The sequence below is a fragment of the Podarcis filfolensis genome (genome assembly GCF_964270895.1).
Source record: "Podarcis filfolensis genome assembly, chromosome: 1".
In the NCBI taxonomy this organism is placed as follows: domain Eukaryota; kingdom Metazoa; phylum Chordata; class Lepidosauria; order Squamata; family Lacertidae; genus Podarcis; species Podarcis filfolensis.
Window position 1 is genome coordinate 128,715,919 of NC_139604.1, and position 60,971 is coordinate 128,776,889.

The 60,971-nt window shown below is 46.6% G+C and overlaps 1 long non-coding RNA gene across 1 annotated transcript; it reads left to right on the top strand.

The window, feature by feature from the left end:
* Positions 1 to 12,978: 12,978 nt before the first annotated feature.
* LOC310751139 lies at positions 12,979 to 16,888 on the top strand. The gene is made up of 2 exons (XR_014542414.1): positions 12,979 to 13,479; positions 15,898 to 16,888. It is a non-coding gene; the product is annotated as an uncharacterized lncRNA (long non-coding RNA).
* The last annotated feature ends 44,083 nt before the right edge of the window (positions 16,889 to 60,971 follow it).

Sequence of the window (60,971 nt, forward strand, 5' to 3'; positions counted from 1 at the left end):
AAATTTGAGAAAGAGGGAAAGGACTTGCTGGAACAATTATGAAATAGAATACAAAAAGGGAGGCGTGAGGAAGTCAAGGAAATAAGTAAATGAAAGATAATGATATGAAAATACTGGATGTTAATGTTTTTCTTTTTCTTTTTTCTTTTTTTCTTTTTTCGCTTTAGTGTTGTATTTTTTTTTGAAGTAGTGTAATCTTTTTTATTATTACTGTCTGTTTTTCTTTTTTCTGTAATTGTTAAACTTCAATAAATATCTTATAAAAAAAAAAGTGAGTTGGAGAATCCCATAGGAACCAGCAAGTGATGGAAGAACTTAGCAGCATTGGGAAGAAACAATCATTAGACCTGAGAGTTTCAGAATCTGGTATGAGGGTATTTCAATACTCCTCCTAATTGCTGCATTACATAATAATGTAAAGGGGAGGGTCCCTTAGGTTGAAAGGTGATGCTCGGGGCCAGCAGAGAGACCTGGGGGGGGGGGATTAGATTCCTAATACAGTGGTACCTTGGGTTACATACGCTTCAGGTTACAGACTCTGCTAACCTAGAAATAGTACCTCAGGTTAAGAACTTTGCTTCAGGATGAGAACAGAAATCATGCTCTGGCGGTGCAGTGGCAGTGGGAGGCCCCTTTAGCTAAAGTGGTGCTTCAGGTTAAGAACAGTTTCAGGTTAAGAACGGACCTCCGGAACGAATTAAGTACTTAACCCGAGGTACCACTGTACCTTTAGTTGCTTATCCACATCCTCGACCAACTGATACTCATCACCTAACAGATATCACTTTCCTAATTCTGTATGTCTGCCAAGAGGGATTTTTATAACGACAGATATTCTCCACAATACAATGTTCATACAGATGCACATGTCGCACGTTCTTTAGCCAAACAAAACAAACTCAAAATCTCCCAGAACTGTATTTCTAATATTTTCCCCTAATAAATCCTTTTCTCAAATCATTCCCACCTCCACCACACATAAATACTGTTCTAGATTTTTTTAAAAAATTCTTTTACTTTTTTTGAAGCTATTGATTTTGGTGGATATTGTTATGCTTTTTTTTGCTATGGATTGAGTCCTGTGGAAGGAAGGCTCTCATTCAGATACCCCCAACCAGCCCTGAGTTATCACTTGACCTTTGTCTACATGGATCAATACACATCTACCAGAACTTTAGGTTGGTGAAATTAAGGTGGATTAAAGGGGGGTGGCAAGTGGGGTGCCACAGGGTTCTGTCTTTGACCTCTTGTTGTTCAACATCTTTATAAACAACTTGGATGAAGGAATTGAGGGGATACTTATCAAATTTGCAGATGATATCAAACTGGAAGGGATAGCAGCTAATGCCGCAGAAGACAATCAGAATTCAAAACTTTGGCTGCACTGGATGACAACTTCGGCAAAAGAAAACGCTAGGGAGTAAACCCTACACAAATCCAGAGTGGAGTCCCTCAGATTGAATTTTATTATTACGGTCACAGACCAGTTCCAGCTCACTTACAATAACAGGAAAATCATAAAACACAACAGGAATACATTGAATTGCAGTTGGGTATAACAGAGACAATTCAGATATAGTGGCAGTTAAAAATATATATTAAATCTTGATCACTAAACTATAACCTAAAATTGTCATTTAAAATCTTAATCATTTTGGTAGTACAGCTTGTTCCCTAAGTTTTGTGGCAGTCGCACAGAATTTCGCCACCCTTAGTGTGATCTCTAGATCCTTGTCCTCTACCAGGAGTTTTAGGCAATGAAGTTCAGACCCATTTGGAGATTTTTGTGTAACAGGAGTGATAAATACCGAGCGTATATCCCTGTAGAAACGGCAGCGTAACAAGACAGGAGAGACAGTTTCTACCTCCATCAAGCCACAGGGGCGACTCGTTCCGCATATGGTTTACCCTCGAATCTGCCCTGTAGTAAGGCAGATGGCAGCACGTTGAATCTAGCTAGGGTAAATGACCATCTGTATTTGGGTATTTGTAATTTTGACAAATAATTTGCTGGGGTAAATCCTCTCCCATTATCTTTTATTGCTGGGTGTTTATTCATCTCGCTTACATGGCATTGCAGTTCCAAATCTCAGTCGCTCAGATTGTTGGATGGGGCCTTGTACGCCTCCTTCCAGCAACTCATGCAGTCAAGCTGGTGCCAAATGTATTGCTCTGCTTTCCTTTGGACCATATCAGTGAGGCTGAGAGAGGGGTCTTGTGGTCTGGGCAGCCCAGGACCTCCATACGCACGTTCCTTGCATCCAGGGGAGGTCACTTTGGTGCTGCTAACACAATGGTTGGACTTAATCCCGAGAGGCCCACTCCATTTTATCTCGAGACAGACATCCTGACCCTTCCAGGGAGGAGGAAGAGGAAGACAGTATAGATTTGCAACAGGGTTTGCGGGAGGTCACAGCTCAGAGACAGATGAAGGGGAAACCTGGGAAACCATGAGAGAGCCAGAACAACACCTGGATAATAGGTTGTCATTAGAAAGCATTCCAGAACCTCCATCTCCTGGCAAGCCTTAAAAGTAGGAGAGCAAAGAGCTCAAAGACAGAAGAAGAAGAGGAGGAGGAGGAGGAGTTTGGATTTGATATCCCGCTTTATTACTACCCTAAGGAGTCTCAAAGCGGCTAACAATCTCCTTTCCCTTCCTCCCCCACAACAAACACTCTGTGAGGTGAGTGGGGCTGAGAGACTTCAGAGAAGTGTGAGTAGCCCAAGGTCACCCAGCAGCTGCATGTGGAGGAGCGGGGAAGCGAACCCGGTTCACCAGATTACGAGTCTACCTCTCTTAACCACTACACCACACTATACCACTACGTGACAGAGGGCACGTAGGAGCACCCATAGAGGAGATGATGAGAATGACGAATGAGGAAGTGGGAGAGATGGGGGGGGGGTTGGAGAGTCTCTTGGGACAATGCCATTATCCAAGAGGCTGGGTTTTATAGCCTCTCTCTGTAAAGATTGAAATGAAAAAGGGCGGTAAGAAACTTTTCCTTGTCTATACTTTCCTGGGCAACCAGCCAGGAGCCGTTGACAGCATCCTGACAGGACCACATCAGTGAGGCTGAGAGGTGGGTAATGTTATCTGGGCAGGACCTCCAATATGCACTGCCCAGGTTTGCACCCCAGGGAGGTCACTTTGGCACTGCTAACGCACTGGTTTGACTTCACCCCCAAGGGCACACTACATTGTCTCTTGAGACAGACGTATGCCAACGCAAGAACACACAATACTATTAGGCTTGGGTATATTAGAATAGGAAGGAGGGTTGGCTTAACAGTCTGTGATTTCCAGAGGTGTCTCAATAGGAGAATAGTCAGAGAGCATACCTCATTGATTCATGTTACCAGAGATCACAGTGGAAACTCTACAACTTTACAGTATTTGCAAACAGCTTCCAGCCACCATTCAGACGATTAGGAACCTTCTGATGCAGATTTTTAAAAATTTGCAATAGAAGCCTGCAGGCACATTATTTGGGGTATGGTTTCATTGGTCTTTGCTTGTGGTAACAATCACCTGAGATTCTCCCAGTTTCCCCCACCGTCAAAAATCCTTGGAAATACAATTTGTTTCTATGCACTGGTTGTAATCACCCAGGGTGCGGGAATTCTACATGGGGAGGAAAGAAGGGAAGTGGTTTCCCTGGCAACAGCAGCCACAAGTTCTTCTTGGGGGTGTTCCTTTTGACTCCTCTGCAAGGCTTAGTGGCACATTCATTGCTGAATGGGCCGTAATTGCGGAGAGTACAGGATCCTGCCTCATAGATAATTCCCTCCATTCTTCCAACGTAAATAGCAAGGACACACAAATAGACATTCTCCACGGCCGCTCCCCCCTAACACAAGAGGATTTGTAGCACCTTCCAAGGACACAGCCATCCATCCAGTTGGGTGTCTTGCTACCAGAGAAGGCCATTGAACTCAGAGAAATGCAGAGGTGTACATGCAAAACTGGTAATAGGCAGCCATTGCCCAGTGGGAATAGTATTCTGCTCAAGGCTGGGGGCTCTTAGATATAAGAACCTGGATTCAGACTACTTTTATTTAATTAAAAATGGAAAGCGTAATGCTGGTGGTCAACAAAAGAGGTTTAAAGACTGTTTCAAGGCAAATCTTAAAAAAAAAAAGTAGTATAAACACCAACAATTGGCAAACATTGGCCTGCGAGCGCTCCAGCTGGAGAACAGCCTTTACCAAAGGTGTCATGGGGTTTGAAAACACTCGAACTCAGGACGCAAGAGAGAAACTTGCTAAGAGAAAGGCACGCTTGGCAAATCCACACCGTGATCAATTCCTGCCCAGAAACCAATGTCCCCACTGTGGAAGGACGTGTGGATCCAGAATTGGCCTCCACAGTCACTTACGGACTCATTGTTAAAACTGTGTTTATGGAAGACAATCTTACTCGGCTATGAGTGATCGCCAAAGAAGAAGATTAGGTGAACAGCTTGTTTAGAGCTCCTTCCTTGCTAAGCTACATGCAGACTGGTGTCCCTGCCCCCCTTTTCTTCTGTCTGTCTTTTGTAAGTCCTGGGGTAGACTTTATGCTTTATCTCAGATCTGGAATCTTGTGTAGGGTTACCACCTTTGTTCTGGCAAAATACAGGACAGGATAGGATGGCAGCGGGCAGTCATGAGTGAGTTGGGTTGGGGCAATTTGCTTTTCCACTTGGTGCTGAAATGACTTCAGAGAATCTGTTGCAATCTGATCGCATGGCCCCTCTGGAATTTGTCGCACACGCACAAATTTGTAAGCCTGCTGCTCTCTGAGGGATGGGGCCCAGCACTCGCAGGCTGCAGCTCTGCAAACTGCCACCTTAAACTGTGCAAAGCTGCAGGGAACCAGAAGCAACAATGTCAGAGCCTTGCCCTGGTTTGCTCCTCCTTGGGGGTGGGATGAGGAAAGGGAGCGAGGAGGGGGGAAAAGAAAGAAGCGAGGGGAGCAGAGTGGAAAGAGGGGGAATCCACAACAAACTGAGTCCTGTATTGAATCAATACAGGATGCAACATTTTACATTGAAATAAGGGGCAATCCCGTATTATACAGGACAGGTGGCAACTGGGTCTAGGAATGGCTCTACCATAATCATTACAATTAGGGGATATATTATATTTACCCGAATATAGGCCACATTCAGCTTTCGTACATGCCAGTTTGGGGGTAAAAATTCTGGCCTGTTTTCAGGTCAGTATGGTATGGGTGAGTTAGATGGATAGAAAATGAGCAGCGGGTACTCGTTTCTTGGTAACGGTGCCAAGGGTGCCAGAGCACAGTGGTTGCCAAGGGCAACGACAAAAACAAAATGTGACAACAACGTAGCAAGGAATAGGATCACAGAAAAGCACTGTGTGTGTTCTCTGTGTCTCTCTTTCACACACACAAACACTTACAAGGAACCATGCCTTTCTGGCTTGAAGTGGAACCAGTGTTCATAGTAGTAGCTCGAGAAAACTGTATTATCCCCGTGAAATCAATAAATCAACTAATTACAATTAAGTCCCTTTGTGGTGATTACTGACACCAATTCAGCTTCTGCTGTGGTTGGGGAAACCATCATGGAGGAACTTCAACCAGCGCCAGCCTGTAGCCACCTTTGCTTAGCAACTGAACTATTTGGGGCCTACTTTTGCTCAGTGTCATGGCTGCCCTTCAGAAGATGAAGCAAACGCATTCCTGAGGCGCTCGCTGCTCCCTGAAGTGCTATGAGCCTCCCGTACACCTTTCATTCTTTCTCCCACGTGTTTCTTAAAAACAAATTTCGGAACAAGTCATACCAAATGACAGAAGCAAAAACAACAACACTCATTCGTGAAACAAATTGTGCTTCCAAGAATACAAATGAAGGAAACCCATTCCAATCTAAAGGACCATCTGCTCTCAAATGAGCCTGCCTGACTATTAAGATCTTTCAGAAAGGCTCTGACTTTTGCATGTTCTGCCAATTTTGGAACTGCAAAAGAAAATTGCCTTTTCCGTGGCTGCCTCCAGGTTTTGGAACATTCTCCCTAGAGAGATTCAGCTTGCCCCTCCGTATGCTGTTATATGAAAACCTTAGACGGGCCTTTGACCTGTAACAACTGTGCTCTTTTTGGGGTAAAAATAAAATAAAATGAGGCTCTGGCGCTCATATATTGATAAACGTAAAGAGGGTGGCAGCACAAAATGGCCACCATGGGCACAAATTAATAAGAGGGGTCAGTGAGCTCTGTCACAAAAAAAGCCCTCTGTAGGCATATTAATGTTTTATTCTCTCTGACATGGTGATCTCAGTACAGTGGACCCTTGGGTTACGTTACCTTTGGGTAACGTAATTTTCGGGTTGCAAACGGGTTTCGCCACACGCGCATGCGCAGAAGCTGTGCCTCTTCTTACGAAATTTTTGGGGTGCGCACAGACCCCGGAATGAATTAAATTCATATTCGGAGGGTCCACTGTAGTGCTTATTTTAAATTTTTCTATTTATTCCCAAGGGAGCACGTTTTATTTCTCACTGCAGAATTTGGAGTATGGAATTCACACAGCCTATCATGTGCCCTGTAAGTGTATGAAAGCAACGTCTCCTCCACCCTTTCCATGCCACTGCTGGTTCTGGGAGACAAGGGTGAGAGGAGAGCTTGTTGCAGCAGGAGACAGAGACCCCGGTGCTTTTTCACCAGCCTGACCCATCTCGGCCTCTTGGCCTCCTTCCTCTCCTGCTTCAGTTTCTGCCTCTGATTCTGGACTGCTCTCTGCCACAGACTCTCCCTGCTCACTAAGCCTTGTTGCCTTTTCAGCTTCCGACGCCTCCTCTTCCCAGTCATCTCCTTCTGACCACTCGTCGTCGTCCCACCACCACTTCCAAGGTTCTGAGTCTTCTTCCCTTCTGGGTTCCTCAGCTGGTTGCTGCCACCATTCCTCTGTGTCCAACCAGCCCATGACACTGCCTAAAGCAGCTGGTTCAGCCTGCCTCAAATCTTTATCCAGTCTACCCTGAAAGCAACCCCTCGTGCACAATAATTCCCATTTAGCCATGAGCTAAGGTTGAATCTGAAAAATGGGCAGTTGTGGAGTTTTTTAAAGCTTTTATTTGTACTTTTCAAGTTTATACATGTCAGTTTTACAATCAATTCAACATTTCAAAGTTTGACTTCCTTCCCCCTCTTTCTGCGGTTCCTTAAATTTATTTTTTCATATCTTCTGCATATCCAAATTCAATTAATTTGCTCTTTTATCTACTTTAAATATACTGTATATTCTTACGAAACCGCAGGTTATTACAATAATCCTGCCAATGTTTTTATCTGCTTGCAATTTATCTGTAAATATTCAACAAACCATTTCCATCCTTTTATAAAGAGTTTGTCATCTTGATTTCTTATTCTTCCAGTAGGTTTTGCCATTTCTGCATATTCCCTTCTTCCTTTGCTGGGACTTCTGCTTCTTTCTACTTTGGGGCAAGTAGCATTCTTGCTGCTGTAGTTGTTGTTGTTTAGTCGTTTAGCCGTGTCCGACTCTTCGTGACCCCATGGACCAGAGCACGCCAGGCACTCCTGTCTTCCACTGCCTCCCGCAGTTTGGTCAAACTCATGCTAGTAGCTTCGAGAACACTGTCCAACCATCTCGTCCTCTGTCCTCCCCTTCTGCTTGTGCCCTCCATCTTTCCCAACATCAGGGTCTTTTCCAGGGAGTCTTCTCTTCTCATGAGGTGGCCAAAGTATTGGAGCCTCAGCTTCACGACCTGTCCTTCCAGTGAGCACTCAGGGCTGATTTCCTTAAGAATGGATAGGTTTGATCTTCTTGCAGTCCATGGGACTCTCAAGAGTCTCCTCCAGCACCATAATTCAAAAGCATCAATTATTCAGCGATCAGCCTTCTTTATGGTCCAGCTTTCACTTCCATACATCACTACTGGGAAAAGCATAGCTTCTACTATACGGACCTTTGTTGGCAAGGTGATGTCTCTACTTGCTGATGTAGTAGCATACATAAATAAATTTCTATAAAATTTAGGTAGTTCTGTTGCTATAATTCCCAAAAGAAAAGCTTCTGTTTTTTTCACAAAAGTTATTTTGAACATCCTTTTCAATGCATTGTACAGTGGTACCTCTGGTTCCAACTAGGATCCGTTCCAGAGCTCCGGTCGCATCCTGAGGAATTCACAACTGGAGGTGCCGCTTCTGCGCATGCACACAGCGCGGTTTAGCGCTTCTGCGCGGCATGTAGAGCGCTTTTGCGCATGCGTGCTCAGCGAAACTCAGAAAAGTACTTCCAGGTTTGCTGCGTACATATCCTGGAGGTGAATGCAAGTAGAGGTACCACTGTATATCATTTCTCAGTAATCTTACTACAAGACCACCTGAAAAATGAGTAGCTTAGCCTAGGGATAATTAGCAAAGCGTTGAGCAAGTGGGCAAGTTTACAGCTACACTTACAGCCCCTGTAAACATTAAATGTTAAAATATTCCTTCCCAAGAGAGGCTGAGAAGACAAAGACCGAGACAAGGGAGGAAAATATGACCCATAAGGCCTGGGAAAATGTCACAATTGCCCCCACAGTCAGGAAATTCATCCAATGCTTATTTGTACAGAAAGAGCGGCCTCTGCCAAGAACCAGCGTTAAAAGATGGTGTTTTTCTTTTTTGTGTTTTCTGAGGGGACAGAGAAATGATGGAGGCTAATGCAAGGAGCATGAAAGTTTGCTTTTATGTTGCCTTCGTTCCCCCCCCCCTCCCGGCAGATTAATCCCTTCAGACTTATACGCCAAAGGGCAAAGGTGAAGAATGAGGGAGGGAACCATCAAACCATTATCCAGGGCCCTGTCATGCACCGAGAGAAGGAGACGCTGGCGAACAGGATTTGGAGATTTTTATTTTTTTAAAAAAAGGATTCCCATTTTTAAAAATAAATAAATATTTTTCAAGGCGGTCAGCCGTTCTCGGCCTGCAAGAATTATGCACGACTAGATGACAAGTTGTCCGCGAGCCAGGAGGCAGGGAGAGGTAGGGGGTGGGGGGAATGCGGCGGAGGCAAAATGTATTTTTCTTAATTTCATTTCGTCCCTTTGAGTCTCACGCAGGGCCAGGAGGAACACGCTGGTTAATGTATCGCCGCCCAACACCCATGCTGCGGAGAAAGGGGCTGCAACGCAGACCGGAGCGCCTGACCTCTTGCTTTTGAGCCGCCGGCCAGCTGCACTCCTCGGAAGAGGAGTGGGGGACGCAGGGAGGCCTTTGCACACAGACAGACTGAAATGTCCATTAATCCTGCTCTGCGGGCTCAAGGCATGACCTGGAGCTCCCCTTCTTCCTTCCTGGCTCTGACTCACTGTCTGCCTTGCTCCAGGCTGCCTCTTCTTCCAGTACAGCAACAAGCAGAGAGACAGAGAGAGAGAGAGAGAATTGTCTTGGCAAAGTCAGGCAGGCGTGCTTGCAGACGCTGCTCACCCTTGCGAGGAACAAGCAGGAGTTGTGTCAGGGCTCTCCCGGCCTGAAAAGGATGGGGAGGCTCAGCTGACCCTTTGTCTTTTCCCCCTACAGCGTGGCCATTGTGGGTTTTCTCACATCGCCCATTGTCTCGAAAGCCTCGGCGAAGGGTGGAGAGGAAAGGAGCAGACAGAAGGACTTGCCCCTAAATTCTCTGGGCCCAGTGATCCTTCCGCTCCGTTGAGAATAGCCCTTTCTCACAACAGTTATTTGCTGTGATAGTACTATCGTAGAAACTTAGAATTAATTGTGGAGTTGGAAGTGAACCTTAAGAGTACATTCAACCCCCTGCAATGCAGGAATCTCAGCTAAAGCATCCATGACAGATGTCCATCCAACCTCTGCTTTAAAATCTCCTAGGAAGGAAAGTCTTCCACCTCTCGAGGGAGACCGTTCCGCCGTCAAACAGCTCTCACCACCAGAAAGTTCTTCCTGATGTTTAGGGAAGCTTTTAATGTTTGATTTAGTATGGTATCTTAATATTTTCTTGGAAGCCGCCCAGAGTGGCTGGAGAAGCCCTGCCAGGTGGATGGGGTATAAATATATTATTATTGTTGTTGTTGTTGTTGTTGTTGTTGTTGTTGTTGTTGTTGTTGTTGGAATCTCCTTTCTTGCAACTTGAAGCCATTGGTTCAAGTCCTACGCTCCAGAGCAGGAGAAAACCAGCTTGCTCCATCTTCCATATGACAGCCCTTGAGATATTTGAAAATGGCTCTCATATCTTCTCTCGGTCTCCTCTTTTCCAGGCTAAACATAGAATCATAGAATTGTAGAATTAAAAGGCGAAAGATTTATACGATCTGAAGAGAAACCTTTGGTGGACATGCCCAAAGATTAAGGCTTTCTGGGAGATGATCTATAATGAAATGAAAAAGGTATTTAAATATACCTTTCTGAAGAAACCAGAGGCCTTTCTCCTGGGCATTGTCGGCCAACTGGTGCCAAAGAAGGATAGAACTTTCTTTATGTATGCTACAACAGCAGCAAGAATACTTATTGCAAAGTATTGGAAGACACAATTCTGCCCACCCGGGAAGAATGGCAGATGAAGGTGATGGACTACATGGAACTGGCGGAAATGACTGGCAGAATCCGAGACCAGGGAGAAGAGTCGGTGGAAGAAGATTGGAAGAAATTTAAAGTTTATTTACAGAAACATTGTAAAATCAAGGAAGGTTAGAAGGATGTTGGAATGAAGTTATGTGGTTTTAGCAGAAATGTTATAAAGGTTTAAGTAAAAATAGACTGTTAATTGGTGAAAGGAGGGAAAGTAAAGTTACATTATATTAAGATAAATTATAGGACAAAAACTGGGAAAGATGGAAAGGATTTGCTGAAATAGCTAACCGAACTAGAATACAAAAAAGGGAGGTGTGAGGAGGTCAAGGAAACAAGCAAATGAAAGATAAGTTATGGGAAGGTTCGCTGTGTTTTTTAATTGTTTCTATTTTTCTGTTTTTTCTTTCTTTTTCTTTTTTTCCTTTTTCCTTATTGTGATGTGTTGACTTGTTTTTGCTTAATTTGGTGTTTTCTCTTTTTTCTTTTTGTAACCTTTAAAACTCTAATAAATATTACTTTAAAAAAAAAAGAATTGTAGAATTAATTGTGGAGTTGGAAGGGACGCTGAGGGCCATCTGCAATACAGGAATCTGAAGTGAAGCATCCAAGGCAGATGGGCAAAATCTGCAGTTGTCCCTTCCTGAAGCAGAGTGTGACATGGTGTTCTCAGCTACCTCAGTCAATAGTTATACTCTAGGGCAGGGGCAGGCAACCTAAGGCCCATGGGCCACAAGCGGCCCATGGGGGTCGTTTAACCAGCTCCCGAGCCGCCCGCTCGGTGAGTCCCTGCGCGCTGCACTAAACTGGCGCAGCATGTCGTACACTCGCTTCCGCAGCGCTGGAAATTGTGTCTGCGCAGACGCAGATGCCGGAAATCGTGGGCATGCGCGCTCATGCACTTGCGCAATCCGGCCCATGGAGGAATCGCCGCTGGAGTGAACCAGCCCAGGCGAGGTAAACCTTGCCAACCCCTTCTCTAGGGCCCCATCCGCAATATATGTCTAAAGTCGTATTATACCACTTTATGGGCTCCCACAAAAGAATCCCGGGAACTGCCGTCTGTCAAGGATGCTGAGAGTTGTCAGTTAAGTAGAACTTCCATGTCCAGAAGTCGTGTACCTGCAAACAATTGTTACAGGGCACAACTGCTTTCATATGCAGCTTGTCAGTATCCAGGAAGCATCTGATTGGCTGCTGTACAGTGGGATGCTAGACCAGAGTTGCTCAGATCCAGAAGGGACATGGGGCAGTCGGGAAGGGTGATAGCTCAGTGGCAGAGCATGCAGAAGGTTCCCTGGCTCAGTCCCCAGCATCTCCAGGCAGGGCTGGGAGAAACCCCTGCCTGAAATCTCAGATTGCTGCTGCCAGTGTAAAAAATAATAATACTGAGCTAGAGGGACCACTGGGTTGCTATCTTGGCAGAAATTGAAGACAGAACTCAGCCAATTTGAGAATCTCCGATTTGACTTTAAACAAATAACTCAGTCATATGTTATCCCAATTATCCCACAACCCCCATGGCTTGTGAAGATACTATTTCTGAAAAACAACACATGAAGGAATTTCAGAGGAGGCAGAAAAGAAGGAGGGAATAAAGTCTTAGGCAGGGCAATTCAGTGGCAGAGCCTCTCATGACTAGTAGAGAAGCAGGGTGTGTTATGCAAAAACCAGGAGATGTATTTGCACATGTGCTTGATTTGCATAATGTGTGAAGGATTCGGGGGTTTTTTCCAAGCACAAAGAATTTATGTTTAATGGGAAATGCCTGTGCTGCGGGGCTGGGGGTGGGGAGTGGTCAGCAATTTTACCACAGAACGCAGTAGGACTCTTAAAAACAGTGCCCAACCCTCAGGTTCTTAGATCCCAGTGCAGCTAAGCAATCCGTCCACCAGCCCCCCCCCCTTGCAAAAGGTCGTCATAAGCTCTGCAACATGGTGCAATTGCAGCCCTGCAGATTTCCAGAACTTTCTGGAGGAGGAGCAATGGTCACAGCCATATGTAATCCCATTTCTCTCTTGGTTGAAAGCTACCAGCAAATTTTTGGGTCAGCTGTGCGTCACAGCAAACCTCACGAGATAATTCAACACATGCAAGGGCACCGTATGTCAAAATGTGGCTCAATAATAGCATGTTGCTGCTGTGAGTTTTTGTTGCTGTCTCTTTGTTGTTGTGAGGCTGGCCGATGTCTGCCCGGTGCGCGGGGCGCTCGGCTTCAGGCTGCTATCCCCAGCCTAGGGAGCCCTGCGGGAACTCCCGCGGGCTCCCCAGGCTTGCTGATAGCTTCCTGAAGCCCAGAGAGCGAGAGGGATTGGTGCGCACCGACCCCTCTCGCTCTCCAAGCTCCAGCGAAAGCCTGTATTCGCCCCATAGGACGCACACAGATTTCCCCTTCATTTTTGGAGGGGAAAAAGTGCGTCCTATAGGGCAAAAAATACGGTAACTCATAAAGTTCAACAAACGAACAAAGCAGAAGACCCAGTGGATCAGATCATTCTCTAATCAGTTCGTGCATAAGGTCCATCCATGTAATAGTGTCTATTCCACCTGTCTGTTCATAAGGTCCAAACAATCCACATGAAAGGTTGTTACAGTTCCACAGAATCCTTTAACAGAGTCTAAGACAAGGATGTCCGGAATATTGGCCTTGTTTCGCCGTCCTGGGCATCATCAGTAGTTAAAGCTCATATGTGATATTACAAGACAGTGGATCTTATGGCAGAGTAGTAGCTGTATGGATCACACAGGCACTTCAAGAAACCAGGGAGCTTGCTGTGCCCTCCTGGAAGACCCAGTCTCTGACTTGGATACGAGACCTGCTTCTTCATTTCAGGAGGACAGAAGCACCTGCAGTTTTCCCTCAAGATGAGCAGGGCTTTTCTAATGAGACAGGAAGGCAGGAAAGGCCACGCAGCTTCTGAAGGAAATGAAGCTCTGAAGGGTTTTGTAACTATGAAACTGTGACAGGCTGTTGGAGGTCCCAACGCCCATCTTTCTGGTCAATACAGATTGCAACGGCATCATCCCTGCCATCCATCCATCCGATTAGAAGGTGCCAGGTTCAGTTTTATAGTTGCTGGTATAAAAGAGCTCAGTTCCTTGCAGGAGCAACTTCTGAGTTTCCCCAGAACCTTGCAGTCTGAACCTTGCTTGTATCTCACCTGCTCCCTGCCTTGCGTCCAGCCTCAGGGTTGGTTCAAGACATTTTGGCACCTGAGGCATACCACAAAATAGGGGGGGGCTCTCCTGTCAGGGAAGAAGGGGTGAGTGAAGATCTACATCCGGGAACAAGGGGGGACTAGAGAGCCACATCAGGAGCAATAGTGTGAATGAAGATTTACTTCAGGAACAGCGGGGAGAGAAATCAAATCAACTCTACCCAACGGTTGAAGTGGGAACCAAAGGCTGTCATGGTGGGGGGGGAGGGGCGTACTCTGAATTAGGCCAGGCAGGTGCAGACCCCAGAGGACAGCCCCACCATTTTCTTCATGGGGTGGGATGAGACCAGCAGCCCCACCAAGAGTCCATTGTAGAGGTCACATGCCTCAGGGGTGGGCAGCTGCCATGGAGGTGGCAGATCCAGCCTCCAATGAATCACTGTCACTGTGGTGGCAACAGCGGGTGATGCATTCCTTGGGAGCTGGATCTTCTGTCCCTACAGATCCTGCTGCCTGAGGCAGTCGCCTCATGGGTGGGCCGCCCCTGTACAGCCCAAATCTTTTCCCACTTTGCCTTGTGTCCAGATTGAACTTCACCTTGACCCTTGATGCAACACGGAACAGGACATTCAGCCTGAGACTTGAGTCTAGAGACTAAGCTATCCCACTAGACTTTGAGCCTGGTGGGTACCTGCTTGACTCCTGATTCCTGCCCCTGGCAGGCTCTTCATCATCATGACAGTAAGAGCTGTTCGACAGTGGAATTTGCTGCCAAGGAGTGTGGTGGAGTCTCCTTCTTTGGAGGTCTTTAAGCAGAGGCTTGACAACCATATGTCAGGAGTGCTCTGATGGTGTTTCCTGCTTGGCAGGGGGTTGGACTCGATGGCCCTTGTGGTCTCTTCCAACTCTATGATTCTATGATCATGAGTGAAAAAATTAGGGTTCTTTGGGGTAGGGTAGCGCCCAGTCTTGTGTTTCTGTCCTGTGCTTCAGCACAATGGATAAGCTTTCTCGGTGCAAAGCTGGGCTGTGAATTAGTGCTGGTGGCAACACAGCTAAATGAAATACTGCTCTCATGCAAATCTCTTAACTTCTGGGACAGAACTCAGCAACCTCTGGCCCCTGCAGCTTTGCAGCTTATCAGCTGATTTCAGTCTGCAGATGCTGCAGCCACGTGAGTGTATGAGTCAAGGTCCAGACATTCACCTCCATGTAACATCAAACAAAGCTGTTGGCTAGAGACAAGCTCTTCCATGGAGTTTAGTGGTCTTCTCCAACCTGGTGTCCCTCAGATGTTGCTGGACTTTTATTTTTGACCTATGTCACAGGGCAGTTTGCAATATAAAAACACATACCATAGTAACAAACGAAAACAATAACACACAGCACCCCCAGTTTAAAAGGCCATGGATTGTTTAAATAGCCAAAGATCCGGAAAAGAGGAGTGTTTCATATCCTTCAACATTTCTCTGATGAAAATAGGGACATCCTATTAAATAATAATGTTGTTGTTGTTGTCATATAATATAATAATATTTATTAATGAATTGATTTTAGAATGTATTTCAATTAATTGATTGTGAGTTTATGTAAACTGTTATTTTTACTGTTGTTAGCCGCTCTGAGCCCAGCTTCAGCTGGGGAGGGCAGGATATAAATAACATTATTATTATTATTATTATTATTATTATTATTATTATTACCCACCCAGCTGACTGGGTTGCTCAGCCGCTCTGCGCAGCTTCCAACATACATAAAAACATAATAAAAAGTTTTTTTAAAACTTCCCTATACTGACTCTCCTTGGCTTGGGGTTCACATAACTCCATATCCTCTGATGAAAATAGGGACGTCCTTGGAAAAGCAGGACATTCTGGCATCAAATCAGGAACTGGGGTGGCTTCTGTAAATCCAGAAATGTCCCTGGAAAATAGGGGCACTTGGAGGGTCTGATGTTTTTGCCTGGCACCTAAAAATATGTAACAAAGGCTCCAGGCGAGCCTCCCTGCGGAGAACATTCCACAAATGGGGAGCCACTGCAGAAAAGGCCAATTTTTGTATTGCCAACCTCCAAACCTCTCACACAGAAGGCACACAAAGTAGGGCCTCAGGTGATGATCACAGAGTCTGGGGTGTTTGATATAGTGGTTGGTTGGCTTCCCAAATGCACTGGGTGTCCTAACATGGTGTTTTTTTGCTCTTGCAGCGTTTTCTGCTTCCCTGTCTGATGCAGCGAAGGAACACTAATTCGTGACTGAAATACTGAATCCCAAGATTGGGGGGGGGCGGGGAATAAGGGGGGGGGACAGTGCCCTCAAATTATTAGCAATGGAATTCAATTTTGAAAACCTTCACCAGGGTAGGAATTCAAATCAGAGTTCCTGTTTTCCTGAACAAAAACCCCAGAATGCAGCCTTTGTTCTTGAAGTGGCCAGTTAACCTCTGCACAAATAAGAAATAAAAATTGCAGCATTCAGCTTCTCTTTGCCTCCGTTCAGCTCCATTAGAAAGGAGAAGAGTTGGGCGGAGCGGAGATTGTCACCCAACAGGGTTGCCCAATTTTAATTTCCATAGTCGGTGAAATGCATGATTAGCGCTGGTGGGATTTCAGGTGGGGCTCAGCCAAAAGGTTCTGCTTAGCATAATCACCATTCAGGAGTATCTATCAAGGACATTCTCAGCAGGATAAATTCTGCACACGTGTTTGAGTTTGATTGACTTGGGAGCCCTCCTGCTGCAGGAAATCTTAATCCTAAACTGAAGCAGTTACGGCAGAGAGGTGAGAATTAATTTCTGCACGTCTGTCTCACAGATTTTTGTGTGCTTGGATAAAAGAGAGGCGTTTCCGGCTCTGCAGTTCCACCTTATGGGCTGCTTTCACCCTGGAGAGTAAAACAAGAGGCAAATTATCCAAGGGCAGCTGGAGCCCAGAAGTGCTGCATATTCCACAGTAAAGAGCATCGCACCAATTTTTAGGTGCCCCCCCCCCCGACTGAACTTTTGAGAGTGGTTGATTCAAACCTTTGCAAAAAGTTCAAAGGCGTTTTCTGTCAACTGTGCTTTTAGGCTTTTGCTTCAATTTGGTGTTTTTAGGGCTTTGTTGTTTTTAATTGGTTGTAACGTGAATCGCGTTGAGTTTATCTTTCCAAGAAAATCAATGAACCAGTATAATAAATAATAAAATATGCATTCTTACACCCTTTCGGTTTCTTATTCTTTTCTTTTTTTGAGCCAAGACACGCATCACAACATTCAGAGAAGTATGAATAACTGCATTCCAAAAACATATTAGGAGCCTGGACACTGGGGGAATTGTAGGCAATTTAAGTAGTGATTTCCAACTACCCAGTGAGGATTTCGTGCCTTTTTGCTGCTGCCGCCATCAAGACCCACCAAGGCAGAAAACTGGATTCAATGTTCACACCCATAAAACACTGCACTAAAGGAATGATGCAATCAGTATAGGGTTGTTGGGGTGTTGTTGTTTTACTGTGTTTACGAGTCTGGTTGTCAGAAATACAGATGCAAATAAACTGAAGGAGCTTGAGAGCCAAAGCACAGTGCATTGCTCCAGTTCTGGAATTAATTTTAGAAATGCTGTTAGTTAAACCAGAATTCAGGAGGAGGAGGGGGGATGCAGAGCAGGAAGAACCAGACAAAGAAGAAAGGGATGGAAAGGATGGAAATATTAGGTGTAGACTCATGTCTGCTCACCAGTCACAATCAGGGCAAGAGCTTTGAATGCTTTGCCCTTCTTTTTTTGGGAGGTACACCCTGCCAAGTCCAGTTTAGCCAGTGAGCAGCACGGGGATTCTGGTTTTCTTCAGATGTGGAGTCTAAACAAGCCCAAAGTCAATAAAAACGAGGATGGAAAGTGCCGCTTTATGAGCTGCAAGCATTGTTGGCTCGGCCTGCATTGTGCCGCCTCATGAACCATAAAGGATTCAGTACGCTAAGTAGTTCAAAGCGCATTAAATGGGAAACGAAATCCCTGCAAAAGCCCTCTTGCTCAGCAGTGTTTTCCTCTGCAAATCCTCAGATGAGTTTGCATTAAAGTGTTTCCGCCAGCAGCATTCGAGGCGGCTGGTTCAAACGTTGCTCTTGCCAGGGGGACTAGGAACAAGATAGCTGGGGCTCAGTCGGTTGTCCCTCACACCAACAGGGAAAGTGAGTCCCAGCATTGTCCCTGGCAGTGAAAGAACAAAAAGAGGAGGAATGGTGAGAGAGCCAGTGGGGTGTAGTGGTTAAGAGCAGTAGACTCGTAATCTGGTGAACCGGGTTCGCTTCCCTGCTCCTCCACATGCAGCTGCCTGGGCCAGTCACACTTCTCTGAAGTCTCTCAGCCCCACTCACCTCACAGAGTGTTTGTTGTGGGGGAGGAAGGGAAAGGAGAACGTTAGCCTCTTCGAGACTCCTTCGGGTAGTGATAAAGCGGGATATCAAATCCAAACTCTTCTTCTCTTCGACTTCCCCTTCTGCGCTGCTTCTTGTGATGCACAGAAAAGTTACATGGCTGCTGCTGTCATGAGTTTATGAAGTTCGTCGAACGTGGGAAGATTCAGCACAGATAAAAGAAAGTCCTTCCCATGGCACATGGAACTCACTGCCACAGGAAATGGCCACCAACCTAGACAGCTTTAAAAGAGGGTTAGAGGGAGAAAAGGGCTGTCATGGCTACTAGCCCTGATAAATGATCTCTCCCTCTGCAGTTGGAGGCAGCAATGCTTTCGAATACTAGTTGCTGGAAACCACCGGAAGGGAGAGAGGCTCACCTGGAGCCCTCAATACATGTCTTTAGGCGCCAGGCAAAAACATTCCTCTTTATTCAGGCCTTCAGCCGTTCAATAATCTACTGCCTGCTCAAAGTGAGGCAAGGACTGTTATTATGATTCTTTTATTATTATGCTGTCGATTATTATTCTTTGTGTTACGTTTTTGTTATTATGCTCTGTAAAAACATTCATAATGTTGTCCACCGCCCTTGAATCTATTGATCATTGGGGGGGGAGGCTATATAAACTGAATAAATAAATAAACAAAATAATGAAATAAGAGAAGGAACAGTGAGCAGTGGGAAATGAGGCCTGCTGGCATTCCAGAATGGTTCCTAGCTTGCCCTGCCCTCTTTTCTAGGCATGGGGCCACAGATTGCCCCCACTAGAAATGACCAGTCACAGTATTAGACACTTAAACTGGCTGACTTCATGGGGGGGTGTACTTTATTCTAGCTTTCCCAGGTTCACAGCTAGCGATGGGCGGATATGTCTATTTCACTCCCCCCCCCCCCGTTTCCTTTGCAATCTTAAATTTAGTTTGCCATATTTCCACATCAGTTTGCAATTATTTTAACACTCCCTAGGAAAAGGCAACAGCATTTTAGCGCAAATTTCTCCTGATATGCTCATTTTTTGCACTCAGTTTTGCCTAATGGGCACGTTCTTGCAAGGCAATTTCCCCAAATACAATACATTTCCACGTGCTGTTTTCACAGACACGTGCATATTAATACACACCTTTACCCCAGCATATCCCATTTTTGTACGCAATCCTCACCCAGAGAACTGCCTTTGCGACCTTTTGAGAACTGCAGATTTCAAAAGGTGGCTGTGTATGTTTCGGCTTGCATCTCATTTCGCAAGTTCGTGTGCGAGTGCGAAGTGAATCCGGTTTCTCCACCCCTTTCATCCCTAGTCACAACAAGTCACAGGGTGAGGAGGGTGTTCTTGAGGGAAGCTTTTTGTTGTGCTTTCATCTCCCATTAATTATGGTGCTGGAGGAGACTCTTGAGAGTCCCATGGACTGCAAAAAGATCAAACGTATCCATTCTTAAGGAAATCAGCCCTGAGTGCTCACTGGAAGGACAGATCATGAAGCTGAGGCTCCAAGACTTTGGCTACCTCATGAGAAGAGAAGACTCCCTGGAAAAGACCCTGATGTTGGGAAAGATGGAGGGCACAAGGAGAAGGGGACGACAGAGGACGAGATGGTGGGACAGTGTTCTCGAAGCTACCAGCATGAGTTTGACCAAACTGCGGGAGGCGGTGAAAGACAGGAGTGCCTGGTATGCTCTGGTCCAGGGGGTCACGAAGAGTCGGACACGACTAAACAACTAAACAGCAACAACAACAACATCTCCCATGATATTAAGCAGGCAGATCCTAGGAGAGTGTTCCTCCTTATCCTAACACCTCCATCGCTGATAGATCATCGCTGGTGGGAAGCTGTGATCCTGCAGACATACACAGACACGCAGGAAGGGGCTAGCGACCCGGGTGCCTTTTGTGTGAGAGACACTAACAATGAGGCAAGAACAGATTCAAAGAAGGCTGCTGATAAATTCTCCTCCTGTGGTTCTACCCGACATGGACCGCCAGGGCTAGGATAAACAGGCACTTCGGGGAGGTTGACAGGATTGTTTTGATTATTCGGGAGATGAATCTCCCTGCCCTTTGATCCTCTGATGTTTTTGGAGCCTACAGTGCTATGTAGCAGCGGGAGTTTATGTATATATATTTTCTGTCCCAAGGAGCAAGCGACTGATTTATAGAAGGAAGTGCCCATTAAAGAAGCACCCAAACACAATCAAAATAGCTGGGTTTTCGCTCCTCACAGCAGTGAGATGAGGAGACAGGGTGTTTTCCCATGAAGATAGTGCATAAGAATAGAAATAAAGAGGTACTCGGCTTGTTGCTGATCTGGAAACTTGGAATGTGGAGAACACATATGTGGCGATCACACACAGGGCCCCCGGACGTTTGACGGTCTATTGACCCTGTGCCGCCACTGCGATTGCTTTTTCCGCTGCCACCACCCCGTATCTCACGGGGACACACGGAGTCCAGTCAGTTGTTAACATAAACAATAATCAAGTTTATTTTTAAATGCAGGAACAAGCTTATGGTTTCAGTTAGTTTTTCTTGACAGTTTCTTAATCTTAGTTCCTAACAACTTCAAACTGATTATTCCCAACTATCTATCTGACTCCACCTAACAATTCCTCTCACTCTCTCACAATACAACTCTACCAACCCACACCTAAACTTCCCTCTTCCTTCTTCAACTCCCAAACCTCAACTCTCAACTCCCAAACCTCAACTCAACTCAACTTTCAAAACCTGCCACTCTAACTTTTATTCCCCCCTTGCATTCTCACTGGCCAATCACATCACACCTATTTTAACCCTTTCCTTATGACCCATCCTGGGAGGCAAACACCACAATATATAACAGGGGTAGGCAACCTATAGCCCGGGGGCTGGATGCGGCCCAATCACCTTCTCAATCCGACCCACAGACATGCAGGAATCAGCGTGTTTTTACATGAGTAGAATGTGTGCTTTCATTGAAAATGCATCTCTGGGTTATTTGTGGGACATAGGAATTTGTTCATTTATTTCCCCCAAATATAATCTGGCCCACCACATGGTCTGAGGGACAGTGGAACGGCCCACGGCTGAGAAAGGTTGCTTGACTCCTGATATATAAAGTGCGTCTGCGATGAGTGTGGCTTCTCAGCCTTTTCTTCTAAAAAATTGCACATATCTCATGCAAGGTGAAATCTACACACATATAAAAAACGTTCTGAAAATGCTTTTTCAAAAAGCGTTTAAAAAAATACATTGAATTTCCCGTAAGGCTCAACATCGCTATCTAGCGTCACATTCTGTATTGCACTTAAAACACACTTAAACGTTTTATTTGCAGCTGTAGAGCTGAGTCCCAAAAGTTTCCCATTCCTTTATGTATCTCTCTTTTGTTTCAGAGCAGGTACCCATCTCTAGTTTTTAAAATTAATTTAATTTCTTTTATTGTTCACCACATTTTTTTTCACCCAGCGTGCAAAGTCCCCCACCCCCAGTAGCAAATCAAATATATGTTTGGCGCTGTCTCTCTGTTTCTCTCTTTTAAAGTCTTTTTAAAATCCTGAAAACATCTTCAGGCAGAGATGAGAGGTGGGGTTCATGATGCCACAGTGGTTGGCCAATCGGCACTATGCACAGTTGGAATTTTCAATAAAATGGCACAGCTGGTTTATTCGTTTGTTCAAAAGCATTTCTAAACTGTTAAATGCTTTAACAGATCCCCAAGCAGTGCACAAAAATGACATCAAAATAATGTAACAGCATAATAAAAACAGTATAAAAACAGACTCATTTTATGGCTCAGGGAAAACCCGGGCAAAAGGATCTGTATTCATAAGATGTATGAAGCAATTCACAAATGTATGGCAGATGGAAGGGCATTATTCCACACCAGATAATTCCCTTTTGGGGGTCACCACCCTATGGTATTCTGCAGAGTGCGGAGCTACAAACAAAATTTCCCCGGATGATCTGATATTACAGATCTCTATAGGGACAGGTCGTCTCTCAGGTAAGCTGAGCTCAGCCTTGTAGGCTCAGCAACTTTTGGTTCCTTCTCTCATTGAACTGCTTCCATTCCAGCTGATCATTATACATAAAAGCTACTGCTTGAGCTTGCTTTTTTCCTTTCCCCCTCCCGATCAGTTTTCCTTTTATGTTGTGTCTTTTTCGACTATAACCCTGAGGGCAGAGAAGGTTTTGGTTTTTATAGCTTTGTAAGTCTCTCTGAGAGGGACGCAGGTGGCGCTGTGGGTTAAACCACAGAGCCTAGGACTTGCCGATCAGAAGGTCGGCGGTTCGAATCCCCGCGATGGGGTGAGCTCCCGTTACTCAGTCACTGCTCCTGCGAACCTAGCAGTTCGAAAGCATGTCAAAGTGCAAGTAGATAAATAGGTACCACTCCGGCGGGAAGGTAAACAGCGTTTCCGTGCGCTGCTCTGGTTCGCCAGAAGCGGCTTAGTCATGCTGGCCACATGACCCAGAAGCTGCACGCTGGCTCCCTCGGCCAATAAAGCGAGATGAGCGTTGCAACCCCAGAGTCGGCCACGACTGGACCCAATGGTCAGGGGTCCCTTTACCTTTTTAAGCCTCTCTGAGAGTCTTTCAAGGGGTGGGAAATGGGATAAAAAGGTGTTTAAAACATAAATTTGTATCTGAATGGGCCATTCCATTCACTTCGGTGGCGGAGGGGAAGGGAATCCTTTCCACACATGATCGACATACCACTTCGCTGCAAGGGTCTCCACATTTGCATCAGAGTTCACCCGGAGCACAGAATCGAGGCAAACGCGAACATTTCCGTGCTGTTGGAGGCGGCTGATTATATTTATAAAAGGAAACGCTAGTGTTATATTCCTCGGTGTCCTTTCATGCAGACAGATTAACTAATATTATATTAGCAGACGTCTTGGCTCCTGTTCCATCTGATTTCACTCCATTTTACACTTGTCACTGATGCGTAATCGGAAACATGGGGAGGAGGCGGGCTCCTCGCAGGCAGGTAATAAACACCTGCCATCCTTTGATTAATGGCCCCGCAGTGGTGATGTGCTGGAAGATAGTGATAAAAGCGAATGGGAGGGAAATTGGGGGGGGGGGAGAAGGTGTGAGCATGTCTCTTTCTAACACCTGCTGAGCTTGATTAAAGAGTTTTATTAATACCATACGCTCCATTTGCCCCCATTTAAAAGGGGCAGAGCCTGTTCCCTGGTTCCAGCCTCTGCACCTTTCAGAAGCGTCAAGAGACCATCCTTGGAGAGACGGTCTAAGTTGTGGACTGGGGAGAAGGAGGAATTTTCAAGTAATTCAATTAAGAGGAGCCTTTCGGCAGCCTTTTTCTCTGCTTCCTTCAGACCCCCCGTTTGATTCTCTCCTAGTTGTTATGTGAAAAGTTCAGCTCACCTCACCTTTCCTCTAAGAAGATCAGGATGCTTGGGCACAAGATATAGGCTATAATATACAATTTGAGGACTGGATAAAATTGTGGAAAGTAAATTTGAAATTTACAAATTGTATATTATTGAGAGAGAACTATATGAAAATGAAGCTACTGAAGGTAATGGGGCCCTTTATATGTCCAGCTGTCCTTTGTCAACAACAAATTGTCCCTGTTTTTTGTGTTGAATATATGCTATATGGTCATTGATGGACCTAATAGGTATCTAAAGCCATTTGCACATCACAAAATATGTATTTTATCAAAGTAATAGTTGAACTGAAATACAGTTAAGTATATTAAATAAAAAGGTAAAGGACCCCTGCCAGTTAAGTCCAGTTGCGAACAGTGAAATACAATTAAGAAGAAGTATATTAATAGTAAAATAATTATTAAGCTCTAACTTAAAATGATTTTTTAATATTTCAGGGAGCAGGCTAGCAGGCGGGGTCCATGAATTACATCATAGGAGCCTACACAACACAAAACACTGTTGCTGTATGTAGGTTTTATTTTATTGGTTTTTTATCTTATATTTTGGATATGTACATCCAGTGGTTTTTTTCCTTTAATTTTTTTTGAGGGGGCCCAAGAGAGTGGGGCCCTAAGCTATAGCTTGTTTAGCTTACATCCGACACTGGTGTTGGGTCTCTACTTTGCCTAGTATGAGGCCTTAAACCTGCGTAACAAAAGCAACAGCAAAGCCCCGTGGATCTTATCGTTTGCTGATAGGAATCTCCTGGTGGTTATGCAGGGTCTGTCTCTAGCAAAAGGCACAGGGCTTGCACCTTGCAGATTGTGCAGGCAGAAAGCAGCTTCTACTGCAAAGTAAAACCCTTTACTCTGCAACGCCAGCTGAGAGGCGGCTGGGGCTCATGCCTTTGTAGATTGGGCAGGCAGGAAACTTACTTTGCAGTAAAGTGTTGCTTTAAGGCCTGTCGCATCTGCAAGGCCATCTGCGCAGTGCATTCTTGATATATTAGGTAAAGGACCCAGTGGCGTAGCGTGGGTTGTCAGCACCCGGGGCAAGGCAAGTAATTTGCGCCCCCTAACCCGTGGATTTGCGCCCCCTAACCCATGGATTTGCGCCCCTAACCCTAACCCCCAGATGTTGCGCCCGGTGCGGCCGGCCCCCCCTGCACCCCCCACGCTACGCCACTGAAAGGACCTAATGGTCATGTAGGTCCAGTCGTGGCCGACTCTGGGGTTGTGGCGCTCATCTCGCTTTATTGGCCGAGGGAGCCGGCATACAGCTTCCGGGTCATGTGGCCAGCATGACTAAGCCGCTTCTGGCAAAGCAGATCAGCGCACAGAAACGGTGTTTACCTTCCCGCCGGAGCGGTACCTATTTATCTACTTGCACTTTTGTGCTTTCGAACTGCTAGGTTGGCAGGAGCAGGGTCCGAGCAACGAGAGCCTACCCCGTCGCAAGTCCCAGGCTCTGTGGTTTAACCCACAGCGCCACCCGCGTCCCTTCTCGTTATATTACAGGGTGCAACAATATGAAACCTGTATCGCGGTCTGGAGTTCATATTGCTAAGAGGCAAAATGTCAATATTGCACACCCCTGAGACACACATTGCAGTGACTAAGGAAGCAGAACTTTTAAATTATCGATAATTACCAGTTCAGCGAATGAAGCCCTTCTGAGCATCGCATCCCCAAAGCTCTGTACCGGCTGCCTTGAAAACAGCCTCATTTTTATCGCTGTAACTGATGGAGGTGGATGCAGGAATGCTTTGCTGTAATAATTTAAAATGTCTGTTTTGTTCATCACTGTAATAAATACATGGCATTTAGTGATAAACTGCATCCTGCCAGGATACAGAACACCCAGGATCATTACTATCTGTCTGTCTTTATGTATGATCTATTTGATTTATTGTGTTTTGTTCTCATATAGATTGGGGAAATGGAAGTGGGGGGGGGTGTTTTTTGAAGGGAGGGATTTAAAAATCCATAGATGCATAAATACCAGGGGGTTGTATCCAAGAAAGTCCACCCTGTTAATGCAGGGATTATTATTTTTTAATTTTTTTGTGTACAGTCAACCTTCTCTTTCTTCCCTGCTTCCCATAGTCCTCCCTGCCCCCTCCCCAAATTTGCAGAAACCCCCAGAACACATTTGAGGGGAGTACGTAAGGCTGGCTGGTTCCCACAGTGAGCAGGGCCTGGGGGAGGCTGTGGAATTGCCTATGGGGGTGCTAAGAGGCAAGCGGGCAGCAGGAGGTGTAAATAATAATAATAATAATAATAATAATAATAATAATAATAATACCATATTTTTCGCTCCATATTTTTCCTCCTAAAAAGTAAGGGCAAATGTCTGTGCATCTTATAGAGCGAATGCGTGGGAGATAAGGGACTCTAGAGATAAAGGAGGCTGCCTAGGAGGGGCGAGGTAAAAGCACATGGATCCTCAGGATTTTTGCATTGGGTCATCTTAAATTCACCATCAGATCACATAGCGTGTCCATGGCTACAGCCTGCACCAGAAAAATCACACTTCCGCTGTTTCATGGGGCCACAATGGCGCAAAAATGTGGTTACAAAGCACGGATCCACATGGATTCTCAGGATTTTTGCATTGGGCTACCGCAAACTCACCGTCAAATCACATGTCTGTGGCCACAGCACGAACCACAAAAAATCATACATCCATTGTTCCGTTCAGAATATTATTATTTTTTCTTGTTTTCCTAAAACTCTAAAAACTAGGTGCGTCTTCTGGCCAGGTGCGTCTTATGGAGCTAAAATACGGTGGTAATAATAATAATAATAATAAAATTGTACCCTGCCCACCAGACTGGGTTGCTCCATGATGAAGAGTGGTTAGAGGGAGAAGATGGAGAGGAGGAGGTGTTGGAAGCTGAAGAGGTAGCAGGGTTTAGTGAGTAGGAAGAGGGTGTGGCAGAGAGAAGTCCGGAATCAGAGGAAGAAGCTGAAGCAGGAGAGGAGGGTGGCCAAGAGAGATGAGTTTGGCTGGTGAAGAGTCACGGATGTCTCCCCCTCCTGCTGCAGCAAGCTCCCTTCCTCCCTTGTCTCCCAGAACCAGAAGAGGCATGAAAAGGGCATAGGTTGCATGTAGGTGCAGTCTCCGATTGCTTGGGGAAAGCCCTGCAGAAGAGGTGGGGACTTTTAGTCTGGCAACTGCTTTTCATGAAGTAAGAGCACTGGGAATGAGCTGCTCTCCTCATTAGGCCTGACACTCAAACAAGTCTGTGTAGGTCGTGTTTTCATTAATAAAAATTTAATTCCAACTTTGAAATGTCTATGGCAACATGTCCAGGGCTTTTTTCCCAGCCAGAATTTACAGGAACTCAGTTCTGGCACTTCTGAGGTGAGCGCCATTGCCATTACAAGAGAAAAAGGTGAGGTCCGGCACCTCTTCTTCTATAAAAATAGCACTCACAGTGGACTCAGCTTCATTAGTAAAGAAAAGCGATTTGAACACACTATAAACATGCAACACCAGATGGCGCCAGAGAGCAGGAAATTTTAAAACGCGATTTTCCATAGAGATTTTTTCCCCTTTTGTTACATCAATCTAATTTCTGGCTTATTTATAGCACCCCATCGCACCCCATGTTTAGATCCACCCTGTGTCTCATACTGAACATAAACAAACTGTGGAAAAAACCTCTTATGAATTGAAAGTGGAGACACTATATATACTTTTTCTTCTTTGTTTGGGAGCACAAGTAAATCTTTAATAAAAACTCATTAAAAACAAAACTCCAACTTTGAACTGTGTGAATAACTGACTGGCACGCTCCTGTGACACCCGGGCAAAAAAACAAAACCCCACACTTGGGCACAGAGCTTTTAAGTGCATACCTTTGCTTGGAAAGAGCAGGATAAAAAGCGAATAAGCCCTAAGAATAAAAAGAGCCCAGTGTCCAAGATGGCTGGGTATTTGAGCCAAGACCTTTCTGTCCAAAGGTGACACTCCAGCATGGCAGAACACCAGTTGAGGTCTCGCCCCAGCTTCCCTTTCTACCACGATTTATTCCATTTGTCCCGCGGTTCCTTGGCGCACATCTGAGATGTTTCTCTTTCATCCCACTCTTAAGTGCGGAATCAGAACAAACATCAACCAGCAGAAGACCTGATTACATTTGTTCTGGTTCATAGAATCAGAGAAACTTATTGTTGGAAGGGTCCACGGGGGTCATCTAGTCCAACCCCCCCCCCCCCCAGTGTGGGGCTTGAACTCAAAACTTTGAGATGAAGAGGCCCTGGCTCCTAGGCATCCAGACATTTTGTCAGAGAACTGCCATCGGCTCAGGGGCGGGGGGGGGGAGGCGGATGGATTACAGAGAGCCCCCAAAGATCGTGGGAAGCAGCACTTCCTCAGCGGAGGAAGAAAGCCATGGCTCTAGTGGGGAGGAGATGCAGGGCTCGGAGGATGCAAGGCGGTGCCAGGGCACCTTGCCTGAGCAAAGCAGGGAGGAGGGAGGTCCCCCTTTACCCAAGCCTTCCTTGCGCAGTAGGCAGAGAGGGGAGGCGTAGGCTGGGGGTCAAGAAACTACTCTGCTGGGGAAAGTTTAAGGACCGCCCACTCTCAGATTCTGCTAGTGAGTGAGCAAGACATGGAATAGAGGCGCTCTGCGTTGTAAAGGTTTTTAGCACCAATAATAAAGCGCTAGAACAGACCAGTGAGGCATCTTGCCTGATTGCTCTCGAGCAACCACCCGATAGCCATAACACATTTCTTGGACTCCAAAGCTCCCACAGCATCAAACAGAGCCAAGCCCGTTTGGGAAAACATGTTTTACATAACGCAAAACAGCAAGCTATTATTTCCCATGGCTGGACATTTCAAAGGGAGTTTTGTTTTGATAGCCAGGATCTGATCACGGAAGGAAGATGCCACACAGGAAGCAGGGGGGGAAATCAGAAGCAGGGGACTTCAGAAGGCTGATCGCAGGGCGTAAACAACTTGTCAGGGAGGAACTCTGGAATTAAATGATATCAGATAAACAGCAAGGATTTTTTTCTCCCTCAGCTGCCACCACCAGACAGAAATGGGATAGAAGCAGAATGCCTTGCCAGGAGCCTGAATAGAGCCATAATTACAAAAATCAGAAATGCAAGATCGGAAGAGATGTTGCTCATAACACGCACGGCCATCACTTGATAACTGCAACAACAAGTATTGACTTGAGATAATGTGCCTCTGGGAATCACGAGTGGGGAGAGCTCAAATTCTTAGGAATGCGCATGAAATAAAGTCAGGAAATAGCCATCTATAAACAATGTTTATTAACCATCAATCACTATCCTGGGAATCATAAAATGAAAGGGGGAAAACCGAGTACTGTTGTATTGTGGAATCATCTTAATAAATAAAGAGGTTCCTCATTAGGAAGAGAGGTGCACTCTGTAAATAACACGTCCCTTTGCCTCCTGAGACTCAAAATTAATTTTCTGCACAATACCTCATAAACCTCTTTTCCACCCCATGCCTTCTTTCACCCCCTGTGTCGATATCGACCACTTTGGGAAACCCAGAGGTAAAGTTTTCACTATTTTCACACCAACGCTCTGGCCTTGCGTATTCCTCAGCCTCCGCTGAATAGTTAAACCTGCTGTCCTCCGGGACCTTTTGACCTCGTCCGTCTCCTCCTCTGTTTGTACCCGAGAGATGCGTCTGTGGGCTTTACCAGACACAAATGATGAGGCAAAGCCCATTTGCATGGCTGAAATCTCCACAGATAAATGGGAGGAGGAGGAAGGAAGGGCCTTGGGATTGAGTGATGGCCACTGTCGCGTGACCCTTCTTCTCACTGACCTACAGGCAGAACTCTTGACCTCTAGGGCTCGTACATCATCTCCTGGCAGAACCTTGTTGCTCATGTTTGCCTGGACGTGTGCTTTTCATGTGCTAAGTGGACCCTCGAACCGACCCCTCCTTGGAGCAGGGACAAGAATAATCCAGGAGTGGACAATACGAGACTCCCCGTGGCCAAGGCCAGCTCTTTAGGAGCACATCATTAGGAAACTTCAAGGTGAAAGGCCAGCTGAGTGACTTGGGACTTCTCATTAGCTGATACCCAGAGCCAGCTCTCTTTTGTCTGGGCAGATGAAGTCAAGGGTCCAGCTGGTTGGCAGGAATTGACTTTAGACAGCTCAGAAGAGAGCTCTCCGGGGTCTATACAGGTGAACAATAAGCCAGACAAAGCTTATGCTGAAGCAGACCGTTGGTCCGTCTCGCTGACTCTTGTCTGCTCTGACCAGAAGTAGCTCCACAAGGTCACAGGCAAGATAGGACTGTATCTTCAATTCTTTATAGCAGTCCATAAATAGATTCCAGTACATAAAAATACAAAAAAATACCCCATACATACTATTTGGACATCGGATAAAACTAAGCTTGTTTCAGACCTTTCACTAATACAAAGTGCTCTCCGATCCTGACAGCCTCCAAAAGAAACTTGGCAACTGCCACAGATATGCTGGGGATCCCATCCTATAGGTTTGTTTGTTTAGTCGTTTAGTTGTGTCCGACTCTTCGTGACCTCCTGGACCAGAGCATGCCAGGCACTTCTGTCTTCCACTGCCTCCCGCAGTTTGGTCAAACTCATGTTCATAGCTTTGAGAACACTGTCCAGCCATCTTGTCCTCTGTCGTCCCCTTCTCCTTGTGCCCTCCATCTTCCCCAGCATCAGGGTCTTTTCCAGGGAGTCTTCTCTTCTCTCATGAGGTGGCCAAAGTATTGGAGCCTCAGCTTCAGGATCTGTCCTTCCAGTGAGCCCTCAGGGCTGACTTCCTTCAGAATGGATAGGTTTGATCTTCTTGCAGTTCGTGGGACTCTCAAGAGTCTCCTCCACCACCACTCCTATAGGTACCTAACAGATCTTCCTGGAAGGTTCGCAATTAATAATCTTTCACTGTCAGACCTGCTTGTACTGTATAGTCTTGCAGGCCTGTAGAATATGCGGTATAGATTCTGCTTCCTGCTTTGTACAGCAGAGAAAGGAATACCCACAGATCTGCCTCAGAGCATTTCAGAAGGAAACACTTTCAGTTTGGCCTTGAGAAAAAGTGTCTGACATACTGTAAACTCACAGCTCTTGTTGAGTATCACCGCAGATCACTATAAGCAATGTCCCACAGTCCTTGTTTTAATGATCTAAAGACTATGTTGAAGCCCAAGTGTTCAAGAAGAAATGGGGACAACCCAGTCGAGGAGCTTTTTGGACTTTGTGTTTGGACCAGCAACTGACTACTCATCCCTTGCTAGATGTTGGAGAAGTCCTGTGCCCAGTTTGAAAACATTGACCTTAAGCCAGTATTTTAAGGCTGCCTGAGGTCATTTATTTTTTTAGCTGAGGATGCCAGGAATCAAACTTGGGCTTTCATACAGAAGATGTGCCCTATGACTGAGAATTGCATCGTCTCAGCAGATCCCAAGGAAGCCCAAGGTTTTCTGGCTTTTTTAGGTCTGTTGACATCAGCTTCAACGTACAAATATCCACCGGCTTCTGTTTACCAGCCTCTGTAGATTAAGTTCTCCACCAGCTTCCATCCACAAACCTCAGCCTGCTTCAGTCCTATGATATTCACTGGCTTCCGAATGTGAACTCCACCAGCTTCTGCCCGTCAACATCTGCCAGCTTCCGCTAGGTCCATCTCTAGTGAGATGGCCAACTTGTGATCATGGATATCAGCTGCCTTGGAGCCAGGATCCCACTCAGCAGGTGAACTTGCCTTATTGTCACTCCCTAGCATCCCACGGCCAGATGATCACCTCTGCCCATCTGCCAATTTGCCTCCTACAAGTGGAAGAAGACTGGGTGATGCTGAACGTCACGGCTGTTGCCTGTCATGTTGTTTTGGGGAAGAGGAGAAAGCTCACCTTTATATGCACTCAGCAGCCATGTTCTTTCTTGATGTCGCAGGTTGTCCATAGTCAATAGCAACATCTGGGGATGTATCACCCAGCAGGCCTCACAACTGTGGGTGCCCATCAGCCATGGTTTGTCGGTGTGCTTCTTTATTATGAAAAATATTTGAAGACCAACCTTTGCCCAAGATGATACCAGGGATGGGCACACCATGAAACTATTGTAAGGGGCCTTTTTCAGCCCCCAGGGGCAGCATGGCAATGGTGGGTCAGGGAAGAAGAAGAGGAGGAGGAGGAGGAAGAGGAGGAGGAGGAGGAGTTTGGATTTGATATCCCGCTTTATCACTACCCGAAGGAGTCTCAAAGCGGCTAACATTCTCCTTTCCCTTCCTCCCCCACAACAAACACTCTGTGAGGTGAGTGAGGCTGAGAGACTTCAGAAAAGTGTGACTAGCCCAAGGTCACCCAGCAGCTGCATGTGGAGGAGCGGGGAATCGAACCCGGTTCCCCAGATTACGAGTCTACCGCTCTTAACCACTACACCACACTGGCTCTCCACACCGGGGGTCAGAGACAGAGTGCAGCAACCCAAGCAACTCTTGTTTTTGGCTCGCAACAACCCCTGGGTGACCTTTGGACAGTGGCAGAGCCTATGCCTGCGCTGCCCAGGGCAGGGGCACTCCCGAGGGGCGTGGGGTGTGGAGGGTGTCCTCCCAGGCACGGGATAGCGGCTCAGGTCCACGGAGCGGCGCATGCGCCTTGCAGCCGGGGGCGGAGTGAGCCACCCACAGAGGCGGAGCAAGCTGCTAATGGCGGACATTCGGCATGTTGCCCGCCCATGACTCCCAAGCCTCCGCCAGCTGTCAAAACGAAGGGGTAAGGGGGGAAGGCCACCGGCAAAGCAGCGCAACGTCCCCCGACGGCTCGGGGCAGGCTTGGGAGTCGCGGGCAGGCAATGCACCAAATCTTACCCCCCTCAACTAAGACACCCGGGGCGGTCTGCACCCCTCTTCCTCTGCCCCTACCTTGGATGCTAAGATGCAGAAGTGGAGACTGAAGAGTCTACACTGGAGGAAGTATTTGGGATTTATTTCCATTTGAAGTGGAGGAAGAGGATGCCTCTTGCAGCTGCAAGGGCACTCTGCTAGTGATGCATACTGGGCCCAGGGTTCAAATCCCACAAAGGCCTGGATTCGAATATCACCTCTGCCACAATCTGTACTAGGAAAGCTGCTGTTCCCTGAGCCTCGGCGAAAACAAACAATGAAACGAAAGATCCCACCCCCACCCCCTTTTCCAACCCAGTCTGCAGTATGGAGATGATAATGGTCTCCTGCCTAAAGTGTTTCTTACAAGGATTCCTGAGGATAATGTATGTGAAATGCTTTAAGCGCCGAGTGCAATATTGATGCCAAGTACAATTTCATCTAGCAGCTTTTCACTGATATAATAGAGGCTTTTAAGTGCGCTACCCAGAATTGCAGCGAACCACTTGGGACATGCACTTGTCTGCACGATTTTGGGGGGGGGACACACCGCAAAGGGGAAAAAGAAGCTCAGACCAGACTTTCACATGCTAATCTGCTTTCTCCCATCTCCCCTACATAAGTGTGTGCTGGCAATATTGACCCCCGCTATAATTTGGGCACTGAGGAGCTCAACTCCAACGCAGGCCGCTGACACAAAAGGGGCATAAATGGCCGCCGGCTCTGAGCTGATGGGTGCCTGCAGCCTCTTGAGCAGCAAATAGCTTTCTATCTCAGCTGCTCCCTGTTTCACTGCAGGGACAGTATGGCTTCGAAAATAACGCCAGTGGCATAAAGTGCTTTGAAGGCCACTGTCAGCGACTCTGGTAATTGCACAACGGGGCAAAGCTATTTATGCTCAAGGACCATGGCGGCCATTTTAATTATGTGGTTTTTTTTAAAAAAAACCTGTAACATCCTCCCTCCCTCTTTTTCTAAATGGACTATTTCCAGCCAAACTGTCTTTTTAAAGGCTATGTCAAGCCATCAAGAGATACGGTGAACTGGATGATGACTATGGTCTTTAAGATGAGGTGATTTTTCTAAAGGGATTCCTGTTCCCCACTCCCACACTCGGCCAGCCGCAAAATGAGATAGAATTGGCTCCACTTAATACTGGTTATCTTGCTGGTGACAATATATATGGATTGGGGGGGACTCCCCCATAACCCTTGAAATTAACAGATGGTAGGATTCTGATTATTTGGAGTATTGAAGAGAAGATTGCAGACTAGTGGGAAAAGACAGACTAAGCTTCCTTTCCAAGCCAGGGCCTCACCTGAGATAGAAGCATTAACATGACAAAAGGTGTTGGTGGCCCATCTAAGAGGAATCGTATTTAATTGACACTGAAATGAAGGATGTATTAGTGAAGGCGTGGGGCTATAATGAAGCCAAGAATAGGGCTCTGAGCTTTAAGTGAGTTGATAATGAACTATTGCTGTTGTTCTCTGATAGATCTGGTGTGAGTGTTTAACCTTAGATCAGGTGATTAATATATTAAATTGCAATAACTTTGTTCCCAGAATGAGGACATGAGTGAAGCTCTCCAAGTAAACAGCCTCAGGCAGCATGCAGACTTTGGGGAGAGACAGACCTCTGCTTCTAGATCTGTTTGGAGCATAGCTGTCAACTGTCCCTTATTTGGCGGGAAACTCCCTTATCCCAGCGCCATGTCCCGCTGCTGTCCCTTACTGATGATGTCCCTTAAATTTCCCGGGTTTCATGTTCGCCCAGCTCGGGAGGGAAGCAGTAGCTCGGGGCCCTCCGCCGCGAGAGAGAGTGCGTGCACGAGCTGCCGTGTCTCCGTCTCTCCCTTTCCCCCCTCAGGGGTGCGTCATGAGGAGACGGGTGGCGGCAGGCAGGCAGGCAGTCCCTCTTTTGCGAGGCTTCCACTGTGCTGCCAGGGGAAGCCGGAGGCAGCAGCGGCGGCTGAGGAGGCAGCCTGAGGGAGGGAACGCAGAAGGGTGGCGCTTCAGCGGCTGCGGCGGCGCTGCAACTGCCTCATGCCAGGCTCGCGGGTGGCGTGGGCGAGAGTTTCTCTCCCTCCCTCCCTCCCTCTCTCTCTCGGGCGGGGAAGGGCCGATGGAACTCCTCACGCCAGGACGACGGCAGCCCCAACGTGCTGCTTAGCATACCCTCCAACCAGTGCAGCATCTTAATGTAGTGATTTCCCCCTCTGCATCCCTTTCATAACTCTATTTTTATAAATCATTTGTCTATCCATAGTTCAAATTTTTACTACAAGTTTTCTGTCAATCCTGCCAATGTATGTAACTCTTTACAATAGCTTTTCAACTAAATTATAAACTTTCCCCATTCTTTATTAAAGAGGTCCTCTTCCTGGTTTCTAATTCTGCCTGTAAGCTTTGCCATCTCGACGTCGTTCATCAGTTTTGTCTGCCCCTCTTCTTTGGTGGGAGTTGTAGACCCTTAGGATCATCTAGTCGCAGCAAAAGCAGCATGGCTCCATCAGTGCCGGATTTCTGTATAAGCTAAGCAAAATCCCCTATTTTGGCTGCTGATCCCTTATTTTCGAGGCTGCTGGTCCCTTATTTTCAAATCTGTAAGTTGACAGCTATGGTTTGCAGTATTTAATATTTTGCAAGATGCAGAGCCTATGTCTCAGACTGGCATATAGCATACCTTACAGAACTGTTTGCATGTGTCATTTGATGCTCCTGTTTTGTTTTGAAGAAAGTTCTGCAAGTAAAGGTTTGGAAAATTAAGTTTATGGGCCTTGACAATGTTTTATTCCAAAAAAGGAGTCAGTTTTCATGCATCCAGTTGCTTCAAACTGCACAATATTAATATCTACAATAGTGGGGTGTGAGAAAGAGGTGACATGAAAGGAGTGTCTTTAGCAAGGTGTGCAGAGAAGAAGAAGAGGGAGAACAAAAGACAAGGATCCATCTTTTGGCAGGCTGGACTTCAGGACTGCACTGCTATAAGGAACAAGCCCTGCTTGGGATGACTGTGCTGTAAGATCTGGACTCCCTCCATTGAAAATCAGGTGTAAATTTGTGAATAAATCATATTTCTTTAAGCTCGGACAGTCTCCGCAGCACCTCAATTCTCCAGAGAAACACAGACCCACCTTTTGGAACAATATATAAATCAAAAGGGGAGGTGAATGTAAAACTAGTGCCTGAGGAAGAATTTATTGAGTAAGGGTTTAAACGCTGGCAGGTGCCCTCCCATTTCAATCATCAATGTTTTCAGGATGACAGAAATATTTCCCATTGCACTCACCAACCCGCTGAGTGGCTCACCTCTTTTTTAATCCTGTTTACTTCGTTGTTCCCCTTTATTTATTCATTTTATTACATCCAGGTGTAATGGTTCTAGGGGTTGCTCGTGCGTAAATCGGCGCCACACCTGGCTGGGTTGCCTGAATGAACCCTTTCTGTCCGGACAGCCACTCGCCCGTGGCTGTCTCAATCGCTGGCAGAATCCGTCAGTGGGCGTTTCTTGAACTTCTTCCAGCAAAGAAGCTCTTTGACGCCCAGTCTCCTCCTACTCTCCCTGCACGGAAGCCTTCTGCGCAAGGAGGGTGTGGGCAGCGGAGGACCCGTGCTCTCCCCGCTGGTCCCCGGCGAGGAGTCATGGAGCCACCTCGCCGATTCCCCCATCTGCCCCCCTTCTCCACTGGTGCTACGCTGATTTCCTTCCCCAGAAGATGGGCTGCTTCTCTCCCTCCTGGGACGCTCTCCGGAATCCCTCTGGAGCCCCCCCTCTCCCTCTGGCTCCGATGGCAGTTCCCTGACACCAGGGATGGGAGACTCTTGTCAGTTTTAGTTTCTCTCAACTTCTAATTTCCCCAGTTGTAAATTCGGTTCTTGACAACAGTTTGTGATTTAAAATAAAAATAAATTGTCATGAAAATTTGACAGCAAATTCCTCATAATGGAATCCTTCCATCTAGGCCCCCTCTTCAGTTAAACCTCCATATGAGCAAGGGGTTACTCTTTCCATTTATTTATTTTTTAAAATGGAATATATCGTTCTTATGATGATGGTTGCAATGCTGCAAGCAGTCATAGGAACATAGGAAGGAGTTGCCTTATACTGAATCAGACCATTGGGCCCATCCAGCTCATTTCTGCCCTACAATGACTGGCAGCAGTTCTCCAGGAGTTCAGGCAGAAGACATTCCCAGCCTTACCTGGATCTGCTGAGAATTGAACCTGGAACCATAGCTGTCAACTTACAGATTTGAAAATAAGGGACCAGCAGCCTCGAAAATAAGGGATCAGCAGCCAAAATAAGGGATTTTCCGGGCACGGGTATGTTCGACTTCTGAGCCCCTCCGAGCCAAAGGCAGAAAGCCCAGGCAGCAGCCAAACGAAGCCTCAAGGAAAACCACCGTCCCCTCTCCACTGGGAAGCGCTGAGCAAAGGCAAGTCCCCAGGGAACGCAGCCGATTTGATCAGCACAAGGCATGCAAGCTCCACCCCCCAGTCATTCTTAGACTTCTTATTGGGTGAGCAACGTAGCCAAGCAACCCAGTTGGAGCCTCCCTCCTCCCTGGCCAGCAGGGAGGGAGGGAGAGGATCTGCTTCCTTTAAAACCTGGGAAATTTAAGGGGCATTATCAATAAGGGACAGCAGCGGGACATGGCGCTGGGATAAGGGACTGTCCCGCCAAATAAGGGACGCTTGACAGCTATGCCTGGGACCTTCTGCACTACAAGGTAGATAGTAGTAGTAGTAGTAGTAGTAGTAATATTATTATTTATACCACGCCCATCCAACTGGGTTTCCCCATCCACTCTGGGAGGCTCCCAACACATTAAAAACAGAATAAAACATCAAACACTAAAAAATTCCCTAAACAGGGCTGCCTTCAGATATCTTCTAAAAGTCAGATAGTTGTTTATTTCCTTGACTGGGTGCCACCACCGAGAAGGCCCTCTACCTGGCTCTACTCTTGAGTTACAGCCCTTCCCCAATTCCGAATCTCAGTAGCCACTAGGATATTTTGTGGGTTCCTGTTGCCGTTCAAAAAGAACCACTGTATTCCAGCGGCCATTTGCCTAAGTTGATAGGGTGGTCAACATCCCTGGTTGCTGCGGGAAGCGTGGCGGTCTGCTGGCCACAAAGTCCACTCTGCTGCTATGGCGATGGTGTGTTTTAAAATAAACCTTGCCCCATGCAGAGCATGGAAACAGACAAGAGCAAAATTAAAATCCCTGCTGGGTTTCCCCCACTTGCAGGCCAGCCAAGCGACTCTTAGGTTTTATCTGATTTGTGTTATCTGGACTGAAAAAGAGCTGCGGCTGCGACTTCTCTCAGGGACAGGACGTGTCAGGTCAGCTTTGAGTCGACTGTTTGCTCATGGCCGGGTGACAAGCTGGAAGGTCGAAAGGTTTCTGCAAAGGTCAGTTGTGAACTTGGGAGCGCTTCCTTATATCAAGGGCTCAGCCACACTTTGATATGCCCCATGATTTCTAGGCACAGGGCTGAGAGATTTTTCTCCCGCCCTTCCACCTTACCCAGGAAAACACGCTCTTTACTGCTGAATCGGAACAATCAGGTTCTGTGCTGATCGACATTTCTTCCGATTCTGCGGTAAACAGAAGATTTTTCCCAGGGAAAATAAAAAAGCTCTCAGACCCATGCCTGGGAATTAAGGGGACAAACAGAAGAAAACATGAGGAAAAACTGCAGTGTGGGTGAGCACTGAGACTGAGTGCATGTTGCGCTGTGCTAAGTCGTTCTTTTTCTCAATTCGAATCGAAGCTGGTTTGGAGGAAAACACATTACAGTGGTACCTCGGGTTAAGTACTTAACCTGAAACTGTTGTTAACCTGAAGCACCACCTTAGCTAATGGGGCTTCCTGCTGCTGCTGCGCCGCCGGAGCACGATTTCTGTTCTCATCCTGAAGCAAAGTTCTTAACCCAAGGTACTATCTCTGGGTTAGCGGAGTCTGGAACCTGAAGCATATGTAACCTAAAGCGTATGTAACCCGAGGTACCACTGTACCATGGTACCTCTGGTTGCGAACGGGATCCATTCCGGAGGCCCATTTGCAACATGAAAAGAACGCAACCCGCAGCTGCGTGTCTGGGCACGCACAGGTTGTGATTCGCTGTGCATGCGCGTGGCGTCATTATGCGCTTCTGCGCATGCGCGAGCGGCAAAACCCAGAAGTAACCCTTTCCGGTACTTCCGGGTTGCCGTGGGACGTAACCTGAAAGAACGTAAAAAAGGATAGGTGGATTGTGGTGGATGTACACTGCTTCTCAATTAAAGCACTGGGAGCGTACTGGATACAGGGTAAATGAAGACAGAATCAGAATTCAAAATGACCATAACAGATTGGAGAACTGGGCCCAAGCTAACAAAATGCATTTCAATAGGGACAAATGTCAGGTTCTGCACTTAGGCAGGAAGAATCAGATGCACAAATATAGGATGGGGGGGGGGGGAAAAACACCTGGCTTACTAGCAGTACATGTGAAAAGGATCTAGGGGTGTTGGTGGACCACAAGCTTAACATGAGTCCACAGTGTGATGCAGCAGCAAAAAAATTCCTAACAATATTCTAGGCTGCATCAATAGAAGTTTAGTGTCCAGATCAAGGGAAGTACCACTCTGTTCTGCCTTGGTCAAACCACACCTGGAATACTGTGTCCAATTCTGGATGCCACACGGGTGCTGGTTTAGGGGGCACAAGGGGCTCCACACACACACACCCCAGCCTCTGCCTGGCAGCCGAGGAGCTGGGTGCAGGCTAGAGCAAGCAAACGTGAAGATCGCCCTCCGTGCATCCCACCCCCACCAGGCACACGCCAGGCAGCATCTCATGACATGTCACATGGCTGCGCCCCTCAATGTGGAGGGCAAGTCGATGCCCCTGGCGCCACAATTTAAGAAGGCTTTTGACAACCTGGAACGTGTGCCAATGGCCAACCTAGCTCAACATCCTATTCTCACAGCAGCCAACCGCTGTTTTGGAAATTTGACTATTAATTATAATTAAATTATAATTATAATTAAAACTTCTCCGTCTTCTTATTCTACTCTTTAAAAAGATGTATGCTTGTGAGAAAGCCACTATTGCTCATAAGCCACTATTTCTTTAAAAAACATGGTTTCCACCAAATTTTATCCTCATTGGGCTATATGTACTCCTCGGGTGTAAGTAATATTCCTGCCCTAGTCCACAAAATTTTAAACAAATGGCCACATCTTCATCAATTTTTCATCATTTTCAAAAAAAAAAAAAAAAGCAGTAAGAAAGCCAACACACTTATCTATAAGGTACGTGTGGTTTTAATTTTTGGCAAACAAGATTTCAAACAAAAACTCACCAACTTTTAACAGCATGAAAAACATGGTCCACCATCACGTTCACTGCGCGTTGGCTGCTGGAGCCTTGGTCACCTCCACCAATCTGGCGCCCGTTCCACGCTTCTCTGCGGAGCCAATCGCAGGCCCTGCCCCGGACGCCGGGGAAGCTTTTCTTTCGTGCTGCCAGCCATGGCCCCAGGGAATTCGCCCACCACCACCGCCGCCTTTGCGCCTCCATGTTCACCCCAGTGCATCTCCTGCGATTGTGAATATGCTGACCGAGGCCCCCTTTGGAATTGGAGGCCCGGGCCAAGTGGCCCATATGGCCCCCCCTCTGTCTGGGCCTGCTGTTTCCACACGGGAGGCTCTAGGCTCTCAAGCAGGAGCCCTCTCCTCTCCTGTTTCCAGGAGGAATATTCAGAAGCATCGCTGTCTTGAAGGCAGCTTCTCCTCCACCACAGCTAGAAGCCTGTTGCATCAAAAGCTTTCATCTACTGCACGTCATTTGTGAAATCTTGTCATATGTTCATCCCCAGATTTCAAGAGCGACCCCGGCACGTCAAATACCATCCAGGAACAAAAACGTTTGGGCATCTATTTGCCACCAAAGCCCACCGAGGAGAACGAGGGGAGGGTTATAATTTGTTTCAGCTCCGCTAGCTATGTTCCTTAATTCCCTTTCTCCAAGCCTTCATCAGAATCGTTTCCTTGCAGTGCCAATTCTGCTCAGGCTGGGGCCTTCCCTGGGCCACTTGATGGTTTTCGCATGTGTTTACATTCTCAGGAATGCGCCTGTGTGTCTTGCGAGAGCTATCAGAGACCGCGCATCTGCTCCAGCTGCAAGCGGGCCTTCAACTCCCTTTTTTTAAAAAAAATAGACTGTATTTTCTTGCAGCTGTAAGGAACATCTTCTGCATCTGATCCCAGCAACAGCAAGAACACAAAGCATTTCGGCTGTATCCTGTGTGAAAGTGGAGGGAGAGCGATTTGCCTTGTGAGCGCAACCAGGAATTCCAGCCCGTCTTGCTGCACAGCGGCTACACCCAAACGGATCGTTTCCTAAGCTGCTTCGGTCCATTCCAGGCAGTAGCTGAGCTCGGCAGACCATCCCATCCGGTTCTCCCCAGCCAAAAAAGAAGCAGCTGCGGCTGAGTGGAGAAAGAGAGAGCAGGGAATAGGTGGGGTGTGAGAAAACCGGCGGATAAAATCCATGGAACCCAACATCATCATTGTGTCTGTCCGCCCCACTTTTATCTGACAGATGGTACGCTCTGTTGGGGGGACAGGCTCATGACTAGCATCAGCACATGTCCTGGTCGAGGGGTGGCTTGGACACTTGGAGCCCCTCCAGGCATCCTTTTCACTGGGCATTATCCATGACAATTTGCGCTCACGTTGCTCTCGGGGCAGTCACACACGATCCCATTTTCAATACTGCTGGCAGCAGAGACACCGGCATTTAGGATGACTTGGTTAACATGGCTCTCCCCACTTTCCTTCCTCTTCGATGCCTAGCCTACCTGAAAAATAAATTAAAATAGATCAGTTTTTCAAAAATCTTGATTAAGTAAAGCTGAGCTCTATCTACATGTCCACATTTCACTGGACACCAGGACTGAACACCTGCCCCACAGGTATGCTATCTCCAGGGGGGATGTGGGTCTACACCACTGAGCCTCTTGGGCTTGCCGATCAGAAGGTCAGCAGTTCGAATCTGAGTGACGGGGTGAGCTCCCATTGCTCTGTCCCAGCTTCTGCCAACCTAGCAGTTTGAAAGCATGCCAGTGCAAGTAGATAAATAGGTACCACTGCAGCGGGAAGGTAAGCGGCGCTTCCATGCGCTCTGGCACTCGTCACGGTGTTCCATTGCACCAGAAACAGTTTAGTCCTGCTGGCCACATGACCTGGAAAGCTGTCTGCAGACCAACGAAGGCTCCATCGGCCTGTAAGCGAGATGAAGGCCATATCCCCATAGTTGCCTTTGACTGGACTTAACCCTCCAGGGGTCCTTTACCTTTTTATCTTTTTTTTTTTTTTACACTAGGCTTTTAGGTGTTACTCCTTTTACTTACCTGCTCTAAATTGTATTTGATAGTTCCTTAATTTTTTTAAAAAAATGTTCTTGTTTTATTATTATGTACCTTAATGCTGTGGACATTATTGTAGATCCTGTATTCTGTAATGGGCAAATTTGTACTCATGATGTCAGATGCAGCCTTCAGCATTAATGCTTCTATAGTTCTGTGCGTACCTTTCTAATACAGGTGATCTTGCAGCCATTTCATCTGTCTTCAGGTACTGGGGTCACTCTGTCAGCAGTCTGTGTGGTCGAATGGTCACAGTGTTGTCTTTGGAACAGGAAAGTGAAAGGCAAATAAATGCAGCCTTTTTTTTTAAGAGACTATTTATTATTCAGGTTGCTATGAAACACAGATGTCTGCAAGAAAGAAGGGGAACAGTAATAACAGAACTATTTACACACAACCATTTTGACCCGAGACACCAAAATTAACTTTTTCTTGTTGTAATGACAAGACTCTGCCAGTGCTCTGACACATTTAATATACTCAGAACTTACCCCCACCAAAAATAGAAAAGTCAACTTGTCCTTGCTTCATTCCTTGCCTTACTGATAACAGGATTAACCCTTAAATTACAAATGGAATGATCCCTGCCGTTACCCTTGCAGTGTAAAGAATTGAGCATAGTAGGGACACATTCCCTGATCTTTAGACATTTTCATTCTCCCAGCCACTGACCCCCACGCTTCCAAGCTTACCATTTCATGGCAAAGACTGTAGAGCCATAAGAACCAGAAATCTGTGACTGAGCAGTAAAAAATATACAGGCTGAGGCTGTATATGGTCCCTTCCAGCGCTACAATTCTGTGATGTGATTCTATCATTTCGAGATCTGTGACCTACATGTCAGGGCTGTTGTGAATGCCACAGCTGTTCTGTGGAGGTGTAGATCTTCGTTCATGCTTTGTTCTTCGTTGCAGCATAGAGCAAAGCTGTACACCAGCCTTTGTCAACCTGGCGTTTTGGACAACAAATCCCAAACTGGTACACATCATTGCGCTTTCAGCAAAATAGTCCATAGACTGTTACTGTTATAAACATGAGAGAGAGAGCATAGCTGTCAACTTTTCCCTTTTCTTGCGAGGAATCCTATTCAGAATAAGGGAATTTCCCTTTAAAAAAGGGAAACGTTGACAGCTATGGAGAGAGAGAGAGAGAGAGAGAGAGAGAGAGAGAGAGAGAGGATTTTTGCCTCCACTCCCTCTTTCATAATGCTACTATTCAGGGTCACCCATTGAAATCTACTGGCAGGAGGCCCAGGACAGATGAGAGGAAGATCTTCTTCACACAACAAGTAATTAATTTACGCAATTCACAGGCACCAGATGAGGTGACAGATAGAGATGGTTCTTGAGAAAAATGCATGAATGCTACAGCTATTAGTTACTAGTTACAATCGCCAAACAGAACACCATAGAAACATAGGGAGCTGCCTTATAATGACCCCGACCCACTGGTCCATCATGTATGGGGTGTTTGGGGAGGGGTAGTGCCTCCGATGGGGGATACGACATGCTTTTTCTGGGCTAGTTTGCCCCCCTTTGGTCCCCCTCTTGCACTCAGATCTCACCTGTCGCTCCTAGAAGCTGTCAACATGCGACAGTGGCCACAATCCCAGGAAATGGTTTTGACTGGCCGGCTAAACCAAGTACAGTGATACCTCGGGTTACATACGCTTCAGGTTACAGACGCTTCAGGTTACAGACTCCGCTAACCCAGAAATAGCACCTCGGGTTAAGAACTTTGCTTCAGGATGAGAACAGAAATCGCGCAGCAGCGGCGCGGCGGCAGCGGGAGGCCCCATTAGCTAAAGTGGTGCTTCAGGTTAAGAACAGGTTTCAGGTTAAGAACGGACCTCCGGAATGAATTAAGTACTTAACCCGAGGTACCACTGTAAGGGGAGCCGATGGCTCACGAACCCTTGGTGAGTTAGGGACTTCCCCTGCATGCGAAGACAGGATCTGGTGGATTGAGCGGAGGACGAGACCAATAGTGGGGGCAGTGGTTAAGAAGATGGTTTCTGCATGTGCTGTAGAGGGAAGTGAGGGGAAGATGGGGCTTGTCAACCTGGGAAAGGAGCCCATCTAGGAGAAGGAAATCTCTGGTGCTAAACCTCTGCTGCCTTGCAGGATTTTTTGGGGGGAGAAAAGGCTAAAGAGTAAACCTTACATGGAGTATAGTATTCCTTAACATTTGGTGGGAAGGCATTCCACAGGGAGGGTGCCACCACTGAGAAGGCCCTGTGCCTGGTTCCCTGTAACCTCAATTCTCGCATCAGGTAGGTAGCCGTGTTGGTCTGATGCAGTCAAAATAAATACAGTGGTACCTCTGGTTGAGAATGGGATACATTCTGGAGGCCCATTCATACCCTGAAATGAACGCAACCCGTGTCTGCGCATTCGCCGCTTCTGCGCATGCGAGGTCACGATTCACTGCTTCTGTGCATGCGCATGACGTCATTTTGCGCGTCTGTGCATGCGCGAGTGGCGAAACCCGGAAGTGACCCTTTCCAGTACTTCCGGGTCGCCGCGGGACGCAACCTGAAAACGCGCAACCTGAAGCAAACGTAACATGAGGTATAACTGTACCAACCAATACCTCAGATACCAACCTGAGGCATCTGAAGAAGTGTGCATGCACACGAAAGCTTATGCCCAGAACAAACTTAGTTGGGCTCTAAGGTCATACTGGATAATTTTTATTTTTAATTTATTTATTTCACTTCTCTCAGTGAGGGAACTACCAGAAGGCCCTTGGAGCTGGACCTCAGTATCCAGGCTGAATGGTGGAGACACTTCTTCAGGTATACAGGGCCATTTTAAAAAATGCTCCCGTGAAAATTCATCAGCATCTTAGTGCAAAATTCTGAGACAGTTTTCAACTACCATGTCCTGTCAGCGCTTTTGCTGCAGAACAGGTTTTGGGGTAACGCAGGACTGGAGAGGGGGAGAATGCTCCATTCCCCAAGGAAACTGAGGTGGGGCATTTGGACCGGCATAAGCTATAGGGACGCGGGTGGCGCTGTGGGTAATACCTCAGCGCGTAGGACTTGCCGATCGTCAGGTCGGCGGTTCGAATCCCCGCGGCGGGGTGCGCTCCCGTTGCTCGGTCCCAGCGCCTGCCAACCTAGCAGTTCGAAAGCACCCCCGGGTGCAAGTAGATAAATAGGGACCGCTTACTAGCGGGAAGGTAAACGGCGTTTCCATGTGCTGCGCTGGTTCGCCAGATGCAGCTTGTCACGCTGGCCACGTGACCCGGAAGTGTCTTCGGACAGCGCTGGCCCCCGGCCTCTTAAGTGAGATGGGCGCACAACCCTAGAGTCGGACACGACTGGCCCGTACGGGCAGGGGTACCTTTACCTTTACCTAAGCTATATGTGGGGTTGCGGGTGGCGCTGTGGGTTAATCCAGAGAGCCTAGGACTTGCTGATCAGAAGGTTGGCGGTTCGAATCCTCGCAACAGGGTGAGCTCCGGTTGCTCAGTCCCTGCTCCTGCCAACCTAGCAGTTTGAAAGCACGTCAAAGTGCAAGTAGATAAATAGGTACCGCTCCAGCGGGAAGGTAAACGGCGTTTCCGTGCGCTACTCTGGTTCGCCAGAAGCGGCTTAGTCCTGCTAGCCACATAACCCGGAAGCTGTACGCCGGCTCCCTCCGCCAATAAAGCGAGATGAGCACCACAACCCCAGAGTCGGTCACGACTGGACCTAATGGTCAGGGGTCCCTTTACCTTTACCTTTTAAGCTATATTTGGATCCTGGCACAACTACAGTGGGTGGGCTTCGTCTGGTGTGCCTTTATCTCTCCGCCTTTGCTCCCTGTCTGCAAAAGATGGGAATCCCCCCCAGGGTTGTTGTAAGAATGGACGGAGATAAGGGGACGTTGATGCCTCAGACAGGGAGATGGATAAGCAATAAATCAAAAATAAAGGAAGGCCGGCGCTGAGGGCCTTCTCCCATGGGTTGCTTTTCAACTGATTATCCAGATGATTAAAGGCAGCAGCAGGCCGGCTTTGATATTTAAAATCTCTCAAGGGCATTTTCAACACTCTGTTGCAGGAGCACATGGGCCGGCTGCTGTGCAGAAACACACACAGGGGATGCGCTCAATGTCCTGGGAAGGAAGGCGAGCAAATGTTCTCCTCCTGCGTTTGTTCCCTGGGAAGGGACGTCCTTTTCCCTGAGCCCTGCAAGGGAGCATCTCCTCCTTGGTGAGGAAGGAGAGATGTTGGAGCAGCTGGGAGCTCAAACACACAGAGTGGGAAAAGAGGAGGAGGAGGCCAGAGATGAAAGGAGGTTTGTATTTTCCCAGGTGATGCCTTAAAAGCCGCCCCTGAGTTTTCTCACCTTGGCTCCGGTAGGAAAAGCAAATATATTGGGGGTGGTTGGGATTAGGCCAAGGGCCCCCTGTCTGTGCTATCTTTCCCCCTCCCTCTTGTTTTTGAAATCGGCCTTTCTGTCAAATGAGAAAGGAAAATATCCTTTGTCGAAAGTGGGTACCACCGTTTGATCTGAAGTGGGGCTTCAGAACTGCACGTTTTGCAAGAGAGGAAACCCCCCATCTGGTGTTTGTACTGAGGCTCAAGAAGAAAAGCAGAACAAATAGAGGGACAGAGCAGGAGAGGGAACTGGGAAGAGGGTCCCTTTGATCTCCTCTCCCCAAGACATAAGGATGTAAAAAGAGCCTGCAGGGTCAGACCGATGGCCTATCTAGTCCAGCATCCTGTTCTTACAGTAGCCAACTAGGTGTCTATGGAAAATCTCCAAGCAGGATCCAAGCACAAGAGACCTCTCCCCTCCTGTAGTTTCCAGCAACTGTTATTCAGAAGCGCTGGTTTCTCCAACTGTGGAGGCAAAACATGAATTTGCCCAGTACTTTTCTCTTCTTTTCTTTTTTTCTTTTTAAATTTTTTAAAATTTTATTTTCAGTGCAAAATTACAACAAAAATTACAAACATTGAATCCAAAATAAAACTATACAAACAAGAAAAAAAGAACACCAAAGAAAAAGAAAAAACACACACACACACACATCTACAAATAAAACCACATCTTCATTATAATCTAGTCATTACATAAATATACACATATTGACTTCCTTCCTTTGTTCTAAGACCTCAAAATTTTTACTCTTTCTAAATTGTTGTGTCTAATGTAGATTACCTCTATCTTTATACTTTTTACACCATTTTTCTCTTTATTTAACCCTGCAAAGCATCATTCATTACATGCTGATATGCTTACTCCAGAAAAATGTTTTTTCATATACTCTTTAGCACATCCCCATTCTTTTAATAATTTTTGGTCCGATTGTCCCCTTATAAATGCTGTGAGTCCTGACAGATTTATATTCACAAAATTTAATTTGCCATTCTTTCATTGATGGGATTTTTCTCCCTTTCCAATTTTTTGCTATAAGCATATTGGTAGCTGTCGTCACATAAATGGGGTGGAAGGTTTGCAGGCTATGAAGGACCTGCTCACAAATTTATTGACAGCTGCACGAATTATGATAGCTAGGAAGTGGAAGGGGCAAGCAGAATATAAAATGGAAGAATGGTATAAAGAGGTGTGGGATATAGCTATTAATGATAAATTAACGTGTGCCATTAAGGTACGATGGGGAATATGCAGGAGAAATGATTCTGAGGAGATATGGAAGGTGTTTGTAGAATTTGTACTGTTAAAACTGAAAGGGGTCAAATCATCACAAGAGGTGTTGAAAATTTGGCAAGTTGGATAACTAGAATGGAATGATCTCAGTGGTGGGGTGCACATTTTTATTCTTATTTATTTATGGTGATGATTTGTCAATTTTTAAAAAAAAATTAAAAAAATAAAGAAGGGGAAAAACCCTGAGGCTTATGCTCTACCAACTGAGCGATCCTGACCTTCACTGGATGTCCACAATTTATAGTGTTACAAGAGAGGGAGAGAAACTGTTCCCTATCCACCTTCTCTGTGCCAAGCATAATTTATGAATTTCTATCATGTCTCCTCTTCCTTGCGTTTTGCTTGTTCAGACCCAGAAACCTTTCCCCCTAAATAAATTCACACTTGACACAAATTTTAGTTTTGAGTTTTGGCATAATTTAGGCCACAACTTTATTGATTACAGAAAGTGATTGGACTGGTTACATAGGTTCTGGTTCAACTAGCTCCCTGCCATGCAGGTAGCGCTGACCCAGGATTCCAGCATAGGTCAGCCAAGGGTGAACACCTGGATAAGCGGAAAGCCGGGAACAGGCTATCTCCGCCACCCAAATGTCCCCCTGGACTCAGGCACGGACCCAACCCCTTCTCTGGGGTTGACCAAACCATCGAGTCCCTGGATTCCTTTAACGGAATACCCTTCACATAGGGATGGCGAGAGCATTCTCCCATCCCTATGACCTGAACCAGAGCCTATCCTCAACCTTACAAGTTGTGATGATTTGCTACGCGACAGGCGAAACCTAAATGGCAACAGCCAATCAGCCAAGTGGGGAAAATTCCTGCCCTGCCCCTGTCCCAATGACAGATGACACACAACGGCATAGCAAGCTCCAGCGCAAAGCCCTGCAAGTAGGGAGAGGTGGGCGGGTGTTCCGAATGCACATGCCAAAAGAGGAAGCTCTGGGTCACGTGCATGGGTGTAAATAGGTCCCTCAAACTGTTTGGACTGCGTCCCATTGGCCAGATTGCACCCAGCTACGAGGGACCTACCAATCGGGTGTTGTGGGTGACCAGTCGTGCCCACCCACAACACGGTGTAGGTTTCCAGGTCTCACCACAATACGTGCCCTCTTTAAGGGAGGACCCGATTTCTCTAAACCAAAAACCCTGAACGTTGCAACCTTTTCTTGATAAGGGAACCAATTGATCTCTTGGGTTGCCCTTTTCCTGAACCACTTGTACTTCCTCGTTGTCAGGATGTTGCTCTTCTGGGTGGCTAGGAAAAGATACAAGACTCCTCTGGAGCGATTCAGTGGGACAAATGCAAAAACCCTGAATGCACTGCCACAGCTACACGGCAGGTCCACGGCCGAGGCCAAAACCAACAAGCGAGAGTTGTATAGTGCCTTTCAGAGCGTGCGTGCCAGGACTCTCTTCACAGAGCTGTGTTATTACAGCTCAGGTAAGAAAGTGGAGAGGGGGGAGAGAGCCAAGCAAAACAGCCAAGGCTTTTCTGCAAGCAAAGGGAAATTCTGGAGGACACTTCCTCTTTGCGATTCCAGGAGATGTGCAGAGAAACCTCCCAGGTGTTTGAAGATTCCAAGCCTCAAAAAAATCCCTTCTTCTTCAGTCGTTTCATTGAATTCCACAGGAATTTGTGGGTTTGAGAAAACAGAACTTTTAAAACAAAACAAAACAGACACGCTGCTCTCCGGAGAGAAATCTTTGAAGGACTTTGTGCAAATATCCTTCAGGTGTTCAGAGTTGTATTTCGCTTAGCGAGGCCCCCAGACAACAACTAAAGGAGATAAGGTGAGTCTGCCTTGTCTGGCTTCCTGTTTCATGGCGGACAACTGGATGTGTATGGGAAGCCCAGATTGGAAATGAAGCAGCAAGACCACCCTAAAACATATGCAGATGCAAATAGAATTGAAGCGGGTTGCTGTGTGACTGCCCTGATAGCATCCTGAGCGCAAATAGTCATAAATGTGGAATTCAAAAGGGATGTCTGGAAGCGTACTCTGCACCTTTAAATCCACCACTGAATCAGGCAAGGACTTCTGCCCATCCCTTCCCCAGCCCTGCTATTTGCTTTAAGAGTACAATTAGTGCCTTCTGGATCAGGCCAGTGGCCCATCTAGTCCAGCATCCTGTCCTCACAGTGGCCAAGCAGATGCCTATGGGAAGCCCATAAGCAGGATCTGAGCACAAGTGCATTCTTCCTCTCCTCTGACTTCCAGCAACTGGTGTTCAGAAGCATTGCTGATCATGCAAGTGTTAGGATATTGATGTTCCGTTCCACCTTAACAGACGTGTGGAATTGTTGTATGTCACATGCCTGTTTACACTCCAGCACAGCCAGTGGCGTAGCGTGGGGGGTGCAGGGGGGGCCGGCCGCACCGGGCGCAACATCTGGGGGTTAGGGTTAGGGGGCGCAAATCCACGGGTTAGGGGGCGCAAAATTACTTGCCTTGCCCCGGGTGCTGACAACCCACCCTACGCCACTGAGCACAGCTCGCTGGGAACTTCCGTTTGTGTGTATAGCTATCGCTTATGCTGCTTGCTTGGACGTGAAAGAGAGAAGACATGTTTTTCCTTTTGTCTTGATAAACTCCTTGTAAATATGCTTTACACAGCCTCTCCCTGTCACTTCTGTTGTGTGTTTACTCTGCTGGTTTGCGTGCCCAGCTTCTGAAGCTCTGGGTCGCAGATTCATGCTGCACCAAGGACTGGAGTTCAACCGGCACGTTGGCTGGTGGGCTGGAGCCAGCTGGGGGCTTTCCAATTGCCCCCGATTCCTTAGCAGCATCCCAACAGCAAGCAGAGCCATTGCATAATCTCCAACATGCTGAGTCCCCAAACTGGGAACTATCTCTTCCAATCGATGCTCCCGAGCGAGGCACAGGAGACATGCTTTTTTTCCAGGGCTGTGCTTTCACCGTGCCCAAAAAACACGCCTTTTGGGGCACTGTGTGAGATCACGGTCTCCAAGAAAGTGCTTTGGGGGGGGCGAGATCTTGGCACAAAATCAGGCAGTATCATGGCCCCCAAAATGGCCGCCATGTGCTCGTGGGGGAAAAGGGATGTCCCGGTATTTCTGGAACACTTGCAGGGTAAGCCATTGTAGCTACTAGTCATGGATAGCCTCCTCCTCCACAAATTTGTCGAATCCTCTTCTGAATGCATCTGAATTAGGCGAGCATCACCGCCTCTTGTGGGAGGGGGCTCCATAGTTTGTGTGCTGCATGAAGAAATACTTCATTTCATCTCTCTTCAATCTTCCAGCCTTCAGCTTCATTTTGTTGTTGTTTAGTCATTTAGTCGTGTCCGACTCTTCGTGACCCCCTGGACCAGAGCACGCCAGGCACTCCTGTCTTCCACTGCCTCCCGCAGTTTGGTCAAACTCATGCTGGTAGCTTCGAGAACACTGTCCAACCATCTCGTCCTCTGTTGTCCCCTTCTCCTTGTGCCCTCCATCTTTCCCAACATCAGGGTCTTTTCCAGGGAGTCTTCTCTTCTCATGAGGTGGCCAAAATATTGGCACCTCAGCTTCAGGATCTGTCCTTCCAGTGAGCACTCAGGGCTGATTTCCTTTAGAATGGAGAGGTTTGATCTTCTTGCAGTCCATGGGGCTCTCAAGAGTCTCCTCCAGCACCAGAATTCAAAAGCATCAATTCTTCAGCAATCAGCCTTCTTTATGGTCCAGCTCTCACTTCATTTAGCATTTAGCTTCATTTAGCAAGCAGCATTCTGGTCCTCTAGCAGATGTGGAGGCTGGGGCAGGGAAAGGACAGTGGAGAGCTGCTGCTTTTGCCCTAGATTTAAATTTACGGGGAGCAGCGCTGAGTGGTGTCAGCGGGCCACTTTTTCATTCTGCAGGGGCCGTCGCAGGAATCATGATGGCAGATGGGGCGGTTTCTGTGGAAAGGCAGATGCTTTCCCTCTTAAGTGGGCAGGTTCCAAGACCACACTTCCAAGTACCCCAGAGAATCGTTTCCAAAGAAGGTGCTTTTCGGAGCAGTTGGTTAGCTCACATATTCCTCCACAAGCTTCTCATTAAGCTCTGGCCGCTGCCAATCCTCCAGCGGTGTGTCAAGCACACCCCCTCAGCGGAAAATTGGGCCTGCCTCCCATGCTGTCGCTCCATGTGCCAGAAGGATTGCTTGAGATCCAAGGTGGTCTGTCAACAGTTTACTCAGTCAGCAAAATGCGGCTGTGGAGAGGAAGGCAAGGGAGACTGAGCCCAGCCGAGAGCTGGCTGGATAACAGCCTCTCTGCAATCCTGCGGCAGACTTTTGCTTCGTCGTCCCGATTTATAGGCCTTCTCCGCCTCTTATCACAGCAATCCATTCCGGGCTAATCTCAGCACCAATCCTGCTCTCAGCAAACGGTGCCCTGAGAAAATGGATTGGAAAAATTAGTCACTGTTCGAAAACGCTCTACGGCAGCTGCAAGCCTGGTTCAAATGCTCCTGCAAAGCCAAAAATTATCTTTTGTCGGATAATTGCCTTGCTCTGAACTGTTTAGTCTGCTGCCTATGGAGGGGAGAGTAGATGACTCCATTCTTTGTTGTGCCCCCCGCACACATGTCCAGAAGGGAAGCTCTTTTGCTCCCTGCGCACTATGGGAATACAGCTCTCCCATACTGGCTGCCAGCGCAATCAGTTGTATGGCTTTTAGTTCATTAATCAATTAACAAATCAGTTAAATGTTTACACATTTGCATGTAGGCAAGAAACGCTTTGATTGGCAGAATTGGCACTTGGCAGATGGGGATCGTGAGACCAGGAATGTAGCCAATTTAGAAGGAGGAGAAATCTGGTGCTAAAACTTCTGCTTTGGGGAAAATCTTCAGAAGGAGTAAACCCAACACAAACACCGAGTGGAGTCCCTAAGACAGTTGGGTGGCACCTTGTATGCCTCATTCTGGCAACACCTGCAGTCAAGCTGGTGCCAAATGTATTGCTCTGCTTTCCTTTGGACATAAGTGAAGCCAAGAGAGGGGTCTTGTCTGGGCAACTCAAGACCTCTATTCGCACTGTCCAGGCTTACACCCCAGGGAGGTCACTTTGGTGCTGCTAACACAGTGGTTTAACTTAATCCCCAGAGGCACACGCCATTTTCTCTCAAGACAGATGGATGCCAGCAACAACAACATGCCAACAACATGTGTAAGAACTCAATCGTTCAGTGTGGCAGCACCATGGAGGCACAGGTCAATTCTGTATCCAGGGCAGCTGTCTACCAGCTCCATTTGGTACGTCAGCTGAGACCCTACCTGCCCACAAACTATGTCGCCAGAGTGGTGCATGCCCTGGTTATCTCCCGCTTGGACTACTGCAATGCGCTCTACGTGGGACTTCCTTTGAAGGTGACCCGGAAACTACAACTAATCCAGAATGCGGCAGCTAGACTGGTGACTGGAAGTGGCTGCCAGGACCATATAACACTGCTCCTAAAGGATCTTCACTGGCTCCCAGTACGTTTCTGAGCACAATTCAAAGTGTTGGTGCTGACCTTTAAAGCCCTAAATGGCCTCGGCCCAGTATGCCTGAAGGAGCGTCTCCACCCACATCGTTCAGCCCAAACATTGAGGTCCAGCGCCGAGGGCCTTCTGGCGGTTCCCTTATTGCGAGAAGGGAGGCTACAGGGAACCAGGCAGAGGGTCTTCTTGGCAGTGGTGCCCACCCTGTGGAACACCCCCCCCCCCAAGGAGATTAAGAACTACACAACTTTTAGAAGACATCTGAAGGCAGCCCTGTATCAGGAAGTTTTTAAAATTTGGTTTTATTATGTTTTTATATTTTGCTGGAAGCCATCCAGAATGGCTGGGGAAACCCATCCAGATGGGCAGGGTATAAATAATAAAGTTTATTCGTTTGTTTGTTTGTTCGTTCGTTCATTCTCTCCTACCCCTTAAAACCCACCCCACAAATTGCTTACCCGCTTACTAGTCCTCTCAGACCATTACCCCATTCACTGCATGGCATGAAATAGTAAAGCCAGCAAGTCATCTGTATTCCAAATGTGTCCATCTCAGTCAGTCACACCGCTAGCACAGATTGCGGAGGATTTAATGGAAATTCACACTCATGTCAGTAAAACCAACATTATGCCTTATATCCCTTCTTCTTTATTGTAATAAAAAAAATAATCAGCTGAAACCACCCTTAAAATAACTCTGCAAATATTCCTTAATATTCATAATCATTAATCTTTATTGGAAGACTAAATGTGCAGGGCTCCTTCTTGCAATGTATTAATTTCAAAATCAAAGCAGTATTTCCATTCCATAATCATCCTGAGCCTGTCAGGTCCATGCATGACAAATATTTGAATTGAGCCACCCCGTTTCCCCACCCATTACGGAAACTAAATTTGCAATCAGTGGAGATTCATTAAAGCAAGGTTCCATTTATATTCAAAAACTACAAATCGAGGAGGATTTATTCAATATATAAATCTCTGGCTACCTTGTTGGGGCTCTATCCTGGCTCTGCAGCAACAGAAGGGGGACCAAACCCATTTTGTGAAAACGTCTGTCAGTGTCGAAAGAGAATTGAGTCAGTATCTTGGCAGCTATCTGCTGGGGAGACCCACACTTCAAACCACTGTTTTTAGGCAGGACTTGAACTCACAGCAGGTCCTAAACCTAGAGCCTGAAAGCTATCAGCGAGGGAGTTTGTGCATAAACACCAATGCCCAACCAACAGAGGAATGGATGTGTGGCATGACTGCTCTGGTTGGCAGAAACCTCTTTAACGCCAATAGGCCTTTGGAGACTAGCTCACTTTCTGCCCTGAACAAGGGGAGTTTGTTTGATGCTTCCAGCTCACCATGCACCACTACCTGTGGTTTGTTTGTTTGTTTGTTTGTTTGTTTGTTTGTTTGTTTGTTTTCTGTACAGTGACCGCTCGGGTTGCGAACGTGATCTGTGTGGGAGGCACGTTCGCAACCCGCAGCGTCCACAACCCATCTGTGCACATGTGGGTTGTGATTTGGCGCTTCTGCGCATGCACAAAGCACAATTTAGTGCTTCTGCGCATGTGCGAGCACCGAAACCTAGAATAAACCCGTTCCAGTACTTCCGGGTTTCGGCGTGTCCGTATCCCGAAAACGCGCAACTTGAAGCGTCTGTAACCCCAGGTATGACTGTACCGCCCTTCATCCGAGGATCACCGGGTGGTTTACAATATAAAAATACAAAAACACTAAATGCTCATCCTTGGAGGTTTTTAAGCAGAGGTTGGCTGGCCACCTGCCAGATGCTTTATTTGAGATTCTTGCATTGCAGGGGGCTGGACTGGATGACCCCCCCGGGTCCCTTCCAACTCTACAGTTCTATGGTTCACATACCCTCCAACATTTCTCCGATGAAAATAGGGACGTCCCATTCCATAACGATAATTTTTACTATTTATACCCCACGCATCTGACTGGGTTGCCCCAGCCACTCTGGGCAGCTTCCAACATATATAAAAACATAATGAAACATTTTAAAATGTCCCTATACAGGATTGCCCTCTGACGGCGCGGGGGTCAGGTAACTCCATACCCTCTGACATTTCTCCAATGAAAATAGAGGTGTCCTCCTAAGGAAAAGTGGGAAATTCCAGGATCAAATCAGAAACCTCAATCAGAGATGTCCCTGGAAAATAGGGACACTTGGAGGGTCTGTCATTCAGCATGAGCAAACAGGCCCTCGCCTTACTTTTAGAATTGTTTCTTATTAAAGACCCTCCAACAGTGTGAGAGCCAGTGTGGTGTAGTGGTTAAGAGCGGTGGACTCGTAATCTGGGGAACCGGGTTCGCTTCCCCGCTCCTCCACATGCAGCTGCTGGGTGACCTTGGGCCAGTCTGGACTTCTCTGAAGTCTCTCAGCCCCACTCACCTCACAGAGTGTTTGTTGTGGGGGAGGAAGGGAAAGGAGAATGTTTGCTGCTTTGAGACTCCTTCGGGTAGTGATAAAGCGGGATATCAAATCCAAATTCTTCTTCTTCTTCAACATTTCTCCAATGAAAATAGGGGTATCCTAACGAAAAGCAGGACATTCCAGGATGAAATCAGAAACTGGGATGGCTTCTCCAAATTTGGGGTGTCCCTGGAAAATAGGGACACTTGGAGGGTATGTGATTGATCCATGTTAAAAATAAATAATCGGTTCCATTTTCTGGCCTAGCCTTCTCTCCCAAATCCAGTTGAAAGCCAACTGCACACCGGCGATCGCATCGTCGTCCCCCCCCCCCAATGTTAGAACTGGGGAGCCATCCAGAGAAACTCAATGGGAGACTGGGAGGGCAGGAGGAAGCGTTGTCATAAGCTGCTTTGAGGGTTGCTGTTGCTGTTGTTGTTTTAAAAAGTGGTGTATAAATTTTACGATGCAAATAAAATAGGTTTTTGGAGCGAAAGAGACACTGTCTTTGGATGGGCCACAGAACATATGCTCACAGAATTTGTGGTGAAGAGGGATTGGCTGTTAAACCACTGGAAATTGTCACTGTGAGGTGAATAGGGGTCTCCTCGCAACTCCCAACATATTTAAACCGCCTATTTAGAAAGTGGTGTCGTGGTGCTTTAAAGGTACAATGTGACCTGGCTAGAGAAGTTAGCTTTCTTTTTCAATCATTTTTTAAATTCATTTTCATTTTTAACATTTGTCATCGTACATAAATCATAATCATTTTACAAATAGGATTCTCAGAATCCCCGAACTTCCCTCCACCCCTCCAGGGTTTCCCCAAATATTATTTTCAAACTGCATCATATCATGTTCTCCATATTTTCTTAAAACTCAATTCTTATGGTTCTTGCTTCATTGCAAGTGCTTTTAAAATCCCACCAATGTTTACAGTGTTCTTTCAAGTAACTTAAGAAATTTCCCCATTCTTTATTAAATTTATTGTCCTCTTGATCTCTCATTTTCCCAGTCATTTTTGCCAATTTGGCATAGTCAGTCCATCATCTTTATCTGCCATTCTTCTTTTGTAGGTAAATTGTCCTCCTTCCATCTTTGGGCAAGTAGCATCCGCGCAGCTATTGTAGCATATATGAAGTCTCTTCTGATCCTTAGGTATTTCTGAACCTAAAATTCCTAGTAAGAAAGCTTCAGGGTTGTTGTTTTTTACAAAAGTAATGTTAAACATTTTTTTCAACTCATTGTAAATCATTTCCCAATATACCTTTTTTTTTGCATGTCCACCACATGTGGTAAAATGTGCCTTCTTTCTCTTTACACTTCCAACATGTATCTGTAGCAGTTCTATACATTTCTGCTAGTTTAGTAGGAGTTCAGTACCAGTTAGGTACATCATTTTCATATACAGTAGTTCTCTTTCAACATACAACACGCTGCAAATTTTAATTCTTCCCTTTGTAATTTTCCCCATGATGCCAATTGTAGATTATGTCCAATATCCCTTGCCCATTGTATCATTACGAGAAGTTAGCGTTCTACTCTGTGCAGGCGCATCAAGAATAAAGCTCAATTTACCACTAACTCAGCTTGTAGCGTGTTTGAATATAAAACAGCAGAAGAGGAGGCACGCCAGGCGGAGGAAACTTTATACTTTCTCCAACCAGCTCTTTTTGATGGCACGACCATTTCTGTAAATGAGAGGCACTTCCAGTCCAAATGTCTCTCCCGGAGCACGCAGAGAAAGAGAGGGAGGCGAGAGAGCAAGTCAGCAGTTGAACGGGCCATGGATCATCTTATCTATCTTTTTCAGCTTGCCGGGCCGGTCTAAGTGGTCTGGTATATATTTATGAACACATCAAAGAACAGAAGGCTGACATTTAGAAATGGAAAGCCATCAATCGGCAAAGCTACATAGGGGGGGGGGTTGCCCGTGGAGTACTTTACTTAACTGTAATAGGCGGGTGACTGTGTTAGAGGTCATTAAATAAAAGAACAGAGGGGCAGAGGGGCAAAACATGCACTCCCTTATCCCTTACAAACTTGTAGCTGCTGCTATTAAATTGTTGTTGTTTTTTAAGTGTCTAAGGAAAAATGAATTTGTTCTGGTCATTCCCCTTGTTGGTTTAAGAGCAGAGGAATATCAGAGGAGCCAGGCCTTCAAAATATTATTTTTGTATAAAACCGCTGTGCTGCCTTTCCACAGAATCATGCTCAAGGTGATAGACGATAAACTAAAAAGGTCTTTGCTCCCAAAACCAACTCCAGCACGGTCTCCACCGTCTGTTCTTGTAGTAAGGAGCAAAAATGCTTTACCATGTTTGTGGCTGGAAAATTATTTGTGGTGGATTTAGTGCTGGGATGTGAATAGATGCTAAGAGAGGATATACTTATTAGATATTATCCTTCCTTCTTCACGTTTGTGAGTTCAGAATGTCATCCCTTTGCAGCGTAAAGGGATGCTTAAATGGGCTACTTTTAGCCTTTTAATTTAAGCAATCCAGGATGTTTTAAGGCAGACTGGATTTTCCTGTCATTTCCTGCTTGAGAGCAGTACATGTGAAAAGGATCTAGGAGTCTTGGTTGACCACAAACTTGACATGAGCCAACAGTGTGACGCGGCAGCTAAAAAAGCCAATGCAATTCTGGGCTGCATCAATAGGAGTATAGCATCTAGATCAAGGGAAGTAATAGTGCCACTGTATTCTGCTCTGGTCAGACCTCACCTGGAGTACTGTGTCCAGTTCTGGGCACCACAGTTCAAGAAGGACACTGACAAACTGGAACGTGTCCAGAGGAGGGCAACCAAAATGGTCAAAGGCCTGGAAATGATGCCTTATGAGGAACGGCTAAGGGAGCTGGGCATGTTTAGCCTGGAGAAGAGGAGGTTAAGGGGTGATATGATAGCCATGTTCAAATATATAAAAGGATGTCACATAGAGGAGGAAGAAAGGTTGTTTTCTGCTGCTCCAAAGAAGCGGACACGGAGCAATGGTTCCAAACTACAAGAAAGAAGATTCCACCTAAACATTAGGAAGAACTTCCTGACAGTAAGAGCTGTTCGACAGTGGAATTTGCTGCCAAGGAGTGTGGTGGAGTCTCCTTCTTTGGAGGTCTTTAAGCAGAGGCTTGACAACCATGTCAGGAGTGCTCTGATGGTGTTTCCTGCTTGGCAGGGGGTTGGACTCGATGGCCCTTGTGGTCTCTTCCAACTCTATGATTCTATGATTCCTCCTTTTCTGCCCCTTAAAATAACAACCACACACAAAATAGGCTTGTAAAAGGCAAAAATAGCGCTCAGAATACTTGCTGAAGAGCAACAGTTACAGCAGCATTGTTCAGGCAGGCTTAAAATGGTAATTCAGTTACAAAGGCATCCTTAAGTCTAGCTTAAGGTGGTGTCTGAGCTTACAGCTCAAGCATGGAGATGTTCTCACCTTGCCGGCAGAACGAAAAGAGATGGAAAGAGTAAGGTTTCTGTGGGGGGAAGGCATGTGCTCTAAATGTGCTTTAAATGTCACCCCAGGGTACATTACCTTTGCAGCACGGAGTAGCTTTTTGGAATGGTGTATCTGTGTGACTGGAGTCAAGAGTACAACAGGGGAAAAACCGCTTAATTTGCAATGTTCAATTTTTATTTCTGTTTTGCAAACGCAAACTGAACGCTCTTTTTCCTATTGTACTCTTGACTCAACTCACATGGAAACACCGTTCAAGAAAGCTCCTCCGTTAGAAGATCTAAAGGAAAGGAAGGCCAGCTGAAGGGAATTGTCTTCCTCCTTCCATTCACAAAAACCTAACAGTGTCAACAGATGCATCTGATGTTGATAGCCTCCCCCCACCAAAGAGGTCATCTTCTTAAGCTTCCCTAATTTTGTTCCAGCGGGAGTTTAATGTGGTGCTAATCAGACGCAGCAGATTATCTGCAGGTTTCAAAGCAACCTAAAGGGATTTTGATTACTGGCCTTCTAAAAGAAAAAAGAAATGAGGAATGCAAAAGGCAGCACTTCTGTCTGAACAAGAAGGCTGCTCAAAAAAACATTAATTTCCTAATCACTTCTGCTGATCTCTGTGACTATACTTATCAGATGTCAGGAAAGCTGGCATTACTTCAACAAGGGCTAGCTCTTAAAGCCTATCCTCTAATTTCTCTTCCATACCCTAAATGTTGATGTAAAGTGATGGTTCCTTCCAGTGCCATCTTTGTCTTGGGTACAGCAGGGGTGAGCTGAATGTTTGTCGTTTTCACTTTGTGCGCTTTGAGAGGGGAGAACGTTTAAAAGAAATAATAACCATGAATTATTGAAAGAATCTAAACTGCTTAAGAAGCAGCAGTGGAAGCTATAAGCTGGGTATGTTTAGCCTGGAAAAGGAGAGACTGGAAGGAGATATGATGGCCATCTTCGAGTGTCAGGGGGCTGTTGTGTGGGAAGAAGAGGAAGAGGAAGAGAAAGAAGAAGAAGAAGAGGAGGAGGAGGAGGAGGAGGAGGAGGAGGGGAGGAGGAAGAAGAAGAAGAAGAAGAAGAAGAAGAAGAGGAGGAGGAGGAGGAGGAGGAGGAGGAGGGAGGAGGAGGAGGAGGAGGAGGAGGAGGAGGAGTTTGGATTTGATATCCCGCTTTATCACTACCCTAAGGAGTCTCAAAAGGGACACAGGTGGCGCTATGGGTTAAACCACAGAGCCTAGGACTTGCGACAGGGTGAGCTCCCGTTGCTCAGTCCCTGCTCCTGCCAATCTAGCAGTTCAAAAGCACCTCAAAGTGCAAGTAGATAAATAGGTACCGCTCCAGCGGGAAGGTAAATGGCGTTTCCGTGTGCTGCTCTGGTTTGCCAGAAGTGGCTTAGTCATGCTGGCCACATGACCCGGAAGCTGTACACCGGCTCTCTCGGCCAATAAAGCGAGATGAGCGCTGCAACCCCAGAGTCGGCCACGACTGGACCTAATAGTCAGGGGTCCCTTTACCTTTACCTTTAAGGAGTCTCAAAGTGGCTAACAATCTCCTTTCCCTTCCTCCCTGTTATGTACTGAGTTGAATAGGATCCAAAATGCAGCAGTCTGATTGGTCCTAGAACAATAGGATTCAGAATGTAGCAGTCTGATTGGTCCACAGGAGACACCCAATCTAGCTCCAGGTGGAAGTGAATCCGCAACCTGATTGGCCTACAGGAGAATTCCGGAATTAGCCAATCACATGGGGCCCATTGTGTAAATAATGTATATAAGCAGACATTCTGGGGAACTTCCATTCCTCCTCACCACTATGAGCTGAATAAAGAGCATGAAATCTACTCTCGACTCCGAGTATATTTCACTCCCCCACAACAAACACTGTGAGGTGAGTGAGGCTGAGAGACTTCAGAGAAGTGTGACCAGCCCAAGGTCACCCAGCAGCTGCATGTGGAAGAGTGGGGAAGCAGACCCGGTTCACCAGATTACGAGTCCACTGCTCTTAACCACTACACTACACTGACTGGGCTGAGCTTGTTTTCTCCTGCTCAAGAGGCTAGGACCTAAACCAATAGATTGGGGTTGTGAAGAAGGAGATTATCAGGAAGAACTTTCTGATGGTTAGAGCTGTTTGACAGTGGAATGGACCCCCCCGCGAAGCACCATAAATTGTGTTGGAGGTCTCGTGTTGTGGGTGCCAAGCACCCAGGGCCCCTTGAGTTGG